This window comes from Oncorhynchus mykiss, chromosome 24 (assembly GCF_057628025.1).
Source record: "Oncorhynchus mykiss isolate SJ-2025 chromosome 24, ASM5762802v1, whole genome shotgun sequence".
In the NCBI taxonomy this organism is placed as follows: Eukaryota; Metazoa; Chordata; class Actinopteri; order Salmoniformes; family Salmonidae; genus Oncorhynchus; species Oncorhynchus mykiss.
In genome coordinates, this window is record NC_143045.1 from 14,649,413 (window position 1) to 14,719,212 (window position 69,800).

Below are 69,800 nucleotides of genomic sequence, written 5' to 3' on the forward strand. Positions count from 1 at the left end.
GCCAAACTGAGAAGGGCTTTGGTCATGGAGGTGACCAAGAACCCGATGGTCACTCCGCAGAGCTCCAGAGTTCCTCTGTGGAGATGGGAGAACCTTCCAGAAGTACAACCATCTCTGCAGCACTCCACCAATCAGGCCTTTATTGTAGAGCGGCCAGACGAAAGCTACTCAGTAAAAGGCACATGATAGCCCGCTTGGAGGTTGCCAAAAGGCACCTAAAGGACTCTCAACAGATATGAAAATGCCTGTTTATCAGTGAGAGGATGAGACACAAGATCAATGTTAAAGTCTGTGCTTCAACAATGGGGTGAAATTAAGGCCTAGATTCAATCAGATCAAGCGTTAACCGGCGATAGCCGACACCCACATACAGAAGTCGGAAGTTTACATACACTTAGGTTGGAGTCATTAAGAAGTATTTTAAAGTCTTTTTACTTAAGTCGTTTTTGGGGTATCTATGCTTTACTTTTTATATTTTTGACAACTTCTGCATTTACTCCACTACATTCCTAAAGCAAATAATGTACTTTTAACCCATATATTTTCCCTGACATCCAAAAGTACTCATTACATTTTGAATGCTTAACAGGACAGGAAAATGGTCCAATGCACGCACTTATCAAGAGAACATCCCTGTTCATCCCAATTGCCTCTGATTTGGCAGACTCACTAAACACAAATGCTTCATGTGTAAATTATGTCTTAGTGTTGTAGTGTGCCGTTGACTATCCGTAAATTTAAAAAACAAAAATGGTTTGCCTAATATAAAGAATTTTAAATGATTTATACTTTTACTTTTGATACTTAAGTATATTTAAAATCAAATACGTTTAGTATTTTACTCAAGTAATATTTACTGGGTGACTTTCACTTTTACTTGAGTCATTTTCTGTTAAGGTATCTTTACTTTTACTCAAGTATGACAATTGGGCACTTTTTCCACCACTTGACAGGTGTGTGCCTTTCCAAATCATTTCCAAGTCATGTCCAATCAATAGACTCCAATCAAGTTGTAGAAACATCTCAATGATGATCAATGGAAACAGGATGCACCTTTTTTATACATTTGCAAAAATGTCTAAAAAACGTTGTTTTTTTCCATTATGGGGTATTGTGTGTAGATTGATGAGGGGGAAAACATTTAATCCATTTTAGAATAAGGCTGTAACCTAACAAAATGTGGAAAAAGTCATGGGGTCTGAATACTTTCCAAATGCACTGTATATAAAGTTGGCTATATGCAGCTATTTTGAGTTTGTTGGTCAAGGTAACAAGATGGCTCCATGAAGCCAAACACCTGAATCTCAGTCATTGACAACAAATAAGAGGGGCAAAGTTATTCCACACAACATCCATGAAAAATAATTTTGACGAAGGCCATTGACTGCTAGAACATCATTATTTTAATATTTAGATAAAATAAAGCACCAAGAATTTAATTGTGAGCGAGATTTGCACCTTTTCCTGCTTTATGTCCATGAAAAATTACAAATGAAAATGGTCAATATAGCTTTATAGATCAACAAGAAAGATATGTTGATACACACAAGGTCATCACCACAATAGATTTAGATTAGGGCAGCAACTTTCCGGTTGAACATCTGTGCAACTCTATTCCGAATCTGAGTGAGTTTCATCCCATATATGATAGGGTTCACCAGAGGAGGCACAACTAGGAACTCCACCGCCATGATATTCCTCAGGGCCAGCAGGCTGGTGTTGCTGCCGTAGCGAGCGTACATCACATCGAAGGTGAGGGATATGGTGAAGTTAGTGAGGGTGATCAGATGAGGCAGACAGGTCTGCATGAACTTCTTCCTCTGCACACGGGAACGCAAAGACGCTTTGATGATGTTCATGTAGGATATCAGGATGAGTATTGTTTGAGAAACATGAGAAAACGTGAGAATGAAACCGTAGAGGTTGTTCAGAGTGGTGTCAACGCATGAGAGCTTCACGACGGCCCAGTTTGAGCAGTAGAGTTTATCGATGTCGACGCCACAGAGGGGTAACCTAGCTGTTAGTCCCATCCCAATGCTACTTTCTAGCCATGAGAAAAGCCACGTAAGAAGAAGCAGTGTCCACACTTTTCGAGTAGTCATGATAGAGTGGTATTGTAACGGTTTACAGATGGCAACATACCTGTCATATGCCATCACTGTCAAGCTGGTGAATTCACAGAAAGCAAAGGAGTAGATTACCAATATCTGGGTCATGCACCCAGGGTATGTTATCACATGAGAGTCAAATAAAAGGTCATAAAGTATCTTTGGGTAGAAAGCTGAAGCGCCATAGATACCATTAATACACAGATTACAGAGAAATAAATACATAGGTTCATGCAACATTTTCTCCAGAAAAATGGTAACGATCAGTATCAGATTCACAAAAATGGTGAAGATGTATAGGATGAGAGTTAATGAGAAGTAGATGTGTTTGTTTGTCTGTGTCACGTTCAGTCCATGCAGCACAAACACTATCTGCTGGGAGGAGTTGAACTCCATTGTCATTGACAGCAGGCACACATGGCTAGTGTACACAGGGCCTGAGAATGATCAGTTTGTCCAAGTTTTGTTGGTTGGTCTATTTAAAAAACAATTTGATTACATTTGAACAGTAACTCCCACCCATACAGCAGTCTGACAGCCTTTCAACGATGATAGCTCTCCTTCAAACAATGTTGTTGGTATTCAGATGTCAAACAAGTCAACCCAAAACCACCCAGTTTCAGCAGCCACCTACATTACAATGCAGTGAGCACACAGACCAGTATTCAACCTGTATCACATTCTGGTGAGCATGAAGCATTATATATATATTTTCACTTCACTTAATTTAACTAAAAGTTAGAGAGTAATCCTAAACAATATTTAACTGAATTAGTTAGATGATTAATCGAAACAAAGTAAGTATTTTCAAAGTCTTCAAAGTAGGTTCTCCTTGAAGATGATCATTCGTATGGTCTGTGTATTTGTATGGTCTCTGTATCTCTCTTCTAAAGGCCAGAGCAGATCACCTCCACCTGAGCAGACCAGATCATACCTACAGTAGGTATGACACTTCTCCACTCTCCGCACCACTCCTTTATGGAGCAGTATCTGAGTATCTCAACTGCCATAGCAACGTGTGAGATGTATGGAGTGATAGACAGGTGAACCCCTCAGCACACACTGCTCACTCTGGAGGTTACCTTCCTAATGAGACCATGTCTATAGGACTGACTATGAGATGAGGTATGAGATAGAATAGGATTTTGTTTATGTAGCAAGGTAATATTGTTGAAGTTCATATTCACGCTTTCCACAAAATGCAAAGATCGCAGCAAAGTTAAGCTCACTTCTGTGCAATTTTTATATTTTCAAGTTAATGTTGTTCAAGTTCAAGTTTTTTGGGTCTACATTTTGAACAGACCTTGTTTAGAGCATGGCCAAATTCCTATTTAGTAATTGGACCACAAGGGTACATTTTTCTTTGTCTCTAAAGGCTTTTCACAAAATGGAAGATTTCAGCAAAGTTTAGCTCACATCTGTGCAATTTTATTTACCATTGCTCAGCTCCAGGAAGTGAATCAGAGAAGGGCTAGTAGTAGCCAGTTTTTGCATGAATTAATGATAAAAATGTATGTAATGAAAACATTTAAATTGCAAAATTCACTGTAAAATATTGTCGGAGCGTATAAAAATGGGTCTTGTACAAAGTACTATAACCTTCATAAAGTTCATATTGAAGTGGTCCGTATCATCTATCAGCGGACTGTTTACAGGCCCCATGTCAGCTTACGTCTTGATTGACACAACCCATCCAGCCAGGGGCATCATGCTCCCCAAAATGTTGAGGTGGTACCGATAAGTAAAATGTCTATCTTTGAATGTCCCCACAAGTGTCACGGGATGATAATGCTGATGTGCCAACTTCTGTCTGTACCGTTTGAGCTACAAACTAATATGACCCCACTTTGGAAAGATGAGACTCTCACTAGTTCTCCGTTTTGCTCACAAGTGTCACAGACTCGTCCGAATGTAACCCATACAAATTAATGAAAGTATGGAGGTAGTTTTGTGCCAAAAAAACACATTTCCTGAGCTGTCTTATATCTCCTAGATATGGGACAGACACTTTAAAATCGTATTCCTTGTGATTAATTTTTTTACTGTATTTTTTGCCATTCATGAATGTTATTCATTGTGTTTCTTTGGGCTAAAGTAATAAAGGTCAAATTCAATATTTTATGAAATAATTTGTCTATTTTTTTATATATATATACCTAAAGGGGTCCTAAAATTCCAAATCAAATATGGTGTGACCATCATAAAACATTTTCACATCTTCGCTTACAACCCACCCAAACGGCTTAGACTTTTATAAAAAAGAATTCTCCCAAATGTTGTGGTATCCAATTGGTAGTTACAGCCTTGTCCCAATGCTGCAACTCCCGTACGGACTCGGAAGAGGCGAAGGTCGAGAGCCGTGCATCCTCCAAAACACAACCAAGCCAAGCCGCACTGCTTCTTGACATAATGTGTCGGAGGAGACCCCGTACACCTGGCGACCATGTCAGCATGCATTGCACCCGGCCCGCCACAGGAGACGCTAGTGCACGATGGGACAAGAACATTCCTGCCAGCCAAACCCTCCCCTAACCTGGACTATGCTGGGCCAATTGTGCGCCACACCATGGGTCTCCGGCTGTGACCGGCTGGACTCAAACCAGGATCTCTAGTGGCACAGCTAGCACAGCCTTAGACGACTGTGCCACTCGGAGGCCCAGACTTTTATAGTTTTAAGATCCTACATCTGTAGTACACAGGCCTGACTAATATTGGGTTAGGGATGACTGAAACACAATACCCTTATACCTGAAACTTGACAGAAGGCCACTTGTTTTAGTCTTGCTGAACATTTCTGTCATTACAAAGACAATTCCTTTGGGGTTTCAGTGGTTCAAAATGGGTAATAATCTGCCACCCTATTTCTATGGTTATATCTTCAAGGGATGGTAAACAACTGTATGTAATATTGTGTGTTTGAGATATAACAAAGTGTATACCACATAAAACCCCAAAGACATTGGGATGCTAAGTAGATGACTTGAATGCCTGTCCATTATCCTCATGTCTTAGGGTGTAGTATGTAGAAGCTGGTCAATTGAGCAAGAAAACATGTTTACTGAATTTGTCTGTCAGTCTTCAGAGAACAGGTCATTAGTCCACTGTATCTCTCAATTCCCTTGAAAACAATTTAGAAACACCTACCTGTGAGACCAGAGAGGCTGAAACAACCACAGAGGTAGCCCTTGGTCACCGTCTTGTCTCTCGTTACACCAATTGAAGGGTTAGTCCCAGGGAGGTGCAGAGTGTCATTAGGCTTAATTGCCTCCCTTCAGACTGGTCTGGTGTGAATGATGCAACAATGAGAAACTATAAACACACATTTTTGACCTGTGACCTGAGAGTGAAAATCATGATATGGTCAAGAATATGTAAACTTATGTTAGATCAAGCCCCGAGAAGCTATCTGCTTAGAGAATAGAACATAGAGACAGTTTCAATCAATGTGTTGAACTGTGGCTTGAACCAGGGTCACTGTGAGATATGTTTGACCCAAATAATCCAGTGAGGGTCATGATGTATTTATAATACACATTGGTCAATGTATTCCATCCATCCTGTAAAAAGTATGAAAAAAAGTTGTAGGGTGCCATTTGGGACATAACCCTTCCGTCATCCCCTCAGGGAGGGTAGGCTCTGAAAGTGTACTGTAGGCCTAGAAAGAAGGAGAAGAAAAAGGATAACAATTTGAGGAAAAAAGGAGCCACGACCCTGATCGGCAAAGCACATAATTATATCTGGTTACAGATGCCGTATCTTCCCATTAGAAAACAGTGATGTAGTTGGACGTGAGCCAACACATTTTCACCAAAGCATCCTTACCAGAAGTCCACTGGCACGTTCTGATAATCAAAGTAACTAGATCACGTGTGGAAATGGGTCTGGACAAATGGCTCACAGTTTAGAGTGACTAGTTCCTGACATTGTGTTAGCGTGTTGAGAAGGGAAGTGCAGCCACAACCTTTAAAAAAATAAAGAATAATAATACATTTAATAAGGACCTATTTCTTTCTCCAGGCTTGTTTACAAACACACTGCTAGGTCCTAATTACCATATATTGCATATTATGGGGCTACATGGACGTGAACGTTTTAGATACATTTTTATAATCAGCTACTTTGTCACATTCATATCCCATCACTGTCGAGTTAACCACTTACGTCATCAGTCTGGGATAGCAGTGGTGGTAAATTATCGCTATTTGATAACACCACAAGAGACATTTGCCTTTGAGTTTTACAATGTATGAATCCAAACTTATGTTATATAATCCTTTACTTCCTTCTGTAATAGTATATGGATTTGTGTGAAATGGACAAGCAAAATGTGGAATTTGATCATATGCAAAAACGTGCCTTTTGAATGTTGTGTAACGTCACAGTAGCCTAGTCAAGGAAGCATCATGCAACACACTCGGCGGACAGTTTATTAGGTACATACAGCTAGTGCCGGGTCAGAAATTTAGACCGAGACAGGTACCAAAATAAACCTCTGGTGGCCAAGTTGACCTGTTTAACAAATATACAAATATGATTGGATAGTGGCTCTACTATGTAAGGTCTATGATAGGTTGATTCATTATTCTGTTACCGGTTGCTCTTTAATTATTTGTTATCCTTATCTTTTTTTTCCCACAGGTATTTTCTTAAAACTGCATTGTTGGTTAAGGGCTTGTAAGTAAACATTTCACTGTAAGGTCTACACCTATTGTATTATGCATGTGACAAATACAATTTGATATAATTAATGTGCTCAGTTGGTCGTCCACAGCATAATGGCTAATTGTGCCAGGTCGGCCTAAGAGAAAAGCTATAGCAGCTAGCCATTTTAGACCCAGGTATAAACCTCGGTTTAAGCAAACGTTTGTGAGTATGGTCTGGTTTTAACTGGAGTGTACACCCATTTAAGTTAGACGGGCTGGATTGGCTGATTTTGCCTCGGTTTTCCTCGCCCTCATTAAGAAATGTGAGATTTGCGTCTTGGAAGCGTGCTTAGATGTGGGTGTTTCTTGAATGTGTCTTGTACATGCAAAAACAGTAACACAGTTATTTATGGTATAGTCCCTCACCTGTCCAGATAATTTGAAAACAAGTCTAACCAGCTCTGCTAGGGCGAGTAAAGTGGTCAGTGAGGTCTGTAACACCAGTTAATGTAATACATTTTCCAACGGTTGATGGAATAAACAAGTTTTCTATTTGTAATAACTTTTTTGATTTTTTTATGTAATAAAACTGGTTAATGTAATAACTTGCCGATTTAATATAATAAAATGTTGAACGGTTAACTTTTTCCGCTAAATGTAATAAGTTATAACATTAACCGGTGAGTAACAACTTTTTTGATGAATAATGTAATTCATCAAAAAAGAATCATGTGACAATATACCAAAATCAATGTTACCCAGTTTGCAATGAGGAATTGGCCCAGAAGTGGTCCTCTTCTGGGGGGCCTGAACTGATCGAATCGGCCCGGAATTGGGTGTCGGACTCAGCCCGGAATCAAAATGAATGACTGCCCAGAATTGTCCCAAGTACATCGGGCCGTTTCTGTCTACCGGAATTCAGCCGACATCTTACCAAAATCCCCCCAGAAGCGACTCGATGCAAATGTAAATAAATGTATACAAAATTACCCAATTTAGTCATTTTAAATATTACTATTATACATTTTATGTATAGAAATTATACCTATCCACCCCCCCAAAAAAATGGTGTTGGAGGAAACACCTGGTGACCGTGTCAGCGTGCATGCGCCTGGCCCGCCACAAGTGTCGCTACAACGCGATTGGATAAGGACATCCCGGCCGGCCAAACCCTCCCCTAACTCAGACAATGCTGGGCCAATCTCCCGGTCGCTGCAGGCACAGGTATCGAACTAGCATCTGTAGCAGTGTCTTAGACCTGCGCTACTCGGGAGACTCCATCCACAAAGTTTTTAATGCTTATCAATTGCCTTGAAAAGTATCAAAATACTACTTAAAACAGGAATCTTAAAATAATTTAATTTAAATGTTCATTGTATTTTTTTTATCACAGAAACAATGAGAAAATATGGAAAAATAAACAATTAAATGTTATATAAAGCAGCCCATGTAATCATCTGCCAGAGAGTAGCCCCAATCGGCCCGAGCCCCAAGTAATACATTTGGGCCAGATAACTCACACCGGAATCGGCCCGAGCTCAACCACCGCATCCTAGCCATAAGTAATACTGCCTAAGGCGGCCCAGACTCGGGTCACATGACGTCGGCCGAGTGCCCTGACTCACAGCTGGAATCGGCAAAGCTGGGTATGTACTACTTCCCTCAATTTGATGCACATACCACCACCCACTGCCAATTACAACAAACTCATGCACTTCATATAGTAATACTCACTCACACAACCAATTATATATTTTGAGGAATAAAAAACTTTCTTTCACATTGAAAATGTTATTAGGTTGTGTAGATCTGTAGGAAAAACAAATCTAGTTGAATCCCTTTTATTTTAAGGCAGCAAAATGGGGGATAGGGGAGGGTGTTCAACTGTTCTGCCTGCAGTTATGGAGCCCTGACCTGTTCACCGGACGTGCTACCTGTCCCAGACCTGCTGTTTTCAACTCTCTAGAGACAGCAGGAGCGGTAGAGATACTCTTAATGATCGGCTATGAAAAGCCAACTGACATTTACTCCTGAGGTGCTGACTTGTTGCACCCTCGACAACTACTGTGATTATTATTTGACCATGCTGGTCATTTATGAGCATTTGAACATCTTGGCATTTTTCTGTTATAATCTCCACCCCTCGTAGCCTGGTTCCTCTCTAGGTTTCTTCCTAGGTTTTGGCCTTTCATGGGTGTTTTTCCTAACCACCGTGCTTCTACACCTGCATTGCTTGCTGTTTTAGGCTGGGTTTCTGTACAGCACTTTGAGATATCAGATGATGTAAGAAGGGCTATATAAATACATTTGATTTGGGTGTAGACTTTCGGATTACCTAAATTCAGTAACTTATTCTTGAATTACTTTCCTCAATGCAAATCATTTATGGGTAACAATTAAGTACCTTACTGTGATTGTTTTAAATTAAAATGGTAAAAAATAAAATTGCTTCTCAGCAGAGTGCAATTTCTCAAGCAGTAATTTTGCTAGGACTGTCTGGGAGTGGTCTGAATTGGGAGGGGAAAACTGAAAACATGCTCTTATTTGCAGTGAGGTTTGGGACTCTTAACCAATTTAGCCCCTGGTGATGTCACAAGGCAGGCCAAAACTCCATCCCACCAAGAAACAGGCTGAAATTTCAGGCGGTCTTTTCAAACAGCTCTTACACTAAAAGGGCAAAATCACAATATTATTCCAACCTCAGTGTGGAAATATATAAAACATAGGCAAATCATGTTTGACTGCACTAGGCCTTTAAAGACATCCTCTGGATTTTTTTAAACCTCCCGCTTTGGGCTGGTTGTGTAAATGTGCACTTCATACATGCATAATCTATGGACAGAATTACCACCTTACCTTAATTAGCCATGAAATCCATAGTTTGAATGTTACTATTTTACTGGAAGCTGTGCTGCGCCCTTATCCCGGCATTTCCTCCCACATGGCCCAGCCACCTAGCAATTCCGGTTCAAGATAAGGAGCTTCAGCCCCTTGCCATTTGAGTGAAAAGACAGCAAGATGTGCACACACAACAGATCAAGAGAGAGCAATGACGTGGTGCACATACAGTATTTGACATAGTACGCAATTTCTGGGGACCACTTTTGGCTCGTGAGCACTACTTTCAAAACTACTGGCTAAAAAGTATACAAAAAGTATAGAAGAATCTCTTTAAAAGGCATGAAAAGAAGACAAAAAGTATCCAAATGCATTTGGTGCGTCATCATAGTGATCTCTGACTTCTGTTCAGAATTGCTCAAGTGATAAACTTAACTTTAAATGCTGAATTGAATGTCATTGAGAAAACAGCTTTCATGTATTTTTCACAAACGACACCATTCTGTATAAATCTGGCTCTTCTTTGGACACTGTGCTAACAAACCTCCAAACGAGCTTCAACACCATACAACACTCCTTCCGTGGCCTCCCAACTGCTTTTAAATGCTAGTAAAACTAAGTGCATGCTCTTCAACCAATTGCTGCCCGCACCCTCCCGCCTGACTAGCATCACTACTCTGGATGGTTCTGACCTAGAATATGTGGACAACTACAAATACCTAGGTGTCTGGTAAGACTGTAAAGTATCCTTCCAGACTCACATTAAGCATCTCCAATCCAAAATTAAATTTAATCGGCTTCCTATTTCGCAACAAAGCCTCCTTTACTCATGCTGCCAAACATACCCTCGTAAAACTGACTATCCTACCGATCCTGGACTTCGGCAATGTCATTTACAAAATAGCCTCAAACACTCTACTCAGCAAATTGGATGTAGTCTATCACAGCGCCATCCGTTTTGTCACCAAAGCCCCATATACTACCCACCACTGCGACCTGTATGCTCTTGTTGGCTGGCCCGCACTACATATTCATCGCCAAACCAACTGGCTCCAGGTCATCTATAAGTCTTTGCTAGGTAACGCTCTGCCTTATCTCAGCTCACTGGTCACCATAGCAGCACCCACCCATAGCACGCGCTCCAGCAGGTATATTTCACTGGTCATCCCCAAAGCCAACACTTCCTTCGGCCTTTCCTTCCAGTTCTCTGCTGCCAATGACTGGAACGAATTGCAAAAATCACTGAAGCCTTATATCTCCCTCTCTAACTTTAAGCATCAGCTGTCAGAGCAGCTTACTGTACCTATACACCACCAATCTGTAAATAGCACACCCAACTACCTCATCCCAATATTATTACTTACCCTCTTGCACCCCAGTATCTCTACTTGAACATCATCATCTGCACATCTATCACTCCAGTATTAATGCTAAATTGTAATTATTTAGTCACTATGGCCTATTTATTGCCTACCTCCCTACTCTTCTACATTTGCACACACTGTACATAGATTTTTCTATTGTGTTATTGACTGTACATTTGTTTGTGTAACTCTGTTGTTTTTGTCGCACTGCTTTGCTTTATCTTGGCCAGGTCGCAGTTGTAAATGAGAACTTGTTCTCAACTGGCCTACCTGGTTAAATAAAGGTGAAATTTAAAAAACTTTCTGAATTTAAAATAATATTTTTTCTCAAAAGTATGTGTAATGTTACTTATTCAAGTGTTTTTATTATTTATCAGACTACAGTTACTCCCCAACCCTGCTCACAAGCACACATTGAATTGTACACACATGCACAGACAGACACCAAAGTAATTTAATACTCATACATATAGTAGACACTAAAAAGTACATTGAAATGCACGCACACACACACACACACAGGTAATACTTTACTTGATTATAGATTGGCATTCATAAAACCTTTATGAAACTATTCATGACATCAATTTTCTAAATAAAATCAGAACGTAACACAGAATAGAACCGATAACACAATAAATTGACAAGTTACCGTAATAACTTTTCTGCTTATTACGTTATCAGGGGAGTAGCAAATGTTTATGAATAACTTCAACCAATCATGTATTAAACTTAGCAAAATCAATATTTCTATGTATTATTTCCCTTATTTTGATGGACATGGAATAGTCCCAAAATTGCAAAGCCCATCAATCTGGCACGTCAGGCAGGCAGGCTCAAGCAAACGCTCAAATTATTGGAAAGATTTAAAATACTATTTTAACCCAGATCTGGATGACGCAGAACTAAACCTCGTGAGTAACACCACCCAGCTCAATCCCACCAGATATTTCTACTATAAAAATAACATGATAATAATAGCAATACTGTAATGAAAACAGAACTTTCGTTTTAAATTACATGTGATTGATGTTGTATTAAATAGAGCCCGCACACGCATAAGCTCCACGAGGTACCTTTATTCACAAACAAATAACGTTTTGATCCTGAAAGGATCTTCATCGGGTATTAATTTGGTTTGAAGGTTATTATGAATGATACTGCAATATTCATGAAGGGGTTATGAATGATTTTATGAAGGTAGGAGCCTTTACGTCGAGAGAGGGACAGTTCCTTAATGTATTGGCTGTATAATACGTTCAATGGCTACATTAAGGATCTGGCAGTCCCTCCCTCTGCCAGATCATAAACTAAGACCCACTGGCTGGCTGGCGAGACAAATTCAGACGCGAATAAACAGATAAAACTATTAAAATACAGTCCCCGAATTGACCTTTAAAACATGATTTAGCAATTATTATGCATGAATTCTGTGTTTCATTGTAATACATGACTTGCATTTGATAAACTGGATTAAATACATTGCTACTGCTTTTTATCTAAATAATTAGCATACGATATACAGGCAAACTGTAAATGGCAGCAGTAAGCTAAATCTGTCAGTTTGTGTGTCGTTGTCTGTTTTCTCCACAGCAGCGGAGAAAACATTCCCACCAGCAGAACCAGAACTTTTAGAAAGTAAGTCGATTAATTTCACACATTTAGCAGCATCTACCTCAAGAGACTTGAGCACCATCTTTCAGTTTTTTACAATCCATGATCTGGGCTGACTGATGACAGAGTCAGAGTGGGTCTCTATGCTGATGCATGTTTGACATTTTTGAGAGTCCTCAGTTCAGCCATTCAGAAAACCGGACCATCTTGATCAGGTAAGTGCAAAAATCGTTTGCTGAACTACGGTGCTGCATGTAGCCTAGAGGTTAGAGGGGCGGGCCAACAACCGGAGGGTTGCTTGTTTGAATCCTTGGTCTAAATGGAATAATCTGGTGGATGTGAACCGGCAAATGGAGAGCTGTTGGTATTTTATCCTAGATGCCATCTCCTGCTGTTAAGCGCTTGAGCAGGGCACAACCACAAAACAGTTCCAGGGTGTAATCTGTTTGTATCTCGGGGGAGCTAACGCAAGTCTTCTGGTCTCACACAAGGTAAAATCCACATGCCAGTGTGGTTCACCAAATGACCAAACAGCCTCTGTGACACTTCTAGACCCATCTGAGGACAGACTAGATTTAACCCAGGTCTCTCTCAAACAGTCTACCACAAGGTCCCAAGCAAGGTTACTCATCATGATACACATTCTGTTGTGTGTATGGTGTCAGGTGTTAGTTACTGTAATAGCAAAAATACAAGTTCAAGCTGAGCAATGGCTAAGGCCAGCATTCAGCCACATTGTAGCGCATTTGACATTTAAAGGATTGAGCCAATATCTGCAGAGTTTACTTTGAATGCGATCTTTGCCACAAGGGTAACATTGCCTTTAAAATGTTGCATAGACAAAAATGGGTGATTGCCAAAATACTTAGGCCAGGATTCTAGCCAAAGTTCCATTCCACTGATGTCATGAATGGCTGAGCAACAGCTGTGTTTGTGAGACAAGAGTCCGGATGGTTAGAGCAACAACCAACGTCTTGCTCTATGACTCTCACAACCTACACAAGAGTCGTTAGAAGCAGTGGTGGGAAAATAACTCAATTGTCATACTTGAGTAAAAGTATTTGGTTTTAAATATACTTAAGTATCAAAAGTATAAATCATTTCAAATTCCTTACATAAAGCAAACCAGATGGCATCATTTTCCAGTTTTTTTTAATTTTACAGATAGAGAGGGGCATGCTCCAACACTCAGACATCATTTACAAACAAAGCATGTGTTTAGTGAGAATGACAGATCAGGGTAGGTAGGGATGTTCTTTTGATAAGTGTGTGAATTAGGCAATTTTCCTGTCCTGCTAAGCATTCAAAATGTAACGAGTACATTTGGGTGTCAGGGAAAATGTATGAAGTAAAAAGTACATAATTTTCTTTAGGAATGTAGTAAGGCAAAAGTTATCAAAAATATAAATAGTAAAGTAGAGATACCCCTAAAAACTATAAGTAGTACTTTCACTTAAGTACTTTACGCCACTGGTTAGAAGGTAAGGTATCATTCTACATAGAAGATCATAGGAAACCCCAGGAGACAATGTCTATAATAAGCTTAGATAGTTGATGTCGCAAACTCCACAGTTGTCACCGTCACTACTTACAGCATTCATATCAAGTAAAATTATCGTGTTGATACTTTAATTGACATTTGTCAATAAACTCATGAAAGCAAATTTTGTTGTGTCCTACTTGTAACCTTGGTGGTCCCCCCCAAAAAATAATAATTGTAAAACACTTCATTGTGAGGGTAAATATAGAGTGCCTTCGGAAAGTATTCAGATCCCTTTACTTTTTTTAATTTTGCTACGTTACAGACTAAAATGGATTTAAGAAAGATTTACCTCCGCAACAAACAATAACCAATAATGACAAAGCGAAAACAGGTTGAGAAATGTTTAGCAATTGTATAAAATAATTTTAAAACGTATTTACATAAGTATTCAGACCCTTTGCTATGAGACTCGAAATTAGTGCATCCTGTTTCCATTGGTCATCCTTGAGATGTTTATTCAACTTGATTGGAGTCCACCTGTGGTAAATTCAATTGAGTGGACATGATTTGGAAAGACACATACCCATCTATATAAAAGGTCACACAGTTGACAGTGCATGTCAGAGCAAAAACCATGCCATGAGGTCAAAGGAATTGTCCGTAGAGCCCCGAGACATGATTGCGTCGAGGCACAGATCTGAGAAAGGATACCAAGAAATGTCCTTGAGTGGCCCAGCCAGAGCCTGGACTTGAACATCTCTGGAGAGACCTAAAAATTGCTGTGCAGCAACAGTCCCCATCCAACCTGACAGAGCTTGAGAGCATCTGCAGAGAAGAATGAGAGAAACTCCCCAAATACAGGTGTGCCAAGCTTGTAGAGTCATACACAATAAGAGTCAAGGCTGTAATTGCTGCCAAAGGTGCTTCAACAAAGTACTGAGTAAAGAGTCAGAATACTTATGTAAATGTGATATTGCTGTAGTTTTTTTGTATTATAAATTAGCAAACATTTTGAAAAAACAGTTTTTGGTTTGACATGCTGATCGGGGTTGATAGGGTTAACCAGTGTTACACACTGGGGGGGGGGGGGGGGGGGGGGGGGTTAGATACATAAAACAGTAAATATGTATGAAAATACCCTCATATAAAACATTTGATCTCAAATCCAAATGCTGGAGTATAGATCCCAATTAAACGTTTTGGCTTCACTGTCCAAATAAATACATAGGGGAGCATACATCTAGACATACACACACACCTCCATAGAATGACACATTAGAACTTCAATATGATCCAATTATTTTCTAAATAGATTCTAATATAATAGGATCTCTGTGCACGTCTCTGTCTGGGAACGTGAAGGGTGAAGTGAGCACTCATACAGTCCTTGTGGATTTAAAAGGAACGGACTGGTGTAATAAATATGGTGGAAAGACCTTCCAGACTTGTTAACACAAATCAAATGGTTTTAAATGCATGAGGGGGAGTGCACACTTCTGGAGAAGGGTAGAGAATCAGAAGGCCACCATAGATGTTCTACACCACACACTTGTCATTCTGTTACCACCAAGTGAAGATGAGTTTGTACAGGAAGCCATCATTGGTCTTGAACAAAAAGCCTCTGTCTGAGCTGTGAGGCTCGTATCTCACTTTGTATCCCCTGGCCTCTACATCCATCTTGATGCAGTCCAACAGGTCAATGGCAGTCGGAGGGGCCTGTAGCGACACAAACAATGAGAGAAACATAACTCAAGGTTACTTGCGTAACCCGTGTTCTCTGAGAATATGAGTGAGAATGATGTCTCACTATGGGATTCACTGGATAGGCGGATCGCTACGGCAGAACCAATCACACAACATTGGGTTGTGTGACAGATAGGTTGAATGGCGAATGAGGTGTCCCTCCCTCTTTATAAGGCGCCACTCTCCCCACACTCTGATCAATCTCAAGCATGCCTCTTCTTCGCTCGCACATCTCACCAATATTCTCAGAGAACCGGGGTTACGCAATTAACCTGGAGTTAGCTTTCAAATACTTGATTCGATGTCTCACTATGGGATATGCCCAACTCCCGTATCACGGTCCGACATGATCAATCCTCAGGATCCGACACTGAGGGCAGTATGCGCCAAAGAAAGGTGCAGTGACATCCAGTCGGTAAAACCTCAAATGTATGTGGGGTCGCCAGTATAACAGCCTCCACTATCCAATGGGATCAAAATCAAAAACGCACCACTAGTTCCATACAGTGGCACTCTGGATAGTCTCATTGACTCGGAGTGGAAACTTTGTCGCATTCAGATTCATCCTCTCATGGGCCAGGCCCAGAGGGCAATGGTTCCTGGGGCAGGGTGGAAAATCTTGTTCGCTTGGGCCAAAAGATCACTGGGTAATGGTAGCTGCCAGAGCTGGTTGTAAAGCAGGAGGGTGATCTCTGGCAACCAGAGCTTCCCTGGCTGTCGAGAGGCTCTAAGATGAGGGATAAGCCTTGTTCCATCACTCTGCTTAACAGAGAAAAAAAAACAAGATATCACCCTTGCACTAAAGCAGTGTCTGATCTGTCTTGGCCCTACTCCGGGGAGGAAGGTTAACAACAGCAAAAGTATCCTCAGCCGCTCGCTCCAGTAAAAGGAGGTAGAGCAGGCAGTGGCCCAACTGCGTGAGCCAAGCGCAGGGTAAAAAAAAAAAGGATGAGGAGAAAGCCTGAACATTGTGGACTTGGGAGTACCAGATAGCTCTCTGGGTCTCTGTCGCCTGATAAGGGTGCCGGGAGAGCGGACTTCCTGGCTGGAACCTGAACAGGCGCAAAGGGGAGAGTATAGGGGAGGAGGGCGCTTGGGGGTAAAGTGCAGATTCTCCATGAACGTGTGCTGCTGCAAAGGAAACACACTACCGGTCAAAAGATTTAGAACACTTACTCATTCCAAGGTTTTTCTTTATTTTTCACTATTTTTCTACATTGCAGAATAATAGTGATGACATCAAAACTATGAAATAACATATATGGGATCATGCAGTAACCAAAAAAATTGTTAAACAAATTCAGATTCTTAAAAGTAGCCACCCTTTGCCTTGACAGCTTCGCATTTTCTCAACCAGCTTCATGAGGTAGTCACCTGGAATGCATTTCAATTAGCAGATGTGCCTTGTTAAAGTTACATTTGTGGGAATTTCTTTCCTTCCAGTTGTGTTGTGACAAGGTAGGGGGTATACAGAAGATAGACCTATTTGGTAAAAGACCAAGAACTGCTCAAATAAGCAAAGAGAAACAACAGTCCATTATTACTTTAAGACATGAAGGTCAGTTAATCCGGAAAATTTAATCAAGAGCTATGATGAAACTGGATCTCATTAGGACGCCAGAGGATTGGAAGACACAGAGGAGAAGTTCATTAGAGTTACCTGCCCAAATAAATGCTTCACAGAGTTCAAGTAACAGACATCTCAATAACAACTGTTCAGCGGAGACTGTGTGAATCAGGTCTTCTTGGTTAAATTGCTGCAAAGAAACCACTATTAAAGGACACCAATAAGATGACTTGATTGGGCCAAGAAACACGAGCAATGGACATTAGACCAGTGGAAATCTGTCCTTTGGTCTGGAGTCCAAATTGGAGATTTCTGGTCCCAACCGCTGTGTCTTTGTGAGATGCGGAGTGGGTGAACGGATCTCCGCATTTGTATTTCCCATCAAAGCATGGCGGAGGTGGTGGTATGGGATGCTTTCCAGGTGACACGGTCTGTGATTTTTTTAAAATTCAAAGCACACTTAAACAGCAGGCTACCACAGCAATCTCTGCAGCGATACACCATCCCACCTGGTTTGGGCATTGTGGGACTATAATTTGTTTTTCAACAGGGAAATGACCCAACACACCTCCAGGCTGTGTAAGGGCTATTTTACCAAGATTTTTAGTGATGGAGTGCTGCATCAGATGACCTGACCTCCACAATCCCCCGAGCTCAACCAAATTGAGACTGTGTGGGATAAGTCGGATCGCAGAGTGAAGGAAAAGCAGCCAACAAGTGCTCAGCATATGTGGGAACTCCTTCAAGAATGATAGAAAAGCATTCCAGGTGACTACCTCATGAAGCTGGTTTGAGAAAATGCCAAGAGCATGCAAAACTTTCATCAAGGCAAAGGGTGGCTACTTATTTGGTTACTACATGATTCCATATGTGTTATTTCATAGTTTTGATGTCTTCACTAGTATTCTACAATGTGGAAAATAGTAGGTTGGTCGACCCCTCTTGCCCCCCTTAGGGAGGTTAAGAGGGCGGAACATTGCTGCGGCAAAAGACTGTTTACCCCCAGGGTTACCCTGGTTCAAGTTTCGAACCTGGGTATTGGCAGTCTGCTGTGTCGCCAGGGGCTTCGGTCCTTCAAAACCAGCTTGTTGCCCCATCTCAGCTGCGAGGCTGGGAAGGATAGTTGCAGGAACCAACAGGCGGCAACAGGGCCCAGGTCTGCCAGATGTCGTCGCCTTCTTTCATACAAATGTTACACTTCTGACACACGGCAGCGGGACCAAACCACTCCTTGCGTGTTACCGGTGTATCGAGTAGGCCCACTTTTTATTTGTCTGTCAAGCTGGACAAGCTTAACCAAAGTGCCCTCGCTCTCACCACTCATGGTACAACCACAGCCTTAAAATGTCCAAATTCATTTTTTTTCCCCCACCTCTTCCAGTAACTTTTTGCTGGCAAGCTAGCAATAAAGAGGTCACGTTGAGTGACTGAGCCGAGGCTTTGTACGTCTTCTGAAGAATGGAGGCAGAAAAGCCCTTCTTTCCAGAGAGGGAGGTACCGGCGGTGTTAGTAACACAGGTCCATCATCTCCCTGAGGCACGCTAGTCAAACATCTCATTCCAAAATCATGGGCATTATTATGAAGTTGGTTTGCTGCTATAAGAGTTTCCAATCTTCTGGGAAGGCTTTTCACTAGATGTTGGGATATTGCGGCGGGGACTTGCTTCTATTCAGCCACAAGAGCATTAGTGAGGTTGGGCGATTAGGCCTGGCTCACAGTCAACATTCCAAAGGGTGTTCAATGGATGAGGTCAGGGCTCTGTGCAGGCCAGTCATGTTCTTCCACATCAATCTAGACAAACCATTTCTGTATGGACCTCGCTTTGTGCACAGGGGCATTGTCATGCTGAAACAGGAAAGGCCCTTCTCCAAACAGTTGCCAAAGTAGGAAGCACAGAATAGTTTACAATGTAATTGTATACTGTAGCGTTAAGATTTCCCTTCACCGGAACTATGGGGCCTAGCCGAACCATGAAAAACAGCCCCAAAACATTATTCCTCCACAACCTAACTTTACAGTTGGCACTATGCATTGGGGCAGGTAATGTTCTCTTGGCATCGGCCAAACCCAAATTTGACCGTCGGAATGCCAGATGGTAAAGCGTGATTGGGGTGGCAGGGTAGCCTAGTGGTTAGAGCGTTGGACTAGTAACCGGAAGGTTGCAAGTTCAAACCCCCGAGCTGACAAGGTACAAATCTGTCGTTCTGCCCCTGAACAGGCAGTTAACCCACTGTTCCTAGGCCGTCATTGAAAATAAGAATTTGTTCTTAACTGACTTGCCTAGTTAAATAAAGGTAAAATAAAAATAGCTCCAGTCCAATGGCTTGTGTGCAGTCTTAGGCTTGTGTGCGGCTGCTCGGCCAGGAATCCCATTTCATGAAGCTCCCGACTTACAGTCCTTGTGCTGACGTTGCTTCCAGAGGCAGTTTGGAACTTCGTAGTGAGTGTTGCAACCGAGGACAGACTATTTTTACGTGCTACGAACTTCAGCACTCGGCGGTTCCGTTGTGAGAGATTGTGTGTCCTACCACTTCATGGCTGAGCTGTTGTTGCACTAAGAAGTTTCGACTTCACAATAACAGCACTTGCAGTTGACCCAGGCAGCTGCAAGTGCAACGATGCCACGTTGAAAGTCACTGAGCTCTTCAGTAAGGCCATTCTACAGCCAATGTTTGTCTATGGAGATCGCATGGCTGTGTGCCTAATTTTATACACCTGTCAGCAACGGGTGTGGCTGAAATAGCCGAGTTCACTAATTTGAAGGGGTTTCCACATACATATATAGCATAGTTCACTAAGGCGGTTTACCATGCCATTTTTTGTTGTTGTTCCAGTATATTTAACTGAGTGTGTCTGCCATAGCCAGTTGCTATTGCATTGGTGTCTATGATCTACTTAGTTCATTGAACCAGAATAAATAAATACAATTGTGGGGTGCGCTTCCTCTTCAGTCTCTGGACCTGTATCTCAGCCCCTTTTCATGTGTTCCAACATTTCTTTCTACAAAAAAAGTGCATTTTTTGAAAGATGCATTAATTAATTAAGGCTACATGAGTGTAGACCCAATGACAATCTGAATCCATAACCTCGCCACAAATGGGGTCGGGGTTGTGTGGAGCTGAAGCTCATCCTCGGCCGGTGGATTTGCAGTGAAGAGGGGGTGACCGAGGTACGATTGAGCCTCCTCCTCAAACCCGCCCTAGTCAGCGTTTTGCAGTGCTCACAGTACTTGGGGTCGTCGAGTGCTGCCTGAGCATGTTCCCTTCCAAGCAGTTGAAGCACAAAAAAGTGAAAATCCTTTCTCGCAATTATGGAACTGTAAGCGCAAGAATGTGGTGGATCCAGTGATTAGCTTATTAGAAGCCTTGCGGCTAATGGCTAGTTAGCATAGTATGAACGCTATAGCCACGAGGCTAGTAAGGCATTAGCTAGCTAGCAGCTACCTTAAGTGGCTAAGGTGCGTTTTAGCTAGCACAGTGCTAGCCAAAGGGAACCGCGTGGGCGCGGTTTTTGACTTCAGGCTGATAGTCTCCCACGACAGTAGAGCCACAAGACTAAAGTGTCTGTATAAGCTAATTAGCACAAACGAGTGAACGTAGGTTAAAATAAACGAGAAGGGAGCTAGTAACACTGCCGCTGTGCAAGTATGAATGCTAGTGTAGTTAGCTTGCTTTCCAGCGAGCTGACCAAGTTAGCTTATGTTTTGCAGCGTGGGGTAACCAGGTCTCGATAGCTAGCCGTGTAACACGTTGTGTGACTGGTTCTTCCGTAGTGATCCTCCTATCCAGCAAATCCCATCGTGGGACATTGAAACGAGTATTTGAAAGAGAAACCCCAGCACCATTTAAAGAGGAACTGTCACGAAAAAACTATTTTTCCAGTTGAAAGTGCCTTTGTGGCATCAGTAGTAGTCCTGTACTTAATAGTTTATGTATATGTACACACACTGAAACAAGTACAGTTACACACCTTCCACGGTCCGAACCGCACAACTTCCTGTTCCTCCAGGTTGTTGACGGCATGGTCATAGCGACCCAGGTCCTCCTCGGTCCTCAGAACACAAACGATGACAGCAGAGTGACGGGCTGCGATGGCTTCTGCTCGGGCCACTCTCACCAACACCTGGTAGTCATATAACAGTGACCAAAAATAATATCTCATTAATTGATATCAGTTATTTGACAGGGACGATGTAGAGGCAGTCTTTGTATTTTTTTAAGGAGTGGGTCAGTCCCACTCCATTCACATTTGTTGTGTTTACTGGACAGGATAGATAGAGTAGATGGGCGCAGAGAGAGTGCTAGAGCACTGGGTCGGATTCAAACTCATACTCGCCACAATAGTTCAATACATGTAATCCAGAGACAGCGGCTTAGGCTGCTGGATCACCCCAGGCATTAGGTATTGTTATTATATCGTTAGGTATTGTTATTGTACCTCCAGGTTCTCCAAATAGTTGGGGACCCTGGAGATGAACTGCTGCCTCCCCACTGTTTCTCCAAACAGCTGGGCTGAGTCCTGCAGCTGCTTCACCAGGGTTCTGACGTCATAGTGGAGCGCCTCCTGGTAAACCTGTTACACACAACCACACGTAGGACTCTCATATTATGAAGTTTCGTCACTACTGGGGGCAAAAGATCTCAGGGATGATAATGCATGATGGGCTACCTCATTGGTTCAGGGTTCCAACATATGGGCTAGTGTGTGTGTTTGTCACAAACCTCCAGAACACTCTCTGTGGGCAGGCGCTGGGTGCGTAGGAACTGAAGAATGGCTCCGAAGTGCGTCCCGTCGCGGTCGATGAAGTAGCGTCCCTTGGCGTCGGTGGGCAGTTTGGATTGCTGACCACTACTGAACATGAAGGCCAGCTGGGAGTCAGGGTGTTTACGCAGCGTAGACAGAGATGTGGTGAACACATGACCACCCACATTCAGCTGCACTACAGAACAACTCTGGGGACAGGGAGACTGCGAAGGTTAGGTACAGGGAGGGATATAGGTTAGGGATAGTGACCGTTAGGGTTAGAAACTGTTAGGGAACGGGCTAGGAACGGAGTATGGTCAAGGCCCACTTCACATCAATGAAGCACAAATAAACATTCAATTCATTGTTTCAAATAATCTATTTAATTATGTGATGAAAGAAGTAGGGACACCGCCTACATAACAATGTGGCAATCAGTCAGCAGGTCCATTTCTAAGCTATTTGTCTCAAGAGGTGGACTGACTCAGTGTGAGATAAGGAATCGTCCAACTACTTACTACACGGTAGATAAATACTGTCGTCTCAAGGATGTGCCTACCTGCCTGGTCAGCAGAGCAGCAACACCCTACACACTTGTCAGTATGAGAGCCAAGAACTTATAGTTCTTAGAGTAGGAGTGCTACTCTAGTAGGAGTGCTACTCTAGGAACAGGTCCCCCGTATAATCATATTAATTATGATATAAAAGGCAAAACTGTTCCTGGAGCAGCACTCCTACTTTGAAACGCTTCGTGAATTACTGGCCCAGATTTGCGTGAGATCGCAACAGTGTAGAATACACATGTCATCATAAGGCTACTATTTTAGAACAAACTCGTAAATCGGTGACAAAGCAGACTGTATTCATTACCTAGAGAGAGAGAACATTTTGGCTACTTTATACCGTCTCAGGCTGAAGGTAATCGAAAAGCTGAAGAAGTTAACAACTTCATCCAAACATTCCAGATGCTTGTACTGAATTACTAGTTCACAATGAACACCTTTTCCTTACCTGTAGCCCCGGAGAAGACTGTTTGCCCGGCGATCTGGAGTCTGGAAGACTCATTTTCTTTCCTGACTGTTGTGGGAAATGTTTTGGATAATGTCAACACGTCTCGCTCGAACAAGCTCAAGGAACAGCAAGTGAGGGGATTCGATTAAGATGGCCCGGTTCACCATGTAGGAGGAGTTTAAAGCGGGTGAAAAGTGATTGCATTTTGTAACGAGGCTGCCTCCGGGGCATGAGCCGGGTTTCCCGGCGTAATTATATTTAACTAGGCAAGTCAGTTAAGAACAGATTCGTATTTACAATGACGGCCTACCAAAAGGCAAAAGGCCTCCTACGGTAACGGGGGCTGGGATTAAATACACATTTTGGACAAAACACACATAAGAGACAACACAACATAAAGATAGACATAAAACAACATAGAATGGCAGCAACACATGACATGGTAGCAACACAAAACATGGTACAAACATTATTGGGTACAGACAACAGCACAAGGGGCATGATGCCAAGCACGTGTGTTAATGATGTAGGGTCGGGCGGTATGACTACTGTTCAATTTGAGAAGAGCGCTCATTCCTCTGCCTGGTCATGTCTCGGGCCATAGCCCGGTAATCGAACAACCTCAGTTGCGCCTAGATGTGTGTGGGCGTGGTCAAATACGGAGTTTCAGGCATCACTATTTCTATGGTCTCGGCATCTCCCAGGCAAGGCTCTGGGCGGGTGTGCGTGACGGTTTGTACTGAATTACATGTTTTTCCCCAAAGGTGCGCAGTTCTTCAGGGAAAGTACCCTGGACACAAATATAAACGTTGATCCCATGTTTCAAAGATAATTTTATTGGTCACACATTTTTAACATGTTATTGCGGGTGTATCGATATGTTTGTGTTCCTAGCTTCAACAGTGCAGTAGTATCTAACAATTCACAAAGTAAAATAAAGAATTAAGAAATATACAAATATCAAGACGATCAATGTCGGAGTGGCATTGACTAGGGTACAGTATAAACATGAAATTACGAAAACAGTATGTAAACATTAAAGTGACCAGTGAGCCCATGACTATGTACATAGGGTTGAGTAACCAGGTGGTAGCCAGCTAATGACAGTGACTAAGGGCAGGGTACTGGGTGGAGGCCGGCTATTTAACAGTCTGGTCTCCCTGAGATTGAAAAACAGCTTCTCAGTCCCAGCTTTGAGGCACTCGAACAGGCCATGGTTTAAACAGCATGAAACTTGTGCTTTGAACAATAAAAAGGCCGCAAAAATGTGCAGTTGTCACAACACAATGCCACAGATGTAGCAAATTGAAGGCGCATGCAATTGGCATGCAGACTCCAGGAACATCCACCAGAACCGTTGCCAGAGAATTGAATTTTAGTTTCTTTCCCATAAACATTGGAGGCTTTAGAAAATTTGCCAGTACATCCAACTGTCCTCACAACAGCAGACCATGTATATGACATCAGTGGGCAGAGCTGGATGGGTCATCAGCGAAATGGGACACACCTGGGCTCAGGTGTCACAGGGACAAATACACCTGTCCCCCATACATCGAGGAGACTCTCCATGTAAACACTGTTGGATGTTGGTTGTGGCTTGTTCTTTCGTTTCGGCACCTCAACACTATATATGCACGCATCCACTCACTTACTATAAACAAGTAACAATGTAACAGTAGGCATAAGCTACAGACAATGAAAACAATTGCATTTTATCAATGTGCAATGTGAATGCAGATGCCACCATGAGATGCCGAGGCCATTTAAAAAAAAAAAAGGTATCTGACCAACCGATGCATATCGGTTTTCCCAGTCGTGAAATCCATAGATTAGGGCATACTGAATGCATTTCAATTGACCAATTTCCTTATATGAACTGTAACTCAAGTCAAATCTTTGAAACTGTTGCAGCTTGCGTTTATATTTTTGTTCAGTATAAAATAAGCTACTAGCAACAAGTAAATAATCACAACCCGAGTGTGGAAAGGCCAGTATATGATTTGATATCAGGGTTAATTACCAGAAGAGTATTCAGTTGTCCTTCAGATAGGGGATAGTTACTTGTTGAATGTCCTATAGCGCATCAGGGAATTACTATGCATGACAGCGAGTTTTAGAACATGACCATGGGCTAAAACAGGCCCCGTTTATTAACGTTTTAGGCCCTTTGTTGGTACTGACCGTTATGAAGAGTTAGGTTTTTTTTCGTATTGGGGTAGCTTTTCCTTACCCGTCTACCCAGACTCCTTGCCATTCTCCAATTCCAAAAGTACCATAAACCAACCAATTATTAACTAATTAATTGCCATGTTTGGGAGCAGGAATACTTCACAAGTTGAGACAGACAACAAAAAGGTGTATTTTCCAGGTTTTATTTTTGTACAGAAAATGCAGGATCCTGCTTCCATCTACAAACAATGCATGACACCTGGAAGAAAAAGAATAACAGACATTAGGATACCAGACCTAAACCTGCCTGAATCACAGTTTATGAATTACACACACAGTAGCTTAGCTACATGCTCAACGTAGTCTAGAAATATTTATTCAGGCACCAGTATATTGACAGACTCAAATGGCACCCCATTCCCAATACACACTGTTGCTTTTGAACAGATCCCTATGGGTCCTGGTCAAAAGTAGTGCAATATAAAAGGGAACAGGGTACCACTTGGGACGCAGATATTTGATAAAGTCAAGAAGCCCTTCTCAGACAAATGCCTCGATGTCTTCAACTGAAGAGACGTGCTGCTCTGGGGAACAGAACCTAGAGACACAGAACGTAACCCTGACCCAGTGACCCCAGACAGGCAGCGTCCCGTTCCGACTCGTCATCGTATCATCACTGAAGGGAAGAGTAAACTAACACTAAACTAATAGTCACCCTGAAAGTAAACAAAGTGTATCACACTCTGAGATAGACACTTTCGTGCAGCATTTTAAATGACACTATTATGGAGAGTCCTTTCACGACCACAAGCCTCCTCAACAATTACATTATCAATCTAGTTTTCCCCCACAATGCAAATTGAGTCACAACTGAGGTAACCTGGTTAAATTTGAGTCCCGAGGCAAAACCAGCTGAGAACCACTCATTTATAGTACAGTACATTTCTACTATGCAGTGGCTGGGTTAGTGTTAGGTTATAGTACCTGTCTACTATGCGGTGGGTACAGGAGTCTGTGGCATGGCTGGTGGGGCTTCTGGCTTGGCACCCTTCTGCTCCGACACAGGGGTGGAGGGGATAGTCTCGTCTTTGGGCTCCACAATGCTCACATGGTCTGGCAGAGGCTTCTTGGGGCCGATCTTACCACTGGGGTCCCATGGTAACATGATCTTCACCTTGATGCCTAGCACACCTGAAACAGACAAAAAACGCATACATGAACACATCGGTGCTTACACGGACCCTCTACCCAACGGTTATTCTGCGTACCTAGACGTTGAACAGTGAAACGTATACAGTACCTTCGGAAAGTATTCAGCCACCTTGACTTTTTCCACAGTTACATTACAGCCTTGTTTCCATTGATTATCCTTGAGATATTTCTACAACTTAATTGGAATCCACCAGTGGTAAATTCAATTGATTGGACATGATTTGGGAAGTCCCACACCAGTTTATATGAGGTCGCACAATTGCCAGTGCAAAAACCAAGCCAGGCCAAGGAGGTCAAAGGAATTGTCTGTAGAGCAGCGAGACAGGATTGTGTCGAGGCACAGATCTGGGGAAGGGTACCAAAACATTTCTGCAGCATTGAAGGTTCCCAAGAACACAGAGAATGGGAGAAACTTCCCAAATACAGGTGTGCCAAGCATGTAGTGTCATACCCAAGAAGACTTGAGGCTGTAATCACTGCTTCAACAAAGCACTGAGTATAGGTTCTGAATATTTACATAAATATATATATATATTTTTTAAACTTGTAATAAATTAGCTTTATCGTTTTCGCTTTGTCATTATAGGGTATTGTTTGTAGATTAAAGGGGGGAAAAACACCAATCAATTTTAGAATAAGGCTGTAACCTAACAAAATGTGGAAAAAGTCAAGGGCTCTGAACCTTTCTGAAGGCACTGTGGAATAGGGTTAGCACATGTGTGATATAGCAAGTAAGAGGTTGATCATAATGACTTGACTAATATGACTGCCCTTCTCAGACAAATGCCTCGATGTCTTCAACTGAAGAGACACGCTGCTCTGGGGAACTGAACCCAGAGACACAGAACGTGACCCTGACCCAGCGACCCCAGAGACCGACCGCGACCCATTCCGACTCGTCATCGTATCATCACTGAAGGAAAATATTTCACCTTTAAAAAGCAACAGACCAAAAATTCTGCTGTTGATGAGACTCACCTTGACAGATCAGAATAATCTAGGGGTAGGGTATAAGGGGCTGATTTGGTATTCACTTTGTCTAACCATTAGTAGTGTCTAGGGGTAGAGTAGTAGTGTAGTGTCTAGGGGTTGATTTGGTACTTACCCTGTCGGAGCAGGACGTGGCGTACAGCGGTGTCTACGTAGTAGTTGACTGGGTCTCCACTGTGGATCATCAGGCCATCAACAAACTTCATGGACTTGGCCCTCTGACCCCTCAGCTTCCCAGAAACCACCACTTCACAACCCTTAGAGCCACTCTCCATGATGAACCTCAGCACACCATAGCAAGCTCTGGGAGGGGAGGGGGGGTAGGAGAAGAGAGATGGTGAAGAGTGCGCAGAAAAGAGTGTGTGGGGAGAGAGAGAGAGAGAGGAAGAAAGGCAGGGGGGGGGACAAAAGGTGGAGCAAAAATGGGGGGGGGGGGGGAGAGATATGAGAAAGAAAATGGGTTTAATACACATCAACTTATACAGGACTGTGAGATCACATCTGACATTATGAGCCATTTTCCTGGCCCTTCTCAGACAAATGCCTCGATGTCTTCAACTGAAGAGACCTGCCTCTCTGGGGAACTGAAACCAGAGACACAGAACGTGACACCAGCCCAGTGTACCCAGAGACAGACTGTCCCATTCCGACTCGTCATCGTATCATCACTGAAGGGAGACATTCTACTGTATGTCATGAGAAAGGAAGTTTAAGAAAGTGGAGTAGTTTTCTGGCAACTTTCTCCTGAACAGATCTAGAACCTGCTTACCTTCCCAAATCCTAACCTGTACCATTAAGAGTGAAACCTGCACCACTGAAGGTTAATGCATAACGGACCTTAGATCAGTGTCTAAGTGCAACAGGTTGGAGGTCAGCGGCCAGGGTTAGTCTTACCTACGTACAGCCAGACCTCCCAGCAACTTGTAGCGCAGAGACTCCGCCTGAGCAATGGCACAAAGACCACGGGTTGCAACCTTCTCAGCGTACAGCTAGAGGGGGAGAGAGTGGAGGAGGTTAACCTTCTACAAATACAAAGAGGCTACACAGCCTACAGCTTGATGCGGGTGCTGCAATGTGAGCCGCGGAACCACCACAGCAGAGAAGCGTAGCCTCGCAATTCACATTCTTAATTGTGGTAGAAACCGTCTCTAGAACGCTTACAACTTCATGCATCCCTGACTACCTTCATCTTAGCCAACTAGCTACCGGACTACCTAACAAGAAACCATATGAATCCACACATTTCCTGTACTGGATTCAGTCCTTCTCAGACAAATGCCTCGATGTCTTCAATTGAAGAGACACGATGCGCTGGGGAACTGGACCCAGAGACACAGAACGTGACCCTGACCCAGCGACCCCAGAGACTGACTGTGTCCCGTTCCGACTCGTCATCGTATCATCACTGAAGGAGCTTTTCCAGTCAGATTCTACCTTCAGACACACTTGAGGTTAGTTGCTTTACATTCATTAACACATTTCAAATCTTCCCTATGTAAAAATCTGTGGAATTCACACTTGTTTTCATTTAAACTTCACACAATCATATTCTTCTACTCCCCACACTGCCATTAGAAACCAAACCTCTGCTGAACCACAGTTCTCAGCTCCCTGATATTGTGGTTAGGGAGTATGTCTAATGAGTACATGTATGCAACTGTAGTGTTTGTTTACCTCCACATTGCCCTCAGGGAAGCCAAACCTCTTCTGAACAACAGCGGTCAGCTCCCGGATGCGACGACCCTTCTCTCCCAGAACATTCTGGGTCCTGAAACAACAATGGCACTCTATTACTAAACACGCTCTATGCAATCAGTTAGTCATCTAGTGTTCCTGAAAGTTCCAGCTGAATTGAACAAGTTTTCATATTTAAAACCCAAGATGATCCATTTAATTCAAATCAATTTTAGCGCTCTGGAGCGGGTTTTCATCAAGGATCTCTGTAATTTGCCCCATTCATCTTTCCCTCAATCCTGACTAGTCTCCCAGTCCCTGCCTCTGAAAAATATCTCCACAACATGATTCTGCCACCACCACGCTTCACCGTAGGGATAGTGCTAGGTTTCCTCCAGACGTGACCTTGGCATTGAGGCAGAAGAGTTGACTCGGTTTCATCAGACCAGAGAATCTTGTTTCTTATGGTCTGAGAGTCCATTAAGTGCCTTTTAGCAAACTCCAAGCAGGCTGTCATGTGCATTTTACTGAGAAGTGCCTACGTTGGCTAACAAAGACCAAGCTTCTTGTTAACAGCATCCATGCCACCTAATATTTATTTTGTGCTTCCTGCAAACAGCGTTGAGATACTTGCACGAGCCCCATTGTCTGTCCTAGTAGGAAATGTTCGCATGTGCTCAATAGCATTTACCTAGCATCCACTATGAGAATTCCTTAGCACTTGTTAGAATTTCTTAAGTGAAGATGAGGACTTTTGCGCCTTTTTTTAAAACCTTTATCTAGGCAAGTCAGTTAAGAACAAATTCTTATTTACAAAGAAATCCTACGTTAACGTTTGTGCACTACCGGTAATACCATATATCACGGGATGGCACAGGTTCCCCACGGAAATCTTGATACCCGCACAACCCTACACCAATTCATTATTGTACCAACAATACACCTTTTCAAGACAGTATAACCCCCTAACTACCAACATACCGGTAACGTTACCTTGTGGCCAGGATGATGATCTCGGTCCTGGTCGGGGTTACACGCACCTCCACACCGGAGTACCCATCCTCCGCAAGCTCGCGCGTCAGAAACTCGTTCAGCTCGGCTTTGAAGATTCCGTCCGCGACGAACTAACCAGGCACACAAATTGAGTATATCGTTAGCTAGGTTGTAGGGAACATGCTTGTAGTAGTCCCATAGCCGCTAGCGAACCTGCAACTGTTGGTGACATCACTGGCCAGCAAGTTACTATAACAGAGTATTACGGAGTACTTTTACTCTAACTGGGTAGTGCCAATGTTAAAATGAAGTAGCCTGCCACCTACGTAACGTTAACATTAGCCAACTGGACACCGATCACCAATCTACCTACACACCACTGACAATCAGACTCGCAATTACATTTTTTGAATGGTACCATTATGGCTATACTTAAATCGCTAGTACGGTATAAAAGGCACCCCTTTGCACGTTCTCTAGCGAAGTGAGGATTCTTTGTACTGGTAGGTAACATCTTTGTCAATCCTCTTTAGACTAGAGGACGAGGACACCGATCAATACGACAATCAACTCCGTACTCATGCTGCTAACACATGGAATCCCAATTTTCTACAAATGCATCAGTTACAAAGACCATTTTGGTAAGAAACGTGAACTAACCTTCCTCTTCTTGGAGATTTGCACCGCCATTTTGCCTGAGGCCGCTGACAGGAAAGAAATAGTTAAGGAACCGGAAGTATATTTATACCCATAATTGCGAGTTCCGTCGATGCTTGATTACGATGGTGCTGGGCGCTTTCAACAACAAAAAATACTGGAAGCTAGTTAATTTCGTTGGAAATGGCAGCACATCTCAAAAAGCGAGTTTACGAGGAATTCTCCAAAGTTGTTCAGGTCGGTAGACGCATGGTTACGAAAAAAAACCGAAATATTCACATTTTAATTGTCGATGTTCTTACAATACTAGCAAGCCAGCTAGCTAACGTAAGACTCAGACTGTGTGAGTGTTTCGTTGCTAGCTAACCAACTGTTAACGTATTGCATCCCGCAATAATATTTTTTGATAACAATAATATTTTTGATAACATAGTGCATCCTATTTCATTAACTTTAGGTAGTTAGAGATATTATATAGGGCTCGTAGAATCGTTGCTAACTAGCTATGTTGGGTCACATGGATCTGAACAAATGGCCAGTGGTAGCTCCTTTTAGTTAGCTAGCTGGTGTACATTTGCAATAGTGTTCTAGCCTGAGTACCAGTCTGTTTGTGTTATGATTATGCAAATCATGAAAAGGACAGCAATAGAGTAGGCAAGAGTACAAAGGGATCTGGTACCTGGCTAGCTTTGTCTAAATCCTTGCTATAGTTCGATCCCTACAGCTTTAGATATGCCGTTTGGCTGTCCAGATCCATATCACATCACATAATTAAAAGGTAATCCATTGTCTCTGTTGATCAACAGCTTCCCCAAGAGGAGGCTCCAGCCAAGAAGCTCCGTCTGACCAAGCCAAGTAAGTCTGCAGCGCTGCATATTGACCTGTGTAAGGCCTCCAATCCCACTGATGCCCTGCAGTACCTGCTGCACTTCGCCCGCAGCTCCGTGGAGGCAGAGAGTGTGGAAGGGGTTGTGCGCATACTGCTGGAACATTACTACAAGGTATGATAGCCCTGGCTTTAATCTTTCCATCCTCACATCTCTTCTTCCATCCCTCCATCTTCTCCTTCCGTCCTCTCTCTTCTTTTTCTATCCTTCATCATTCTCCCATCTCTCCTCCTGGAACACTATTACAACGTAAAGCAGCCCTCCTCTCCCTAGCTGCTCTTAGCAATGCGGGTGTATTTACATACACTAGCGTTGCTTTCAATTGTATTGGGTTGCACACAAACAATCAGTGGAAAGCCAGAAGTTTAATACTATTACATTTGTGCCGATGTACTCTCTGCTTACCTCATGTCAAAATAAAAGTCCTGCACATGCTCCATATGTGGGCAAAAAATGAATAACTTTTGGGGGACTTTTATTTTGACATGAGGTAAGCAGAGAAGGAGTGGGTCTACAACAGACCAGTTTGGAAATTCTGTTTAATAATCTTTAGATATTTTGTCACAAATTCCACCCATCAAAATGACCAACCTTCCTGCCCACCGGCACAATAAGTTGAATTGGAATTGTATTTAACTTCTGGCTTCGCGAGGACTGTTTTTGTGCAACCCAATACAACTGAAAGGAGTGTATGTACAGTGGGGCAAAAAAGTATTTAGTCAGCCACCAATCGTGCAAGTCCTCCCACTTAAAAAGATGAGAGAGGCCTGTCATTTTCATCATAGGTACACTTCAACCATGACAGACAAAATGAGAAGAAAGAAAATTCAGAAAATCACATTGTAGGATTTTTAATTAATTTATTAGCAAATTATGGTGGAAAATAAGTATTTGGTCACCTACAAACAAGCAAGATTTCTGGCTCTCACAGACCTGTAACTTCTTCTTTAAGAAGCTCCTCTGTCTTCCACTCGTTACCTGTATTAATGGCACCTGTTTGAACTTGTTATCAGTATAAAAGACACCTGTCCACAACCTCAAACAGTCACACACCAAACTCCACTATGGCCAAGACCAAAGAGCTGTCAAAGGACACCAGAAACAAAATTGTAGACCTGCAATCAGGCTGGGAAGACTGAATCTGCAATAGGCAAGCAGCTTGGTTTGAAGAAATCAACTGTGGGAGCAATTATTAGGAAATGGAAGACATACAAGACCACTGATAATCTCCCTCGATCTGGGGCTCCACGCAAGATCTCACCCCGTGGGGTCAAAATGATCACAAGAACAGTGAGCAAAAATCCCAGAACCACACAGGGGGGATCTAGTGAATGACCTACAGAGAGCTGGGACCAAAGTAACAAAGCCTACCATCAGTAACACACTACGCCGCCAGGGACTCAAATCCTGCAGTGCCAGACGTGTCCCCCTGCTTAAGCCAGTACATGTCCAGGCCCATCTGAGGTTTGCTAGAGAGCATTTGGATGATCCAGAAGAAGATTGGGAGAATGTCATATGGACAGATGAAACCAAAATAGGACTTTTTGGTAAAAACTCAACTCGTGTTTGGAGGACAAAGAATGCTGAGTTGCATCCAAAGAACACCATACCTACTGTGACACATGGGGGTGGAAACATCATGCTGTTTTTCTGCAAAGGGACCAGGACGACTGATCCGTGTAAAGGAAAGAATGAATGAGGCCATGTATCATGAGATTTTGAGTGAAAACCTCCTTCCATCAGCAAGGGCATTGAATATGAAATATGGCTGGGTCTTTCAGCATGACAATGATCCCAAACACACCGCCCGGGCAACGAAGGAGTGGCTTCGTAAAAAGCATTTCAAGGTCTTGGAGTGGCCTAGCCAGTCTCCAGATCTCAACCCCATAGAAAGTCTTTGGAGGGAGTTGAAAGTCCGTGTTGCCCAGCAACAGCCCCAAAACATCACTGCTCTAGAGGAGATCTGCATGGAGGAATGGGCCAAAATACCAGCAACAGTGTGTGAAGACTTACAGAAAACATTTGACCTCTGTCATTGCCAACAAAGGGTATATAACAAAGTATTGAGATAAACTTTTGTTATTGACCAAATACTTATTTTCCACCATAATTTGCAAATACATTCATAAAAAATCCTACAATGTGATTTTTCTGGGTTTTATTTCTTCTCATTTTGTCTGTCATAGTTGAAGTGTACCTATGATGAAAATTACAGGCCTCTCTCATCTTTTTAAGTGGGAGAACTTGCACAATTGGTGGCTGACTAAATACTTTTTTGCCCCACTGTAAATACACCTGCGTTGCTAAGAGCAGCTATCCTCGCCCCTCCTTCAATGGTCCCTCTTTTCTACCCTCCTACATCTATCCTTTCTGCCTCTTCTTCTTCCATCCCTTCTTTCCCTCACCTTGCTCCTGTGTCTTGCTGTAGAAGAGTGATAACTGTTTTTGTATTTATGTCTCTGTAGGAGCAGGATAACTCTGTGCGGCTGAAGATTGCCTCTCTGATCGGCCTGCTAAGTAAGACCCAGAACTTCAACCCTGAGAGTATCCTAGATGACACTCTCAACACATTCAACACAGAGAGTAAGTTACACTCTGATACACACACTTAGTACATTGTGCACACTCTTTCCCATATCTTCTCTGACCTAGTCCATGTCTGTCTCTGTGTTTTCTTCTCTGTGTGTGTCCAGAGTCCCATCAGGTCCTGGCTCAGCTGCTGGACACTCTGCTGGTCATCGGCACCCAGCTCCCAGAAAGCCTTATTGTTAGACACAGACTCATAGAGGTGGCCTACAAGGTAACACGCATACAGTCGTGGTCTGCACGTTTTTTCATCAATCTCTCATCCTCTTTCTCTTCCCACTCTCTCTCATCGATCTCTCTCTCACCCCCCTCTTTCATCTTATCCCTCTCATTTCTCTCTCAGCACCTGTCAGACACATATTTCGGTGTGAGGAATAAATGCCTACAACTCCTGGGTTGCCTAGGAAACGTGGACACGCCCCTAAATAAAGATGGACAGGGATTGGTTCCAGCTGTTATTGGGGGCAGTGCTCCAGGTGTGTATATTTATTTGGGTTAACCAGGGTAGTTGAGTCAACAACAATAAAAACATTTACTACATGACATGTTTATTTACTTAATTTAATTGAACCAGTAGTCCCCTCATTACATCATCATGTCTGAGAGATGTGTTTGGGATGTGCAGCAGCGGTGTGCTATCAGTGACTACTTTCCACTCTCCCTTCCTCCTCCTTCCAGGGGTGTCTGGTGGAGTGTGTGTGAGAGACGCGCAGAGCCTCATCAGTGACTACTTTGCAGACCAGGACCCAAGGGTGCGCACGGCGGCCATCAAAGCCATGGTATGACCATACTTCCTCCTGTTATGTCCCAATATACATCCTAGCATGCTCACTTAGAATGCATGCCCAAAACAATGCTTCAGTCTATTGAGTGGATATTGAGAGGCCTCTCGATAGTCTGCACTGCTCTGAAAATACAGGACGGGTGAAAGTTAGCTGGATGCCTACTCCAAACATATAGGACGCCTCTCTAGACTATTGGCATGTGTACAGGCTAGATAGATTATATATTGACTGATTGATAATTAAATGTTCTGCTCTTCCTTTCAGCTGCAACTGCATGAAAGGGGACTGAAGATTCAACAGACCATTTATGATCAGGTAAAGTGTGCATGCGTGTGTTTCTTTCCCAGCCGCTAGGTTCTTTTGTGTGAGCGTTTCTCTTTAATTGTATGTCTAGGCCTGTCAGCTGCTGTGTGATGACTATGAGCAGGTTCGTTCGGCTGCCGTTCAGATGGTGTGGGTCCTGAGTCAGCTCTATCCAGAGAGGTAAGACATAGACACACATGTACACACACACACACACACACTGGCTGTGTTCATGATCACCAAATCCATGATTCATTGTGGGTAAATTGTGACTGCCAGACTGATCTACAAATAATAATGAGTGGTTATTTATGATGCAAGTCGATTTTGTAGATCATCAGTCAGCAGTCGCCTGCAATGTCGGCTGCAATGTCAAACAAGCCCAACACTGAACACACACACTCACTGACTGGGGGGGGGGTGAAAACTGCTGTGTGATTGATGAATAAAGGTGGCATCTGTCCAATCAGCATTGTGCCGATTCCGTCGTCCAATGAGCAAGTCCGTCTGGTCGACGACTCGTTTGGGAAGATCAGTCACATGGTTTCTGATGGATCCTGGGTGGTCAGGGTGCAGGCCGCCAAAACACTGGTGAGTACACACACACACACAAAAAAATTACATCTTACTTTTCAGATAGTCATGGTTCTCCTTTCCTCCCCCTCCACTCATTCCTCTCTTCCTCAGGGTAACATGTTGCAGGTCAGTCCTCACTTCCTAGAGCAGACTCTGGACAAGAAGCTGATGTCAGACCTCAGGGTACGTACACTGTGTGTGTGTGTGTAAAATGTCTCTTCAGAGGAAGCATACAGCATTTTATTTGTAATTTATTTAATATAATGTATATTTCAGAGGAAACGTACGGCTCGATGAGCAGTCGATGAGCTCTATGTAATCTAGATGTAATATAATACAGTACATACACTACCGTTCAAAAGTTTGGGGTCACTTTGAAATTTCTGTGTTTTTGAAAGAAAAGCACATTTTCTGTCCCTTAAAATAACATAAAATTATTCAGAAATACAGTGTAGACATGGTTAATGTTGTAAATGACTATTGTAGCTAAAAATGGCAGATTTTTTATGGAATATCTACATAGATGTACAGAGGCGCAGCAACCATCACTCATGCGATCCAATGGCACGTTGTGTTAGCTAATCCAAGTTTATCATTTTAAAAGTCTAATTGATCATTATAAAACCCTTTTGCAATTATGTTAGCACAGCTGAAAACTGTTGTACTGATGAAAGAAGCAATAAAACTGGCCTTTAGACTAGTTGAGTATCTGGAACATCAGCATTCGTGGGTTCGATTACAGGCTCAAAATGGCCAGAAACAAATAACTTTTTCAGAAACTTGTCAATCTGTTCTTGTTCTGAGAAATGAAGGCTATTCCATGCGAAAAATTGCCAAGAAACGGAAGATCTCGTACAACGCTGTGTACTACTCCCTTCACAGAACAGCGCAAACTGGCTCTAAATAGAATAGAAAGAGGAGTGGGAGGCCCCGGTGCACAACTGAGCAAGAGGACAAGTATATTGGAGTGTCTAGTTTGAGAAACAGACGCCTCTCAAGTCCTCAACTGGCAGCTTCATTAAATAGTGCCCGCAAAACACCATTCTCAACGTCAACAGTGAAGAGGTAACTCTGGGATGCTGGCCTTCTTTCTTTTTTCTTTTTTTTTGTGTGAATTATACCCTGTTTTCTCCCCAATTTCGTGGTATGCAATTGTTTTAGTAGCTACTATCTTGTCTCATCGCTACAACTCCCGTACGGGCTCGGGAGAGACGAAGGTTGAAAGTCATGCGTCCTCCGATACACAACCCAACCAAGCCGCACTGCTTCTTAACACAGCGCGCATCCAACCCGGAAGCCAGCCGCACATGTGTCGGAGGAAACACCGTGCACCTGGAAACCTTGGTTAGCGCGCACTGCGCCCGGCCCGCCACAGGAGTCGCTGGGCGCAGTGCACGCTGACCAGGTCGCCAGGTGTACGGTGTTTCCTCTGACACGTTGGTGCGGCTGGCTTCCAGGTTGGATATGCATTGTGTCAAGAAGCAATGCGGCTAGGTTGGGTTGTGTTTCGGAGGACGCATGGCTCTCAACCTTTGCCTCTCCCGAGTCCGTACGGGAGTTGCAGCAATGAGACAAGACTAACTACTACCAATTGGATACCACGAAATTGGAGAGAAAAAAGAGGTAAGAAAACGAAAAACAAATGTCTACAATGTATTTCTGATCAATTTGATGTTATTTTAATGGACAAAAAATGTGCTTTTCTTTCAAAAACATGGACATTTCTAAGTGACCCCAAACTTTCGAATGGTAGTGTAATATATTGTTAGTTTTTACTCAGGTTCTAAATAAACCATCAGACAACTAGGGAAGCTCAAACCAAGTTTGTTCACCCACTGGGTCAAACAGCTGAAAAGACAGACATGTTTCCACCAGCATTTATACCCACATTGCCTTTTCCCTTACTCAGTAATATTCCAAGCCCCTAGCTCATATCCAACCTCCGTTGACCCCACCATATACATTCCTCCTACATATAACCATTCACTTCTGATGTAGCAAGTATTTCAAATTACAACACAACAATATATTAATAATAATGTTATATATGTATATATCTCAGAGGAAACGTACTGCTCATGAGCGTGCCAAGGAGCTCTATGCGTCAGGTGAGTTCTCCTCGGGGAGGAAATGGGCTGATGATGCTCCCAAGGAGAAGGTGGACACCTCAGCTGTCAACCTGATCGCCTCGGGGGCATGTGGAGCCTTCGTACACGGACTGGAGGACGAGATGTACGGTAAGAGTGTGTGTGTGTCGGTAAGTGTGTTTGGGGTTGTCTCTGTGTGTGTTATGTTTTGTTTGTTTCTGTGAAGGCTGTGGAGGCTGTTTTTGTGTGCGCATGGGTTTTATGTGTGTAAATTATAATGTGCCTATGTGTGTTTTATCTGTAGAGGTGCGTATTGCTGCTGTGGATGCACTCTCTGCTCTTGCCCAATCATCTGCCAGCTTTGCCGAGAAGTGCCTGGACTTCCTGGTTGACATGTTTAATGATGAGATTGAGGAAGTCAGGCTGCAGTCCATCCACGTCCTGAGACAGATCTCTACTAACATCACCCTGAGAGAAGACCAGCTGGATACTGTACTGGCTGTACTAGAGGTAACACAGACCAACACACATATGGAGACGCATACACACACATGCACGTGCCAACACACACACGCACGCATGCATGCACACACACACACACACCCACAATTACAAGGAAAGAAGAAAATGTCTAAATGTTAGAATATACAGTGCCAGTCAAAAGTTTGCACACACCTACTCATTCCAGGGTTTTTCTTTATTTTTCTATTTTCTACGTTGTTGAAAAGTAGTGAAGACATCAAACTATGAAATAATACATGGAATCATGTAGTAACCAAAAAAGTGTTAATAGATCTTAATAGATTTTAGATTCTTCAAAGTATTCACCCTTTGCCTTGACAGCTTTGCACACTCTTGGCATTCTCTCAAACAGCTGAGGTAGTCACCTGGAATGCATTTCAATTAACAGGTGTGCCTTGTTAATTTGTGGAATTTCTTTCCTTTTTAATGCTTTGAGCCAATCGGTTATGTTGTGTCAAGGTAGGGGTGCAGAAGATAGCCATATTTGGTAAAGAACAGCTCAAATAAGCAAAGAGAAACGACAGTCCATCATTACTTTAAGACATGAAGGTCGGTCAATCTGGATATTTTCAAGAACTTTGAAAGTTTCTTGAAGTGCAGTCGCAAAAACTAAACCATCTCAATTGGGTTGAGATCGGGTGATTGTGGAGGCCAGGTCATCTGATGCAGCACTCCATCACTCTCCTTCTTGGTCAAATAGCCTTTACACAGCCTATCCTGTTGAAAAACAAATGAAGCGCAAACCAGATGGGATGGCGTATTGTTGCAGAATGCTGGGGTAGCCATGCTGGTTAAGTGTGCCTTAAATTCTAAATAAATCACTGATAGTGTCACCAGCAAAGCACCCCAACACCATCACACCTCCTCCTCCATGCTTCACGGTGGGAACCACACATGTAGAGATCATCTGTTCACCTACTCTACGCCTGACGAAGACATGGCGGTTGGAATCCAAAATCTCACATTTGGACTCATCAGACCAAAGGACAGATTTTCACCGGTCTAATGTCTATTGCTTGTGTTCCTTGGCCCAAGCAAGTCTCTTCTTCTTATTGGTGTCCTTTCGTAGTGACTTCTTTGCATCAACTCGACCATGAAGACCTGATTCACACAGTCTCCTCTGAACAGTTGATGTTGAGATGTGTCTGTTACTTGAACTCTGGTTAGCATTTATTTGGGCTTCAGTTTCTGAGGCTGGTAACTAAGGTAACTGGGTCTTCCATTTCTGTGGTAGTCCTCATGAGAGCCAGTTTCATCATAGCGCCTGATGGTTTTTGTGACTGCACTTTTAAGAAACTTTTTTCCGAATTGACTGACCTTCATGTCTTAAAGTAATGGACTGTCATTTCTCTTTGCTTATTTGAGCTGTCCTTGCCATAATATGGACTTGGTCTTTTACCAAATATGTCTATCTTCTGTATACCACCCCTACCTTGTCACAACACAACTGATTGGCTCAAACGCATTAAGGAAAGAAATTCCACAAATTCACTTTAAACAAGGCACACCTATTAATTGAAATGCATTCCAGGTGACTACCTCATGAATCTGGTTGAGAGAATGACAAGAGTGCAAAGCTGTTATCAAGGCAAAGGTTGGCTACTTTTAAGAATCTCAAATATATATATATTTTTTTAAAACACTTTTGGGTTATTACATGATTCCATGTGTTATTTCATAGTTTTGATGTCTTCACTATTACTCTACAATGTAGAAAATAGTAAAAATAAAGAACCCCTGGAATGAGTAGGTGTGTCAACTTTTTGACTGGTGCTGTATCCATTTTTTTTAAAGAATAAAAATAATAACTGAAATGTGTAACTTGTGTAGGATTCGTCTCGTGACATCAGAGAGGCGCTACATGAGTTGCTGTGTTTCACCAATGTGTCGACTAAAGAGTGTATCCAACTGGCCCTGCTGGAGCTGCTGAAAAACCTCACCAAGTACCCCACCGACCGCAACTCTGTCTGGAAGTAAGCGTCTGTGTGTGTCTGTGTGTATCACTTTGCAAGTGATTCAATAAAAACGCTTTTAAAACTCAACACACTCTTTCTCATCATCTCTCTCTCTATCCCTCTCATTCTCTCTCTAGGTGTCTAAAGTTTCTAGGTTGTCGTCATCCAACCCTGGTGTTACCGCTGGTTCCAGAGCTGCTCAGTACTCACCCCTACTTCCACACCCCTGAACCAGACATGGACGACCCTGCCTGTATCCTACATACACACACACACACACACACACACACACACACACACACACACACACACACACCTATACCTACCTCTGTGTTGTGTGTTCCTGACCTAGCGTAACAGATATTGCAGTGTTGGTGCTGGTGTTCAACGCAGCTCAGTCTTGTCCCACCATGACAGCTCTGTTCTCAGACCACACCTTTAGACACTACACCTACCTACGGGACAGCCTCTCTCACCTAGTACCTCCTCTCAGGGTAAGACACACACACACCCTTTTCACCAATATATGTTAAGACCCACTGTGTCATAATTAAGCAATAAGGCCTGAGGGGATGTGCTATATGGCCAATATACCAAGGGATGTTTTTATGCACGGCGCAACGTGGAGTGCCTGGATACAGCCCTTAGCCATGGTATATTGACCATATACCACAAACACCTGAGGTGCCTTATTGCTATTAAAAACTGGTTACCAATGTAATTAGAGCAGTAAAAATACATGTTTTGTCATACCTGTGGTATACGGTCTGATAGAACACGGCTGTCAGCCAATCAGCATTCAGGGCTTGAACCACCCAGTTTATTGATTTTGTGTGTGCGTGTGTGTGTGTAGTTACCAGGGAGGACGCAGGCCCCAGGTGTGAGTGGTATAGAAGGTTCCGGCAGTGTGGAGTCTGCTCAACTGTTCCTCCAACAGAGTCTGAGCAGAATTAGCACTATACACAACCTACAGGACCCCGGGGCTCAGGACCTGCTCAACTTTACTATCAGGTACATACATACACACTAATACTATCAAAACATTTCAAACAATTTTTGAAGCGAATATTTTGTGTGTGTGTATCCTCTCAGAGACCTACAGAGACTGGGGGAGCTACAGACAGAGCTGGCAGGAGCTGCTGACTTCTCTGCCACCTACCTCCGCTGCCAACTACTGCTCACCAAGGTGTGTTTCTGCATCTGGATAGACTGGTGTCTGTCTGCATTACATTTGACCAGAATGCCCAAAACGTATTGCCTTTCCTCATCCCCTTGTCTCCTCCTTGTGTCCTTCCCACAGGCCTTGCAGGAGAAGTTGTGGACTATGGCCGTCCCCCTCTGCCTTAAACACAACGCCATGGCAACTGCTGCTGCCAAACAGGTACACACACACACAAACTATTGTGTTTTTTTAAATAGTATTTTTCACTTTATTTAGACACTTGAAATGGGGGATACAGGTTGAAGGGGGGATTGAACCCCGATCTCCGGCGGGAAGAGGAGCATATACACTGAGTGTACAAAACATTAGGAACACCTTCCTAATATTGAGTTGCATACCTTCAGAACAGCCTCAATTCATTGGGGCCTGGACTCTACAAGGTGTTGAAAGCATTCCACAGGGATGCTGACACAAACCGGTGTGCCTGGCACTTACTACCATACCCCGTTCAAAGGCACTTACATATTTTTGCCCATTCACCTTCTAAATGGCACACAATCACAATCCATCTCTCAATTGTCTCAAAGCTTCAAAATCCTTCTTTAACCTGTTTCCTCCCCTTCATCTACACTGATTGAAGTGGATAAAACAAGTGACATCAATAAGCGTCACCTGGTCAGTCTATGTCATGGAAAGAGCAATGTTTTGTACACTCAGTGTATGTCTTCAGTCATTGGCGTTACCCCTAGATATTAATGTGATGTGTGTGTGTTTTTGTAGATGTTGGAGGAGACATATAAACTGGAGTTCCTATATAGTGGTCTGGAGAACAGACAGGTGGCCACCATACACCACGTCAGACTACAGGCTAAGGCCTTACAGCTAGTCCTGACTGCCCGTACCAGACGAGGGTTAGTACACACACAAACACCCCCACCGTCCATGTCTATAACTGTCAAGCAGCTCAACCCCTCTCATCTCTCTGCAGAGTTGAACCTCTCATCAGTGTCTGTGAGAAGTTCCTTCAGGAGGTGGAATCCTTTCAGAGGTATATTATCTCTTTTTTAACCATCATTTAATCTACCTATTTAATCTGTTTTATTTAATCAACTTTTGACATCTTTGAAAACATAAGACAGACTATTTGTCCTATATAAGACAAACAGAAACTGATGCATCTGAAATGAATTGTTGAACTGAATTGTTGTTTTAATTTATCGCCACAAGGTGGCAACTTTGACCTTGCAGAAAGCACACCCTTTTCTTTTGGTATTCTGATGGATCCTGACCTCTATGCCTCCAGGCTGTTTGTGGTGGAGCTGCCCCACCTTCAGGAAAGTTTTGTGGGGAAGCTGTTGGACTTGAGTCCCAAGCTGTCGGCCTGCAAGCCTGGAGAACTAGTCAAGATCCTTCAGACCACATTGAGACAGAGTGGCTTCTTAAACCTTCAATTACCTAAACAGGTACACAGACACACACACACACACACACACACACACACACACACACACACACAGGTATTTGACCCAGGTGTGGTTTGTATTGGCTGGCAGGTCCAGCGTGCGTCGGCGACCATCATCGAGCCGACAGGAGAGTCTGACAACCCACTGCGTTTCACATCTGGCCTGGTGGTGGCACTAGACATCGATGCTACGCTGGAGCACGTGCAAGACCCCCACAACACTGTCAAAGTACAGGTACACACCCTGTTATATAAAGTACACACACCCCTTGGCTGGGTTATGATTCTCCAACCTTCTCCCAAAGCGTACACTCACCCTTACCTAGAATATAGTGGAAACTCCCTCAAGCCATGCAAATCAAATCAAATTTATTTGTCACATACACATGGTTAGCAGATGTTAATTTGAGTGTAGCGAAATGCTTGTGCTTCTAGTTCCGACAATGCTGTAATTACCAACGAGTAATCTAACCTAACAATTCCAAAACTACTACCTTAAACACACATTGCACCAATCCAATGTAAATGCATAAGTTGGATACACCTGCACATTTCCGGGTGAAGGGTAGAGAATCAGAATGAACCCTTTGTCCAGGACCCTAGCGGTATGTATATACGCTGTGCCCTTTCTCCTGCTGATGTATGAAGTGTTGGTCCAAGTTGTAATAGTTTGCTTTGTCTTTTACACACACACACACACACACACACACATTTTCTCTCTCTCTCCAGGTGCTGTATCCAGATGGCCAGTCTCATGTGATTCAGCCTAAACCTGGAGACTTCAGAAGTCCTGGACCACACCGCCACCGCCTCATCACACAGGTCTACTTGTCTCACTCCGCATGGACTGGTGAGGACACACACTTCCGGTCTCACAGCACATAGCTAGAATGTGGGTGTGCCCCCACTAGTCCGTCTTACTCTGCATGGACTGGTGAGGACACAAACTCACCCCCGGCCCCTTTCTCTCTGTCTCAGAGGCGTGTCAGATCGAGGTGAGGCTGCTGCTGGCCTACAGCTCATCTCGTCTCTGTAAGGCGGTGTGGAGCGACAGCAGCACTGAAGGCCTCCAGCCAGCAGAGGGTGCCACTGAGGGAACCATTCCCTTCGGCAAACCTGTCAAGGTCTTCATCATGCCTAAACCTGCCCGCCGCTGACAAACACCTCTAAGCATCCATCTCGCTTTCTCTCTCCAATATCTTGTCTGTTGTTTTCTCCCTCTCCCACCCCTGACCCTCTAGTCCTCAGCCATTGGCTGTTCCTTACTGCATACATATTTACTAAACAATATGTTTATATTGTTAGTGTGTAACTGTGTGCCACCCCTGGCTGACTGCTCAACTAGATTGAGGATGCGTCCTATATAGTGCACTACTTTTGACCACTAAAGGAAAAAGGGTGCTATTTGGGATTTCATCCTGAGACTGAGCAAGAGAATCACTGAGGTCACCTGTCTGATCTGTGTGTTGCTATTCCTGCTATAGTTAAGGACCACTTTTTTTCTTTGAATGACAAATGAAACCAGATGACAAAAACAAGCCTTTATTCACAGCAAGTCATTTTAGCTCTTCATTACGGTGTTCTGAATGTTTCACTTCGCTAATGCACCCCAGGTTTGTGTTCATCAGGCACCAAACAGGGAGGGACTACATGGACTTGTCCATTGCAAAACATTTTGCTATGATGTGCTGTAATGAATATGACATGTTGAATCGCACCAGGCTTTCAGAGTTCTCCTACTGGCCACCTGTAGTATGATGTCATCAGCAGGTAGAGTGGAAGATGCCACCCACCTTGGCTCCCTGGCCAACCAGGTTGTTGTATTCTGTGATGGCCTTCTCTGTCTGCAGAACTATCAGCTTCACTCCTCTCTGTCTCACGAAGTCCACAGTTGAGGACGGGACCTTAGAGAGAGAGCGCAGAGTTCAACATTGCAGCCATCTTTAAAAGGAAAACTCTGCCCAAAAATGATATTTTTGTATTTGTTTCATTGGTCCATTGTTAGCATAGTTACAAAATGTTTTGCATGTCAGCAATCAAGTTTTCAAGATGTAACTTTCAAAATACAGAAATCATCCCTGTATGATGCAATTTGCATCATATGATTCTGGGTTTTGCATCATACAGGTCTGATTTCTGGGTTTTGAAAGGTCCGTGGGGCGATGCACAATTGGCCTAGCATCGTCCGGGTTAGGGGGGGCTTGGCCGGTAGGGATATCCCTGTCTCATTGCGCACCAGCAACTCCTGTGGCGGGCCGGGCGCAGTGCGCGCTAACCAAGGTTCCCAGGTGCACGGTGTTTCCTCCGACACATTGGTGCGGCTGGCTTCCGGGTTGGATGTGCGCTGTGTTAAGAAGCTGTGCGGCTTGGTTGGGTTGTGTTTCGGCGGACGCATGGCTTTTGACCTTCGTCTCTCCCGAGCCCGTACGGGAGTTGTAGCGATGAGACAAGATAGTAACTACTAACAATTGGATACCACAAAATTGGGGAGAAAAGGGGGTAAAACAAATTAACAAGTTTATGGGTGGAGTTTAAAAGGCGAGTCAAGACTGACTGATCTACAAATCACCTTGCATCATAAATACTCAAGATTATTTGTAGATCAGTCATTCACAATTTACCCATGTTACATCCGTTTTAATGCATCTTGAACAAGGCCAGAGAGAGAAATCAGGGGAATTGTGTAGTGGCTAGGGAAAGTGTAGGGCTGAGGAAGGGTAATGTACACGGTGAAAGTATGTTTGTCGGGGCAAGGGAAAGTGAAGGATAGGGTAAACAGAGAGGAAGCGAGAGGTTTTACTCCACCCAAAATAAGCACACGAATTGAGGAATTTTTGTATGGAGGTTTGAGTGTCGAATTTGATTTTAAAAAATGTAATTGTTCTTATTTGATTGAAAATAAGTTTCATAATAGGTTGTTACGAATGCAGTGTAATAAGTGGACGCCCTTGGCATTTCGGCAACCCAAAAACGACTATCAGTTGTGCCTGTTGGACATTGCCATTGAAGGCTTCCAACATTTTAAAGTAGTCAACTGGGTGGGGATTCCTAAGAGTTGGAAAAATCCGCCAATGAAGGAAAATAAAATGGAGCCTATTGCCGTCAGACGCTATAATGGGAGATACAAAGAAGATATCGCGATGGCCTATTGTTCACAAGCTTATCTGCCCTCTTATTGGCTAGAATATTCCCACCTGATCTCACCTCCTCCTGCCTGCCTTCCATCTTTAAGAACATTTTCCCATTGTTAGAGTGCACTAATATCTTGTCAATATAATAAACAATCTTTGGGGTGAATGGTGTAGGTCTTGGGAAAGTGTCATGAAAACGAGTAGGGGAAGAGTGTGTGTATGGGGCTGGGGGATACCTGCAGCGCCTCATTCATGCCCCGCCCGATGACCAGAGTCGCCACACCCTTCTGAAGCACCTCCTCCAGATCTGCAGGCTGCACTCCAGGGTGATGCTATGCACAGTCAGTCACATCGTTATCATCATCATACAAGATGCCATTTGAGACACAGTCCATGTCTTAACTTACATCCGTCCCAGTCTCTCTCCAGTCCCATGCGCGGCTACCCCCGGGCCACACCTTACAGTCCTTATAGGAAGAGGAGCAGCCCTTCACCTTCATGTGTCCCCAGGACAGGGAAGCGATCTCTGGCGACGACATAGGTCAGATGTTGTGTCTCGGCTGCTGCAGGCACGTTTGGAAACCAACGCAGCGGTTAACTAAACACAAGGCAAACGCAGCTTTTCATTGGAAATTAATGTAATTCTGGTGTATCAAAAATGCAATGACGCAGTCGGTGTGATCAAAGTAAAGGTGGGCCAGGAGAGTTGCTGGCATCAGTATCCTAGATACTATCCTGCCTTTGTGACATAGAGCAACCCCTTAATGGCTAATCGGGCGCTTTCATGAAAAACAACTTGCAATATCAGTTATGTTATACTCTTTGGAAACTTGAGTGTTTTCTATCTTGATCTGACAATTATATGCATATTCTAGATTCTGGGCCTGAGAAATAGGCAGTTTCATTTGGGTCCGTTTTTCATCCAAACATCAAAATACTGCCCCCTACACTCAAAGAGGTTAATGGCTAATCGGCGGCCCTGCTCAAACCACTCCGATCTGTGTGTTGGTGTCTCTCAGAGGGGTTGTCAACTTGATCAATGCTCCAAGGAATATGGATATATAAAGTATTATTGTAAAACATAAGCATATCTAGTGATAAACGTACCTAAAGTTGAATCCCTATGAACTATTATTAGATCGTATTTCTGTCAAGTGACCATGTAAACAAACACTGGGGAACTGTAGCGTGTTCACGCAAACAAGTGTTTAAAACCGAACGATCATTTATGAACCGAAACTGAATTGTCACTTTGCTATCATTTACTACCGACTTGTCTTGGTTTTAAAACTATTAATTGTATGTCCGTCAGTCGTGAATGCTTCTTTTCCTTACCAGTTCGTTGCCTCGTAGGCAGCCTGTGCTACTTTCGTAAAGGGGTGTGTTCCGGATCGTTAGGTTAAGTAGCTGATACCTCAGCGTTGTGGAACGTTGCGGATAGATATTCAATTAGCTGATGTGATTACTTACTCTACATACCAGAGAAGTATATTGGTTCTATATCATACATTTCTATATGAACGTAAGAACGTTGTCTCTCCTGCTGAACGTGGCGATGACAAAATGTGGACTGGTTAAGGTGAATTGTAACTGAACGTTTGAAGCAATGGCTGTTTGTCCCACCGAGTTCATCCAATAACCATTTACTTTATTTTTAAAAATGTATTTCTACGTGTACTTTTAAGTTGTGTGTGAGTCACTCCCGTTCCCCCAAACGGCTATTAGACTGCCTTTAGGTTCCCATTCCTCCTGTTACGTCACTAATGTCAGCCAATGTGTACACTGTCGAAAGGGGAAACAATGATGCTGCAAACGTATTTGATAATAAAAATATATATATATTTTCTGTTTATCCACAAAAACATGCATCACAAGCTGGCTTCCGGGCCCAGAAAGTATATTTCTGGACTAAAAAATGACTTCTCAATTCTGCATGCACCACATGTAAAAATAACAGTTCTGGGTCTTTCAATTAATAAATGGGGCCAATGTGTGACATGCATGATTTTCATGCAGTTCCACGTGTATTTAGAGTAATAAAAGTGAATATACAGTTGAAGTCAGAAGTTTACTTACACTTAGCTTGAGTCATTAAAACTCATTTTTCAACCACTCCACAAATGTATTGTTAACTATAGTTTTGGCAAATCAGTCAGGACATCTACTTTGTGCATGACACAAGTCACTTATAATTCACTATCACAATTCCATGACACAGGACGTTTTCCAACAATTGTTTATAGGCACAGCAAAATAATCTAGCACAATTCCAGTGGGTCAGAAGTTTACATACACTAAATTGACTGCCTTTAAACAGCTTGGCTAGGCTAATTGACATAATTTGAGTCAATTAGAGGTGTACCTGTGGATGTATTTCAAGGCCTACCATCAAACCCAGTGCCTCTTTGCTTGACATCATGGGAAAAATCAAGAAATCAGCCAAGACCCCAGAAAAAAAAAGTTTTTGCTCCACAAGTCTGGCTCATCCTTGGGAGCAATTAACTACCGCCTGAAGGTACCACATTCATCTGTGCAAACAGTAAGCGAGTATAAACACCATGGAACCACGCAGCCGTCATACCGCTCAGGAAGGAGATGCGTTCTGTCTTCCAGGGATGAACGTACTTTGGTGTGAAGAGTGCAAATCAATCCCAGAACAACAGCAAAATACCTTGTGAAGATGCTGGAGGAAACGGGTACAAAAGTATCTTTATCCACAGTATAACGAGTCCTATAAATCGACAACCTGAAAGGCCACTCGGCAAGGAAGAAGCCACTGCTCCAAAACCGCCATAAAAAATCCAGACTACTTTCTGGAGAAATGTTTTCTGGTCTGATGAAACAAAAATACAACTGTTTGGCCATAATGAACATACTTCTGTTTGGAGGAAAAGGGGGACGCTTGCAAGCCGAAGAACTCCTAGCTTAAGGACACCGAAGTCAAGGTATTGGAGTGGCCATCAAAAAGCCCTGACCTCAATCCTATAGAAAATTAGTGGGCAGGACTGAAAAAGTGTGTGCGAGCAAGGAGGCCTACAAACCTGACTCAGTTACACCAGCTCTGTCAGGAGGAATGGGCCAAAATTCACCCAACTTATTGTGCGAAGCTTGTGGAAGGCTACCCAAAACATTTGACCCAAGTTAAACAATTTAAAGGCAATGCTACCAAATACTAATTGAGTATATGTTAAACTTCTGACCCACTGGGAATGTGATGAAATACCCCCAAGCCATTAGACAGCTGGAAATTTATAAAAATCGCCACCAGACAATTTACATTGACCCCCCCAACTTGCTGTTTGTTACCTATGCATAGTCACTTCACCCCCACCTACATGTACAGAATACCTAAACTAGCCTGTACCCATGCACACTGACTCGGTACTGGTGCCCCCTGTATATAGCCTCATTGTGTTACTTTTTATTTTAGCCTACTTGGTAAATATTTTCTTCTTCTTGAACTGCACTGTTGGTTAAGGGCTTGTACAGTTGAAGTCGGAAGTTTACATACACTTGAAGTCATTAAACTCGTTTTTCAACCACTCCACAAATTTCTTGTTAATTAACAAACTATAGTTTTGGCAAGTCGGTTAGGACATCTACCTTGTGCATGACACAAGTAATTTTTAAACAACTGTTTACAGACATTATTTTACTGTATCACAATTCCGGTGGGTCAGAAGTTTACACACACTAAATTCAGTGTGCCTTTAAACAGCTTGGAAAATTCCAGAAATGTATGTCATGGCTTTAGAAGTTTCTGATATGATAATTGACATCATTTGAGTCAATTGGAGTTGTACCTGTGGATGTATTTCAAGGCCTACCTTCAAACTCAATGCCTCTTTGCTTGACATCATGGGGAAATCTAAAGAAATAAGCCAAGACCCCAGAAAAACAATTGTAGACCTCCACAAGTATGGTTCATCCTTGGAAGCATGAAGGTACCACGTTAATCTGTACAAACAATAGTATGCAAGTTTAAACACCATGGGACCAGGCAGCCATCATACCGCTCATGAAGGAGTCTCCTAGAGATGAACGTACTTTGGTGCGAAATGTGCAAACCAATCCCAGAACAACAGCAAAGGACCTTGTGAAGATGCTGGAGGAAACAGGTACAAAAGTATCTATATCCATAATGACCATCGTTATGTTTGGAGGAAAAATGGGTAACCTTGCAAGCCGAAAAACATCATCCCAACCTGAAGCACGTTGGTGGCAGCACCATGTTGTGGGGGTACTTTGCTGCAGGAAGGACTGGTGCACTATACAAAATAGATTGCATCAAAATGGTTTAAGAACAACAAAGTCAAGGTATTGGAGTGGCCATCACAAAGCCCTGACCTCAGTCCTATAGAAAATGTGTAGGCAGAACTGAAAAAAACGTGTGCGAGCAAGGAGGCCTACAAACCGGACTCCGTTACACCAGCTCTGTCAGGACGAATGGGCCAAAATTCACCCAACTTATTGTGCGAAGCTTGTGGAAGGCTACCCGAAACGTTTGACCCAAATAACAATTTAAAAGGCAATGCCACCAAATACCAATTGAGTGGATGTAAACTTCTGACCCACTGGGAATGTGATGAAAGAAACAAAAGCTGAAATCATTCTCTACTATTATTCTGACATTACACATTCTTAAAATAAAGTGGTGATTCAAACTGACCCATGACAGGGAATGTTTACTAGGATTAAATGTCAGGAATTGTGAAAAACTGAGTTTAAATGTATTTGACTACGGTGTATGTAAACTTACGACTTCCACTGTAAGTAAGCATTTCATGATAAAGTCTACACTTGTTGTATTCGGCACATGTGGAAAATAAAGATTGATTTGAATACAACTCTGTCCCATTGACATCAAGACATCTGGTTCACCTTAGTCTGAGTCGTTTAGATAAAGGCTTGTTGGATCTCTGGGTATTAGAACCTCTGGTTTCTAGTGTCCCACAACCCATTGGGGCTGTTCCTTCATGGCAACGATCAGATAATTCGCTGTCGGACCGCCCCCTCGTCACTCCGCTTTCCGCCTGTCATTGCACTGTTGCCTGGCAACAAAGCAGAGAATTCTGGCGGGAAACAGAACATTATGAATTTCAGTTTGCAATTTAATTTCCCATAATTCCAATTCTGCTTCCTCTCCCCATCCTCATCCTTTCAGACTCACCTGTCATTTCAGTGGCACTGGTCTGGCTTTGGCATGAGTCTGGGGAAGCTGGGCTGGGGGTTGGGGCCTTGCTACTAGCCTCCCCAGCAGCAGGGTTAGCATTAGCAATATGGCTAACTTTAGCAATAGGGTTATCATTAGCTTTAGCATCAAGGCTAGCATTTGTATTGGTCGTTTTGTCACTAGCATTGAAGGTAGCTGCGGTGCTCCTCTTTCCGTCCGTAACATCAGTCTTCACCAGACATAGCATCTGAAGCAGTTCCATGGCGTCAAAGTCCTCCCCCTCACACACCCCCCTCCTCCTCAACAACTCCAACACCTACAACACAGAGCTATACAGTTACACATAGAGAAACAGATTTGGCAGGGCCTTCAAATCCCCCCAAAAGTTACACAGCAGTACCATTGAGAGCATATTGACTGGCTGCAACACTGCTTGGTATGGCAACTGCACTGGGGCCAAGCTCCCTGCCATCCAGGACCTCTGTATCAGGCGGTGTGAAAGGAAGGCCTGGAAAATTGTTCAAGTCTCCAGCCACGCAAGTCAGACTGTTCTCTCTGCTTCCACGCAGCAGTACTGGAGAAACCAGTCTGACACCAACAGGCTCCTCTTTATCCCCAGGCCATAACACTGCTAAGTAACTAACAAAATGGTTACACAGACTGTCTACATTGGCCATTCTATTTTTGCACTAAGTCTATGCACCCTACACACTCCCAAGACATAATTTGCTCTCACACACATTCTTACTGACTCTACACACACTCACATTAACAATCATATTCTGCTCCATACTCTGTTTATCCTGATGCCTAGTCACCTTACCCCTATACATATCTACCCCTGCCACACTAGTATGCCTGAACATTGTAAATATGGTGTTGGCACTGACCATGGAACTGATCTTGTATATAGCTAACTTACTTATGTTCTTCTTATTTCTAGTGTGTTTTTGTTCTCCTTTACCATTTTCTATAGTACTACTAATATTCATTATTGCATTGTTGGGAAAGATCAAGCAAGATAGGCATTTCACTGTACTTGTGCATGTAACAATAAAAACTTGAAACTCCACCACCTTCATGTACTTGTAGGACTTGAGCTCGCTGAGGTTTTCTTCCAGGAAGAGGAAGTAGAGCGTCAGGTCATCCCATTGGCCCTGCGGGAGGGGCAGAACACTGATGGTGGGCAGTGATTGGTAGGACTTCAGGAAATGGGTGTGTGATTGAAAGAAGGGGCGCAGAGCGGAGTATATCACCACGGGAACCAGCATGGCGTACACCAGCAGGTTAACAAAGCTGAAATCACAATCCAGTAAACCTTATTTAAAAAGGGAACAACAAAAATGACTGGCTAAAAGATAAAAAGGTGGTGTAAAAACCTTAGCAAAGTGAATACTCCCACGGCGACCAGCTTGCACTGTAATTGGTCGGGGATTGAGGTGTCATTGGCCAGGAGTCCGGTGCGCAGGGAACAGCCGAACTGTGGGCAGGATCACAATGTAGAACCAATAAGTTAGCCAGATAACTCACAGCACAAGATCAATAAGTTAGGGTCAGGGTTAGTTACCTGGTCAGTGAGGGAGGCGAGGCGGAGGTAGTAGCCCAGGTAGACACAGGCCAGAAGCAAGGTGAGCAGGTTGAGGCCTCGACACAGCAGGTAGCGCCACAACACCACGACACTCCTCCTCTTGGTCAGCAGATACTGCTCCACCACCGGGTACATGAAACAGCCCTCAGTAGGGTCGGACGCACCACTGGAGAGAGAGACAGAGAGAGTTAGCAGTGGTGGAGGACAGACCCATTGGAGTGGATTAATGGAACAGTATCAAACACTTCAAACGTTCTCCATGTGTTTGACTACATTCCATTCATTTCATTCCAGCCATTCAGTCTGTTTCTTCGGTTCGGTGCCTAATGAATACAACCTAGTTAGCCTACCTGTCTGTGTGTTCCCCAGCAGTGGCCATGCGTTTAGCCAGAGTGACAGCACGGTTGTAGCAGCGGTCGAGCTCTTCTATGATGAAGCTAAGGTCTGACTGAAGCAGAGGAGAGGCAGAGAAACGCCAGAACACCGCTGGACTATACATAATTACTGCTACCAGCAGCAGGATATAGGGGAAGAACTGAGAGAGCGGGGGAAGGGAGAGAGAAAGGAGGGTGGACAAAGGGCGAGAGGAAGGAGAAGAGGAGAACGGTTAAGTGTTAGTTCCCTATGTGTGTCCTTGTGTAGCCATAAGTGTATGGCTGTGTGTGTGTGTGTGTGTTACCTTGTGTAGCCATAAGGGTAGTGTGTGAGTGTGTAGGGCTGCCCAGCAGTAGGAGTCTACATACATGGCCTGACGCCAGGAAAAGTTAGCTGGAGGGAAACAGCTGATCTGAACACCTGGGAGACAAGACAGAAAACACACACTGAATAATCACTAAGTGATACCATCATAATTTAGTGATTCATTAATACACACAAGTAGCTTCCCCCACACCGTGACCTTACTCACCCACAGAGACCTCCTGGGCGAAGGCTAGAGAGATAAGGAGGAGAGGGAGTCCCACCGCCACGCACGTCACCATCTTGTCCATGGCTAGCTCAGTGCGCACGGCGCGGTACCTTGCCTGACCCGGCTCCTTCAGGAGGAAATCGCTGAACACATACTCTGTAGCGACGTGGGCGATAGCCATCTCTGGCTCTGTTGTCTACTCAGCAGAGATCGACCCACTGTTACTTTTCTAAACTAGTTTACCCTCGTGCCTCGCGAGCTCGAAATGACAACACTGCAGTTGAAACTGAAAGACTCACAATTGAAATGTTGACAACAGCTAGCTAAGCCACGGGTAAAATTAATGTAATGAGTGTGGCACGTGTACTGTACGCTTGGCCCAACAACAAATCAAGCCATGCTGTGAATTGACCTAGCAAAATACACTTTCTGGTTGAAATTAGCTACCTGTGCTGTAAAATATTTGGTGGTGCACAACAAAGCAATTGCTGTGAACCAATTTAAATGCGAGAGTTGTATATCCTTTCTGGGAGGGGGTAGGGCCGTCGCGTAGATTGTGTATATAAGACGTCCCAAGGATTCCGGAAATAAGGTATACTTAAATGTTACGCTTAGCCCCGCCCCAATAACTTCCCAGTGTGCCTTGCCTTTTGGATTGAATTGTAAAGTTTACCACCCATGACTGTATTTGTTAGTGATTGAGATATACTTGTTGAATTCGGTAATTTACTCTATTGTGGTCTTATTTATTTTTTTAATCAACCTGCAGTAGAGCGTGTTGGAAAAAAAGTTAATATTTCATGTTTTTTAAATGTAGTTGGTGGGACTTCTCATTTAGTTTTGAGTCCATACCATAAACATTTTAAGTAATAATGACTTTTCATTGACTTTGAGTTGAAGTTACTACAGGTGTTTTTGTAAAAAAATGCCTTGGAGTTTATAGTGTACTCCCTTGCTTTCTTTATTATTTCCTTTTTTCCCAAATGTCTTTCACTGTGTCACCTGAATCACTCGCAAAAGTCAACAGGACACTGCAGTTGCACTGACTTAAACGTAATAAACTGTTCCATCCTCTCTGCATGCACTGTAGCTACTGTACATGTTGTTGTGTCTGACGAGAGCTGTGCTATTACCTGAGGCCTGAGGGAGAGAGCGTGAGGGGTCCTGAGAATACAAAACATGCTCTTTCCATAACATAGACTGACCATGTGAAAGCTATGATCCCTTATTGATGTCACTTGTTAAATCTACTTCAGTCAAAGTAGGTGATAGGAAAGAGACAGTGCCATTCAAATAGTGAATAGGCAAGACAAATAATGTACAGTTGAAGTCGGAAGTTTAAATACACCTTAGTCAAATACATTTAAACTCAGTTTTTCACAATTCCTTACATTTAATCCTAGTAAAAATGTCCTCTCTTTGGTCAGTTAGGATCACCACTTTATTTTAAGAATGTGAAATGTCAGAATAATAGTAGAGAGAATTATTTATTTCAGATGTTATTTCTTTCATCACATTCCCAGTGGGTCATAGGTTTACATACACTCAATTAGTATTTGGTAGTATTGCCTTTAAATTGTTTAACTTGAGTCAAATCTTGTTTTGAGTAGCCTTCCACAAAGCTTCCCACAATAAGTTGGGTGAATTTGGGCCCATTCTTCCTGAGCTGGTGTAACAGAGTTGAGTTTGTAGGCCTCCTTGCTCGCACACGCTTTTTCAGTTCTGCCCACACATTTTCTATAGGATTGAGGTCAGGGCTTTATGATGGCCACTCCAAAAGCGTGACTTTCTTGTCCTTACGCCATTTTGCCACAACTTTGGGAGTATGCTTGTGGTCATTGTCCATTTGGAAGACCCATTTGCAACCAAGCTTTAACTTAACTGATGTCTTGAGATGTTGCTTCAATATATCCACGTAATTTTCCTCCCTCATGATGCCATCTATTTTGCGAAGCGCACCAGTCCCTCCTGCAGCAAAGCACCCCCACAACATCATGCTGCCACCCCCGTGCTTCACGGTTGGGATTGTGTTCTTTGGCTTACAAGCCTCCCCCGTTTTCCTCTAAACATAACGATGGCCAAACAGTTCTATTTTTGTTTCATCAGACCAGAGAACATTTCTCCAAAAAGTATGATCTGTGTCCCCGTGTGCAGTTGCAAAACGTAGTCTGGCTTTTTTATGTCGGTTTTGGAGCACTGGCTTCTTCCTTGCTGAGTAGCCGTTCAGGTTACGTCGATATAGAACTCGTTTTACTGTGGATATAGATACTTTAGTAGCGGTTTCCTCCAGCATCTTCACAAGGTCCTTTGCTGTTGTTCTGGGATTGATTTGCACTTTTCACACCAAAGTACGTTAATCTCTATGAGACAGAACACATCTCCTTCCTGAGCGGTATGACGGCTGCGTGGTTCCATGGTGTTCATACTTGTGTACTATTGTTTGTACAGATGAACATGGTACCTTCAGGCGTTTGGAAATTGCTCCCAAGGTTGAACCAGACTTGTGGAGGTCTACAATTGTTTTTCTGAGGTCTTGGATGATTTCTTTTGATTTTTCCATGATGTCAAGCAAAGAGGCACTGAGTTTGAAGGTAGGCCTTGAAATACATCCACAGGTACACCTCCAATTGACTCGAATTATGTCAATTAGTCTATGAGAAGATTATAAAGCCATGACACAATTTTCTGGAATTTTCCAAGCTGTTTAAAGGCACAGTCAACTTGTATGTAAACTTCTGACCCACTGGAATTGTGATACAGTGAATTATAAGTGAAATAATCTGTCTGTAAACAATTGTCGGAAAAATTACATGTGTCATGCATATAGATATCCTAACCGACTTGCCAAAACTGTAGTTCGTTAACAAGAAATTTGTGGAGTGGTTGATAAACTAGTTTTAATGACTCCAACCTAAGTGTATGTAAACTTCCGACGCAATTGTAAGTGCCTTTGAACAGGTATGGTAGTAGGTAGGAGTGTACCGAGTAGTTGGACAAAATGAGTATTGTAACAGATACGGGCAATTTTCTAGATACGATTATGATCCAAGTATTTTTTGTAATTATCTGTGATAAGAAAAAAAACATTATTTTCAGGTGCAAGTAAGCATCTATCTCATGTCAGTCAGTCACAGAGTTCCTAAACCACAATGTACTGTATTTTAGTCAGTCATGTAGAGGTTCTACGTGGTCTAAATAAATAAATAACACAGACACACACCTCCTAAACTGCTCCTAATCTGCAGTAAAAACGTGCAGGGAGGTATTTTGCCAACATCTATACTGAACAAAAACATAAACGCAACATGCAATAATTTCAACGATTTTACTGAGTTACAGTTCATATAAGGAAATCAGTCAATTTAAATAAATTCATTAGACCCTAATCTCTGGACCCATGACAGCGCCTAGGAGGGCATAGGCTGATCCACTAGGGGGGGCAGGCCCAGCCAAGCGGAATGAGTTTATCCACACAAAAGGGTTTTATTACAGACAAAAATACTCCTCAACTTCATCAACTGTCCGGGTGACTGGTCTCAGATAATCTGGCCAAATTCTCTAAAATGACATTTGAGGCGGCTTATGGTACAGAAATTAACATTCAATTATCTGGTAACAGCTCTGGGGGACATTCCTGCAGTCAGCATGCCAATTGCACGCTCACTCAAAACTTGAGACATCTGTGGCATTGTGTGACAAAACTAAACATTTTATAGTGGCCTTTTATTGTCCCCAGCACAAGGTGCACCTGTGTAATGATCATGCTGTTTAATCAGCTTCTTGATATGCTGCACCTGTCAGGTGGGTGGATTATCTTGGCAAATGAGATGTAGACAGGGATGTAAACAACTTTGTGCACAACATTTGAGAGAAATAATTGAGGCTTTCTGTGGGAAAAAGGGGATGGTGCAACTCAATATTCGGAAGGTCAAATCAAATCGTATTAGTCACATGCGCCAAATACAACAGGTGAAATGCTTACTTACAAGCTCCTAACCAACAATGCAGTTAAAATATATATAGGTATGAATAAGAATAAGAAATAAAAGTAACAAGTAATTAAATAGCAGAAGTAAAATAACAATAGTGAGACTATACACAGGGGGGTACCGGTACAGAGTCAATGTGCGGGGGCACTGGTTAGTTGAGGTAATATGTACATGTAGGTAGAGTTATTAAAGTGACTATGCATAGATGATAACAACAGAGAGTGGCAGCGGTGTAAAAGGGATTGGGGGAAATGCAAATAGTCTGGGTAGCCATTTTGTGCTCTAAATGTTTGGTGTACTCAGTGTATATTACATATGCCACTTGGCAGACGCTTTTATCCAAAGCAACGTACAGTCATGTGTGCCTACATTTTACATAAGGGTGTTCCTACGAATCGAACCCACTATCCTGGCGTGGCAAGCACCATGCACCATGCGCTTAGCCTGACGATTCACACTAAATTCTTATAAATTCTTCTGCTGCTCTGTCGTTCGCTACATACAGTCTTTTGAGACTGCCATTATTGAAGTTGTGCGTGGTGATTAGGGGCGTTGTACAAAACAGTCATAAGCGATTGAATCGTCTCTAACCAATCAGAGGATCAAAGCCAAGTACACATTTTCAAACCAGAGATAATAGATAAAGTGACAAGACGCTTGTGTCTCTGCCCTAACAATAGCTCCCGCCTATTCCTCTCTTTGGATTGATGGATACATCTCTCTATTTGAATACTTTTTTAAATATTCGATGAGGGGTATTGACGTCAAACGCCTGTATTAAATGAGAAGTGAGATGCTATGCTAGCCTCATGAATATGCATAGACATCTCGAATATCAACAGAGACAACTCTGATATAAAATGTTTTTTCTCAAAGTTGCCGGCATCACACTTACAGTGCCTTGCGAAAGTATTCGGCCCCCTTGAACTTTGCGACCTTTTGCCACATTTCAGGCTTCAAACATAAAGATATAAAACTGTATTTTTTAGTGAAGAATCAACAAGTGGGACATAATCATGAAGTGGAACGACATTTATTGGATATTTCTAACTTTTTTAACAAATCAAAAACTGAAAAATTGGGCGTGCAAAATTATTCATCCCCCTTAAATTAATACTTTGTAGCGCCACCTTTTGCTGCGATTACAGCTGTAAGTCGCTTGGGGTATGTCTCTATCAGTTTTGCACATCGAGAGACTGAAATTTTTTCCCATTCCTCCTTGCAAAACAGCTCGAGCTCAGTGAGGTTGGATGGAGAGCATTTGTGAACAGCAGTTTTCAGTTCTTTCCACAGATTCTCGATTGGATTTGACTTGGCCATTCTAACACCTGGATATGTTTATTTTTGAACCATTCCATTGTAGATTTTGCTTTATGTTTTGGATCATTGTCTTGTTGGAAGACAAATCTCCGTCCCAGTCTCAGGTCTTTTGCAGACTCCATCAGGTTTTCTTCCAGAAGGGTCCTGTATTTGGCTCCATCCATCTTCCCATCAATTTTAACCATCTTCCCTGTCCCTGCTGAAGAAAAGCAGGCCCAAACCATGATGCTGCCACCACCATGTTTGACAGTGGGGATGGTGTGTTCAGCTGTGTTGCTTTTACGCCAAACATAACGTTTTGCATTGTTGCCAAAAAGTTCAATTTTGGTTTCATCTGACCAGAGCACCTTCTTCCACATGTTTGGTGTGTCTCCCAGGTGGCTTGTGGCAAACTTTAAACGACACTTTTTATGGATATCTTTAAGAAATGGCTTTCTTCTTGCCACTCTTCCATAAAGGCCAGATTTGTGCAATATACGACTGATTGTTGTCCTATGGACAGAGTCTCCCACCTCAGCTGTAGATCTCTGCAGTTCATCCAGAGTGATCATGGGCCTTTTGGCTGCATCTCTGATCAGTCTTCTCCTTGTATGAGCTGAAAGTTTAGAGGGACGGCCAGGTCTTGGTAGATTTGCAGTGGTCTGATACTCCTTCCATTTCAATATTATCGCTTGCACAGTGCTCCTTGGGATGTTTAAAGCTTGGGAAATATTTTTGTATCCAAATCCGGCTTTAAACTTCTTCACAACAGTATCTCGGACCTGCCTGGTGTGTTCCTTGTTCTTCATGATGCTCTCTGCGCTTTTAACGGACCTCTGAGACTATCACAGTGCAGGTGCATTTATACGGAGACTTGATTACACACAGGTGGATTGTATTTATCATCATTAGTAATTTAGGTCAACATTGGATCATTCAGAGATCCTCACTGAACTTCTGGAGAGAGTTTGCTGCACTGAAAGTAAAGGGGCTGAATAATTTTGTACGCCCAATTTTTCAGTTTTTGATTTGTTAAAAAAGTTTGAAATATCCAATAAATGTTGTTCCACTTCATGATTGTGTCCCACTTGTTGTTGATTCCTCACAAAAAAATACAGTTTTATATCTTTATGTTTGAAGCCTGAAATGTGGCAAAAGGTCGCAAAGTTCAAGGGGGCCGAATACTTTCGCAAGGCACTGTATATCAGTACACTCGTAACAACCTAAGCATTACAAAACTTATATTAGATCAAATAAGCCTTGCGTATCAAAATAGCCATTCATTTTTATCTTGACTAAAAGTCTGCAAAACAAAGGAGTTGATTGTTGACTTCAAGAAGCAGAGGAGGGAACATGCCCAATCAACATCAATGGGACTGCAGTAGATCGAGTCACGAGTTTTGAGTTCCTCAGCCTCCACATCACAGAGGACTTCAGCCTCCACATCACAGAGGACTTGTCAAGGACCAACAACATCACCACTCTTCTCAAGAGGGCGCAACAGCGTCTCTACTTCCTAGTGGCTGAAAAAAATCGGATTACCGCCCCGGGTCCTCTCCAAATACTTCGGCTGCACCATCAAGAGTGTCCTGACCGGTTGCATCACGGTCTGGTATGCGAATTGCTCCGTTTATGACCGCAAGGCCCTCCAGCAGGCAGTGAAGACGCTCCAGTACATCACAGGGACCATGCTCCCACCCATCCAGGACATCTACTTGTACATCTATGGTACCTCTTCTCTCCCTAACCATCGGGCAGACGGTATCAGAGCATGAGGTCTGATACCAACAGGCTCAGAGACCGTTTCTATCTACTAAAAAAAAAATTGAACAGGACTGACCAGCTGCTCTGATTCTCCACACCTTCGCACACATGCACTCACTCATACACAGAGACATACACACATATACATCCAGGCTACACACATATCACAACTGCTTTTAGCAGACCCTAAAACCTCAGTTTATACATTTACCCCCTTCCCCACGTGTAAATATTGAACTGTAAATTGTGCCTTCCAGTATTACACGTATGCTAAAATATGTAATCTATTCTACTGAGCAATTTACTTTATTTTCGTATTCTTAGCTTTTATTATTTCTTATTGTTGTTACATTGTCGAGAAAATGACCTCCAAGTAAGCATTTGGTTGGACGATGTATACCAACAACAACAAAAACATGAAACTTTAAACTAAATTTGACACTGTCTCTCATTGCCCCCCATACAAAAACTCTTCGCTTGCTTAATAATTTATTGATCTGCTTAACCTGGAGAGATTTTGGGCAGAGTATAAACCCACTCGCTTCGCCTTTTCCTCTCTGGTTTTACCCACATGTGTTCTGGCTCTGGCCCAACCAATATGTTTCTGGACCAATCAGACGGCGCCAAATGTGTTCGCTTTCGGTGAAGAGTAGGGGAGATGCTCAGATCCAGTCTTATTGCGAAGAAGACTTAACATCCAAAGGGAGTGATGTAGCGTTTGGCGGAGCAAGGAGTCTGGGTAGCCAGGCAACCATGCTCAACCTACAAACTGAGCAATAGAAGGCCCTCCCCTCATCTCTCAAGCTCCTCTCATAATTAATAATTTTTCAATATGCATTTTTATTTATTTGTTATTTTATTTCACCTTTATGGATACATTTGTTGTATCCCAAATAGAGCTGGAATGATAAACCGAAAAAGACCGACAACGACATTGCTTTGCTCTTATACCGGAAGTGATTTGACTAATGTTCCTGTAGATTGTTCTAAAACCATTATTTGGTCCAAAGTAATAGCTTATGCATTATGTTGATTACTGCTATGAAAGGCTGCTCTGTGAGCGAGCCTCGCTCACTCTCCCAACTGGCTCGGGGAGGAGGGAGCGATGCATTCTGATAAGCACAAGCATACGACAGTTGTCAAAATGAAAATACAATTTTCAAAGCAACTACTGTTGCACTAGTTAGTTACAGCGAGGAGAGTCACAGGCTGTCAATATATTATTTATTAATCATCTGTCAATATTGAGTTAATAGCACCACTTTACTAGTATGCCTAATGCTACATCTAGTAACAAGATCATATTTAGAGTTAACAATATAGCTGTATAGAGTGTTTAGAGTTCACACTTCCTCAGATAGGGCCCCATTACAACTTAGAAAATTACACATTTTTTAAGCACGCCTTTCCTATGCACTCCTCAGTAGTTGGTATTTAGACTTACCTTATGGAGGTGCATAATGGGCATTGCGGCGTGGTTCCCTTGTGCGCGCTGAATAAACGTACTTCAACCGCTGAAAACCCTCCCACATGCTGGCCAACAGATTTTCTCTTCAAGTTTTCATTCAATAGGGGTTTCAGTACATTTATCTTAAGTCATTCCATTAAATACGGTGTACCTTTTAGTTAGAATTTTGTCGACAGACTCAATAGAATATATCGAGAGAACGGGTTCAGAATATTAGATCAATGAAAGAAAGACATCTAAATATATGCATATTCGTCTCCGTTTCAGCACCAATTGGTAAATAAAAAAAATATCTGATTTTTAGGGTTAGAAAATTATTTATGATTAATAAAAAACAGGGTTTGAGAGCCTTTATGCACAAAAGAAAATGGTGGTTTGATAAATTCTGAAAAGTGCCATATTCAGTTCTTCAACCCATGGTAATTTTGGAAGATTACTGTACATATAATTATAATAGGGAGAAGAGTGTATGATAGTAGGCTATATTGGCCCGGTTCCACAAAGGGGGCTAAATGGTGGAGGCCCTGTTTGCACTTGACCCAGAGAGCCATAACTTTTTAGATGTGAAAAATGTGAAAGCCCTGCTGGATCTAAGCTAAACAGATTTGGTGGACGCTGTGTTTAGTGTCACTACAGTTTTTGCAGACTGAAATCACCCACTGTGGCTCCAATGAGGACAAATGAACCCCTCTTGATATCCTGAAATGATTCTCTGGGCCTCTCTCTGCTATCCTGACTGTGCTTACTGCACTGGAACATGGGCTGGAACATGGGCTGATTTTTGGGGAGTCCACAGCTACATTCAAGAACACACACGTTGACAAACGTGTTCAGTCAGCACAGAAGAGGCAAGCTACACCCGAGGAAAACTAAACTAATCCAACTGGCATTTGAGGGGGATTTTACAGGAAGATTTCTGGAAGAATGGAATAATCGATTACTCAGGCCTATCCACAGAGCATCAAAGAAGCTGAAAATGTAAGATTGAAAAAGTCTAGCTGGTTGGTTTGTATCAAACACATTTGAGAGTGCCCTGCAAGTTAAGTTCTGCATAATGGCACAGCATTTTATAAACTTCACTGTGGGATATTGTAATTTACAATTCCCATATCCAGATGGATTTAATCTTTATTTAACTATGAAAGTCAGTTAAGAACTATTTCTTATTTACAATGACGGCCTACCGGGAAACTGCGGGTTAACTGAATTAATGATTTTTTACCTTGTCAGCTTGGGAATTCGATCAAGTAACCTTTCGGTTAGGGGCCCAACGCTCTAACCACTAGGCTACCTCATTTATCTAGCTCTTATCAATAGCTCGAATTAAGTTATACATTACAGTGCACAGAAGGGTGCACTGTAACCGCTAGGTTGGCAAGACCTAATTTTTTATTTATTTTACTAGGCAAGTCAGTTGAGAACAAATTCTTATTTTCAATGACAGTGGGATAACTGCCTTTTCGGGGGCAGAACGACAGATTTCTACCTTGTCAGCTCGTGGGTTTGAACTTCCGGTTACTGGTCCAACGCTCTAACCATTAGGCTACCCTGCCGCCCCGGTTTCCTTGCGCGTGAAGGTGGTGGAGTTATTAGGGAATAAAGTCAACGTCAGAATACAGTATATCTGTAGACACACCTCAGCCACACCTTCATTTATTCGATCTCATGCTTAAATTCAAGGTCAGAATATGCATAGTGAGAAAAGTGCATTAAAAAGGGAATTCCATTTACGCGGTTAACTCAGGGCGGGAATCGGGTCCATGGTCAATAATAGTTTATATCCTAGGCCAATATGCACAAAGATGATAATTCTGATAATTCTTGCACATTAAAATATCAATCATGCATTCTCTGGATATGTTCGATGAAATAGCTTACTTTTTGACTACCATCTCAGTTGTCTTACTTGGCACTGGGAAAAAATTGTTTGGAGCCCTGCCGCTAATGTAAAGTAGCTGTCAGAAGTCAATGATAAATTGGCCCACATGGAAAACGAAAGGCATAGTAACTGTAAATTACTTGGTAATAAGAAATAAAATTACTTCTATGACAGAATTAAAAAGCCATTTTGGACTGACCAATGGAGACATTTTCAAATTCATGCAACTTCGACCTGAAGTCTATTGGAAATTAGAGCAATGTTAAGGGAATCCTATTTGAATCAGAAAAGGATACTCATATGATAGGTAAGCCATACAAACCCTTGCAGAGCCTCCCCAATTGACAGTCTCTTAAAAAAGTATATAAACTATTGGAACCAAGACTTAAAAATAACTGATATTGGCACAAGATGGAGGGAGTGTTGGAACCTAACTAATGAAATGAGTTACCGAAAATGTATGCATAATCCAGTATAAACTAATGTATAGAATTGATTATACAAGAGACAAAATTCAAACATGTTACAGCACAACTACATAGTCATGTCTTATGTGTAAAGCTAACAACACTCATGTCTTAAGTATAAAACTAACAATGACTCAATAATTAATGCATAACCGCTGGAAAGATTGATAAATCAAAATTAAAGTTCAAATCCCCGAGCTGACAAGGTACAAATCTGTTGTTCTGCCCCTGAAGAGGCAGTTAACCCACTGTTTCTAGGCCGTCATTGAAAATAAGAATTTGTTCTTAACTGACTTGCCTAGTTAAATAAAATGTAGAATACCAAATTAGTGCACTAGGCTTTTATTACTTATGTATGAGCAGAGAAAAAATCTCCTTAGCAGAGAGGGGAGCAAAATACCCCCCTAAAATATAATATTTTTGGGGGTGGAGGGGGCACACATACTTCCCGCAGCTATGCCCCTATCAGATTATGTTTTGCTTTCACTTTTTCAGGCTGGGGCAAAGGGGGAGAACTGTAGCCCTTGTCAGGCAAGCCCTCTTCTGGCTCATCGTGACTTACTTGATGACTTTGAACTGTTTGTCTCTCGTAGAAAATATGTTAACAGAGAAGATTACAAAACTGTTCCACCAGTTCAACTCTTTGGGGTCGGGGATCTCGCTGTCGCCATATTTTATTTTGTTGATTAGCCAAACATGGTTGTTGGAGGCACATAACGAACAGAACAGCAAGCGTGTGGAGGTGGCTGGAGAAATTGGACGTGAAAATGGCGGAAGCCGATGATGAAGTGAATTCTAAATCTAATAGCGGTAGAATCAAGGAGAATTGGAATATTGTCCAAAAGAAAGGAAAGGGGAGCAAAGTAGAGTACAGAGAAGAGAATGTCACTTTGTATCTTGTAGGAGTACGGTTTGTAAATGAGGAACAGCTGAACGAATTACCAATCTTGAGGAATCCATTTGAGATATCCAAACTGGTGTAGAGAGTGCTGGGAAGAGTGAAGGTTGTGATGATCACTAGAGGCGGGTTTGTTTAGATTTTTTGTGCTTCTGAGGAACAGAAGAAATATGTGTTGCATCTCACCCGATTTGATAAGTTTGAAGTGTCTCTTAGGAACAGGGCACATCTCAAGGGGGTTATATCTGGCATATTGTAAGTATATGTTGACAAGATAAAAAACGATATTCCAGGAGTAATTGATGCACGTCCGATGAATCGTAGGTGAATGAAGAAAAGTGAGTTTATCTGTTATTTTGTTTGTTGATTTGGTGTTTCTCCCTACTCAAGTGCAGTTAGGGTATATTAACTACATAGTCAGAGCATTTATCCCAAGACCAATTGAGTTCGGATCATTGTAAAGGTTTTAGTCATGTAGCAAGTGTTTCCCGAAAGGAGAAGCCGAGATGTCCAAGTTGTCCAAGTTGTGGAAATGATCATATTACACGGGAGCCCAACATTTTTTAAAGGTTAGGGAGGTGGACTTTTATAGTTATGGTAATTAATGGCACTGCCAAGGTGGAGAGAAGGTCCATGAAGAAAGAAATCATAGTGATTGCGGCGGTTCATGGGGCTGAAAGATTTCTCAGTAAAGGAGTTACCCTCTCAAGTCCTAGAGCCGGATAAGGGAGATATGGAGAACTAAAAGGAGGAAGAAGTGGGAGTTCTCTTTGTTTTGGCAATGTACTCTTTTTAATAGGATGGATTAAATGATGTTTCACTATTACGTATGGATACAAATATACACATATACACAATATTTCAAACTGTCCAGTTGGTGGCGACAATACACCTTAGGTCATTATATATATATATAAGGTGTATTGTCGCCACCAACTGGACAGTTTAAAACCAACATTTCTATATATATATATATGTCCAGTTGGTGGCGACAATACACCTTTTTGGGTTGTTGTCCGAAATAAAACCCACAGAAGAAGAAGGAGGCGCATGACACTGACAGCCTACTGTAAGCAAAGCTTGAAATCCAGCTCCAACAGCTAAAAAGACAGACGTCAGACGTTGATCGCCTCATTCACTAGACAAGAGTTTGTCGTCTAACGTTAGTGGGTAATGTATCAGATTAGATGGCTTTTGATCTAGTTTATGTTTGTTTTCATGATAGCTAGCGACACACCAAGAGTAAAGTACACACAACTTACTAACTAATTTGCTTGCTTGCTGTCCAAGCAGAGGAGCTAGATGTTATTGCCTGATATCTCATGAGACACAGTACTGTTTTTTCGTTACAAACCTAGCTAGGTAGTTATAGTAATGGTAATGTTTGCTTTTGCCTGCCAGCCTTCCTTATGCAAAAGTATCGTAACGAGCTATGCTAGCTAGCTAAATAGTTAACTGTTGTTAAGATTCTAAACTATTGCTTCCTTGAATTTAGCTATTGATAATTAATTAGTATCATTGCACCTTTGCCAGCTAGGTCAAAATGTATGTATTTTCTTGTTGTCTTGACAGACATGGAGGAAGCCAATCAAGATGCCTTTGACAGAGCCAGGCTGCAGGTGATCAAAGACGGCTATGAGAAGGCATTTGAGTGCATCAACAGAGGCCTGACCGAGGATGAAGCTGGCCACAAGGCCCAGGCCCTGGCCCAGTACACAAAGGGACGCCAGCACCTCCTCAGGGCCATCAGTGTGCCCTCACAGGGGCACGAGTGTGTGGGGTGCTCCTGGGAGTCAGCCCGCCAGATGCAGCACAAGATGCAGGAGACTCTGAACAACATCACCACTCGATTGGCGGTCCTAGAGACCAGCCCAGACCCTGAGCTCCCACCACCTCTAGATGCCTCTAATGGAGTCCCCGGGACAGCATCTAACTCTTACCTTTACCCCAAACTGGAGAAGGAGAAACCAGAGCAGCCATCTCCACCCAAGCTACTAATGACTAATTGCCAGGCTGGAGCTGTGGGAGGCATTGTGTCTCCCTCCCTGCCTCTTTCTCCCACTAGACAGCCTGTGGTGCCTGTGGATCTGCCCCCAGCCTACTCCTCCCAGGCGGCTGATGGCCACCTGACTATCTCCTACGGGACAGAATCTGGAGAGATGTCGCTGGTAGGAGAGGAGTTTTACAGCCACATGTCCCCCTCTCCTCAGAGCCTGGGGGAGGATGGAGAGGAACTCTTCTTCCTGTCTCACGGGGTACAGATATTCTTTGTCACACCTGACGGCCAGGTCAGCGCTCCCTCCTACCCAGGGTACCTGCGGATGGTCAAGTTCACCAGCCAGCAGTCAGAGAGAGTGCCCAACCGCCCACCAGCCTTCCTGCAGGTAAGAGGGATGGGGGGGGGGGGGGGGGTGATGAATTCTAGTCACTGTCTATGTGTTGCCTTTTACAATGACCTTAAAATAGTGTCAGCACTTATTGTATTCAGCATTTCAGTGTATGACTAAATCACAGGGTTCTTGGAATCTGTTTCCTTGACCTCTCTATCTGTTGTGCACTCTAACACAATTTCATCATCAATGGTTTGCTCTGCCTCAGCTCATAAACTCCCTCTTGTCATACAGATATATGTGTGTGTGTGTGTTGTTTAGAATAGGGTTGGGCTCCTGTGTGTGTGGGATAGGCTATCAGAAGCACTGCAGCCAGATAATGATCTGTGTCCTGCATCATGTGATTAGTGACTCAGTGGCCCTAATCCCAGGCAGGAGTTCGCTATGATGTCATGGTGGGAAAACCCCAGTGGCCATCGGGTCAGGTTCAGAGATCTGTGTTACAGCAGAGAGACAGACAGTCGTTCCATATAAACTCCCTATACTGTCCTGTGTGATTGGCTGTACTGTTGATGGGTTATACTGTTCATGTATTCCAGGTGTGTGATTGGCTGTACCCACTGATGGCCACTGACTCCCCTGTCCTGCTGTGTAACACAGGGGTGTTCATGTTCCCGGACATGATGGAGTCTGCCGCGGGATCCTACGTGGGCGTTGTGCTGTCCTCTGAACTGCCTGTTGAAGACAGACAACTGTTCCAGGACATGCTGTCCCAGATGACAGACCTCCGGGTGCAGGTGAGCTGCTGAGGCTGTGTCTCAAATGATACTCTATTCCCTATATAGTGCACTACATTTGACCAGGGCCCATAGGGTCCTGCTCTCTGACTGGCCCATATGAAGGTGTCTAGGGGTTGGCTGAATGGCCCGAGGACTGGTAATAGAATAATAAACGCATCTCTGGCAGATGTTTTTGTCAATTCCAGGAGTATTTGAGTCATTGAAAGATGTTAAAGGTACCAAAGCAATGCCAAACCACCACACCATGACACGTGTCCTTGTGCAGAAGGTTATGGACCCTGGATGAAAAGAATGACAGGGTTGCCTACATCCATTCTTAATCAGCAGTTCAGATTCAGGAAGAGTGACAGTTTCCAAGTGTTGTTCTTTGTTTTCTTATATCCCTGCCAATGATCCCAGTGGAATGTAAGGTTAAAATGAGGGATTTGGCCCAAAATGGAACACTATTTCCTTCATAGTGTCCTACCGTTGACTAGAGCCTGGTCAAAATAGTGCACAACATACAGAATAGTGTACCATTTAGTATGGTAGTAGATTAACATAAGCTATTCTGCTCTCTCTAGCCTCAATAATGACTCTGATTGGTTGAGATTTCTGGTGTTATTCCAGAACTACTGATGATGTAAATGCTGCTCTATTCTGATGTGAAAATGTCTGCTTGCTGCTGTAAGGTGCTCTACTTCACCTGCTGGTCTCGGGCCAGAACTCTATGGAACCTGGTCCCAAGTAGTGCTCTATGTAGGATAGAGGTCGACCGATTATGATTTTTCAACGCCAATACCGATTATTGGACAATTTTTTTTATTTTTTTTATTTTTTTATTTATAAAATATAAGAACACCCATCCAAAAGCCCATAATATGTATTATATTAAGTTAAAATAAAGGTGTTCATTCAGTATTGTTGCAATTGTCATTATTACAAAAAAAATATTTTAAAAATACATATATATCACTTTTATTTTAACTTAAT

The 69,800-nt window shown here is 42.8% G+C and overlaps 7 protein-coding genes and 4 non-coding genes across 17 annotated transcripts in view; 2 read left to right on the plus strand and 9 right to left on the minus strand.

Moving 5' to 3' along the window:
• Positions 1–1,267: 1,267 nt before the first annotated feature.
• On the minus strand, positions 1,268–3,202 carry LOC110503340 (olfactory receptor 4E1-like). The gene has a single exon (XM_021581706.3). The coding sequence runs from the start codon at positions 2,508–2,510 to the stop codon at positions 1,569–1,571; it is 942 nt and encodes a 313-aa protein (XP_021437381.1). The 5' UTR covers positions 2,511–3,202; the 3' UTR covers positions 1,268–1,568.
• Positions 3,203–13,702: 10,500 nt separating this feature from the next.
• Positions 13,703–23,266, minus strand: kctd14 (potassium channel tetramerization domain containing 14). Its single transcript, XM_021582339.3, has 5 exons — positions 23,116–23,266; positions 22,083–22,313; positions 21,799–21,933; positions 21,331–21,483; positions 13,703–15,766 (listed from the first exon to the last, which is right to left on the minus strand). The coding sequence occupies exons 1-5, from the start codon at positions 23,167–23,169 to the stop codon at positions 15,611–15,613; spliced, it is 729 nt and encodes a 242-aa protein (XP_021438014.1). The 5' UTR covers positions 23,170–23,266; the 3' UTR covers positions 13,703–15,610.
• Positions 23,267–25,471: 2,205 nt separating this feature from the next.
• On the minus strand, positions 25,472–31,762 carry rps3 (ribosomal protein S3). The gene is made up of 7 exons (XM_021582341.3): positions 30,814–31,762; positions 30,154–30,284; positions 29,161–29,254; positions 28,381–28,475; positions 27,602–27,789; positions 26,269–26,475; positions 25,472–25,543 (listed from the first exon to the last, which is right to left on the minus strand). Exons 1-6 carry the CDS (start codon positions 30,841–30,843, stop codon positions 26,276–26,278), a joined length of 738 nt encoding a protein of 245 aa, XP_021438016.1. The 5' UTR covers positions 30,844–31,762; the 3' UTR covers positions 25,472–25,543; positions 26,269–26,275.
• Positions 25,820–25,966, minus strand: LOC118944123 (small nucleolar RNA SNORD15). The gene has a single exon (XR_005039444.1). It is a non-coding gene; the product is annotated as a small nucleolar RNA SNORD15 (small nucleolar RNA).
• LOC118944121 (small nucleolar RNA SNORD15) lies at positions 27,267–27,415 on the minus strand. The gene has a single exon (XR_005039442.1). It is a non-coding gene; the product is annotated as a small nucleolar RNA SNORD15 (small nucleolar RNA).
• LOC118944120 (small nucleolar RNA SNORD15) lies at positions 28,014–28,160 on the minus strand. Its single transcript, XR_005039441.1, has one exon. It is a non-coding gene; the product is annotated as a small nucleolar RNA SNORD15 (small nucleolar RNA).
• Positions 28,749–28,897, minus strand: LOC118944122 (small nucleolar RNA SNORD15). Its single transcript, XR_005039443.1, has one exon. It is a non-coding gene; the product is annotated as a small nucleolar RNA SNORD15 (small nucleolar RNA).
• On the plus strand, positions 30,896–46,432 carry ints4 (integrator complex subunit 4). Its single transcript, XM_021582340.3, has 24 exons — positions 30,896–31,047; positions 31,617–31,811; positions 34,163–34,280; positions 34,391–34,497; positions 34,627–34,759; positions 34,962–35,062; positions 35,333–35,383; positions 35,463–35,551; positions 35,842–35,962; positions 36,059–36,130; positions 38,010–38,184; positions 38,339–38,544; positions 40,387–40,529; positions 40,649–40,764; positions 40,872–41,005; positions 41,365–41,522; positions 41,604–41,697; positions 41,812–41,892; positions 42,454–42,584; positions 42,662–42,721; positions 42,977–43,136; positions 43,227–43,370; positions 43,865–43,985; positions 44,114–46,432. Exons 1-24 carry the CDS (start codon positions 30,994–30,996, stop codon positions 44,290–44,292), a joined length of 2,943 nt encoding a protein of 980 aa, XP_021438015.3. The 5' UTR covers positions 30,896–30,993; the 3' UTR covers positions 44,293–46,432.
• aamdc (adipogenesis associated, Mth938 domain containing) lies at positions 44,662–48,050 on the minus strand. Of its 3 annotated transcripts, none has more exons than XM_021582342.3 (4): positions 47,602–48,050; positions 46,674–46,864; positions 46,503–46,598; positions 44,662–45,039 (listed from the first exon to the last, which is right to left on the minus strand). In XM_021582342.3, exons 2-4 carry the CDS (start codon positions 46,803–46,805, stop codon positions 44,899–44,901), a joined length of 369 nt encoding a protein of 122 aa, XP_021438017.2. In that variant the 5' UTR covers positions 46,806–46,864; positions 47,602–48,050; the 3' UTR covers positions 44,662–44,898. The 3 variants fall into 3 exon arrangements, with proteins under 3 accessions (XP_021438017.2, XP_021438018.2, XP_090074537.1); XM_021582343.3 differs by having other exon boundaries at positions 46,674–46,829; positions 47,602–47,838; XM_090218411.1 differs by lacking the exon at positions 47,602–48,050 and having other exon boundaries at positions 46,674–46,871.
• A 33-nt stretch (positions 48,051–48,083) lies between these two features.
• On the minus strand, positions 48,084–54,574 carry LOC110503806 (pannexin-1). Its single transcript, XM_021582344.3, has 8 exons — positions 53,935–54,574; positions 53,707–53,822; positions 53,378–53,562; positions 53,007–53,193; positions 52,819–52,919; positions 52,516–52,735; positions 51,437–51,755; positions 48,084–51,338 (listed from the first exon to the last, which is right to left on the minus strand). Exons 1-8 carry the CDS (start codon positions 54,113–54,115, stop codon positions 51,253–51,255), a joined length of 1,395 nt encoding a protein of 464 aa, XP_021438019.1. The 5' UTR covers positions 54,116–54,574; the 3' UTR covers positions 48,084–51,252.
• Positions 54,575–63,248: 8,674 nt separating this feature from the next.
• The window catches only part of LOC110503807 (spartin), a 12,828-nt gene continuing 6,276 nt past the window's right edge, over positions 63,249–69,800 (plus strand). For 2 of the 5 annotated variants that reach the window (XM_036961589.2, XM_021582347.3), the window contains exons 1-3: positions 66,681–66,868; positions 67,271–68,082; positions 68,628–68,825. In XM_036961589.2, the coding sequence (XP_036817484.1) occupies positions 67,273–68,082; positions 68,628–68,825 (1,008 nt within the window). In that variant the 5' untranslated portion in view covers positions 66,681–66,868; positions 67,271–67,272. Of the gene's footprint in view, positions 63,433–66,680; positions 66,869–67,270; positions 68,083–68,627; positions 68,826–69,800 lie in introns of those variants that run through there. The other 3 variants (XM_090218413.1, XM_090218412.1, XM_090218414.1) reach the window with 3 other exon arrangements.

Bases quoted from the DNA above. Each gene is read 5' to 3' on its own strand.
- LOC110503340 (XM_021581706.3), bottom strand. From the start codon at position 2,510: ATGACAATGGAGTTCAACTCCTCCCAGCAGATAGTGTTTGTGCTGCAT.
- kctd14 (XM_021582339.3), bottom strand. From the start codon at position 23,169: ATGAGTCTTCCAGACTCCAGATCGCCGGGCAAACAGTCTTCTCCGGGG. The intron at 21,484-21,798 runs GTACAATAACAA...TATGACTACCAG, and splicing joins ACTATTTGGAGAACCTGGAG to GTGTTGGTGAGAGTGGCCCG. The intron at 15,767-21,330 runs GTGTGTAACTGT...GTGTCGCTACAG, and splicing joins TGCGGTTCGGACCGTGGAAG to GCCCCTCCGACTGCCATTGA.
- rps3 (XM_021582341.3), bottom strand. From the start codon at position 30,843: ATGGCGGTGCAAATCTCCAAGAAGAGGAAG. The intron at 29,255-30,153 runs GTAACGTTACCG...TTGTTGTTTCAG, and splicing joins ATCATCATCCTGGCCACAAG to GACCCAGAATGTTCTGGGAG. The intron at 27,790-28,380 runs GTAAGACTAACC...CTCCCCTCCCAG, and splicing joins GGAGGTCTGGCTGTACGTAG to AGCTTGCTATGGTGTGCTGA.
- ints4 (XM_021582340.3), top strand. From the start codon at position 30,994: ATGGCAGCACATCTCAAAAAGCGAGTTTACGAGGAATTCTCCAAAGTT. The intron at 31,812-34,162 runs GTATGATAGCCC...ATGTCTCTGTAG, and splicing joins TGCTGGAACATTACTACAAG to GAGCAGGATAACTCTGTGCG. The intron at 41,523-41,603 runs GTACATACATAC...GTATCCTCTCAG, and splicing joins CTGCTCAACTTTACTATCAG to AGACCTACAGAGACTGGGGG.
- aamdc (XM_021582342.3), bottom strand. From the start codon at position 46,805: ATGTCGTCGCCAGAGATCGCTTCCCTGTCCTGGGGACACATGAAGGTG. The intron at 46,599-46,673 runs GTAAGTTAAGAC...GACTGTGCATAG, and splicing joins GGAGAGAGACTGGGACGGAT to CATCACCCTGGAGTGCAGCC. The intron at 45,040-46,502 runs GTATCCCCCAGC...TCTCTCTCTAAG, and splicing joins GCATGAATGAGGCGCTGCAG to GTCCCGTCCTCAACTGTGGA.
- LOC110503806 (XM_021582344.3), bottom strand. From the start codon at position 54,115: ATGGCTATCGCCCACGTCGCTACAGAGTATGTGTTCAGCGATTTCCTC. The intron at 53,823-53,934 runs GTGAGTAAGGTC...CTTGTCTCCCAG, and splicing joins CGCCCAGGAGGTCTCTGTGG to GTGTTCAGATCAGCTGTTTC. The intron at 53,194-53,377 runs GTAGGCTAACTA...CTCTCTCTCCAG, and splicing joins GCTGGGGAACACACAGACAG to TGGTGCGTCCGACCCTACTG.